This window comes from Melospiza georgiana, chromosome 3 (genome assembly GCF_028018845.1).
Source record: "Melospiza georgiana isolate bMelGeo1 chromosome 3, bMelGeo1.pri, whole genome shotgun sequence".
Lineage (NCBI taxonomy): Eukaryota > Metazoa > Chordata > Aves > Passeriformes > Passerellidae > Melospiza > Melospiza georgiana.
This window is the reverse complement of record NC_080432.1, coordinates 18,018,346-18,089,781: the sequence shown is the minus strand read 5'-3', so window position 1 is coordinate 18,089,781 and position 71,436 is coordinate 18,018,346. Positions and strand designations below refer to the sequence as shown.

At 43.0% G+C, this 71,436-nt stretch overlaps 3 protein-coding genes and 2 long non-coding RNA genes across 5 annotated transcripts in view; 1 reads left to right on the top strand and 4 right to left on the bottom strand.

Moving 5' to 3' along the window:
- The window catches only part of ACBD3 (acyl-CoA binding domain containing 3), an 18,172-nt gene extending 15,121 nt beyond the window's left edge, over positions 1-3,051 (bottom strand). The window contains exon 1 of the mRNA XM_058019427.1: positions 2,793-3,051. Coding sequence (XP_057875410.1) covers positions 2,793-3,051 — 259 coding nt within the window. The remainder of the gene's footprint in view (positions 1-2,792) is intronic.
- Positions 3,052-16,157: 13,106 nt separating this feature from the next.
- On the bottom strand, positions 16,158-17,673 carry LOC131080846 (uncharacterized). The gene is made up of 2 exons (XR_009114224.1): positions 17,402-17,673; positions 16,158-16,402 (listed from the first exon to the last, which is right to left on the bottom strand). It is a non-coding gene; the product is annotated as an uncharacterized LOC131080846 (long non-coding RNA).
- A 3,750-nt stretch (positions 17,674-21,423) lies between these two features.
- LOC131080848 (uncharacterized) lies at positions 21,424-25,310 on the bottom strand. The gene is made up of 3 exons (XR_009114226.1): positions 25,233-25,310; positions 24,198-24,391; positions 21,424-21,648 (listed from the first exon to the last, which is right to left on the bottom strand). It is a non-coding gene; the product is annotated as an uncharacterized LOC131080848 (long non-coding RNA).
- On the top strand, positions 24,996-25,769 carry MIXL1 (Mix paired-like homeobox). Its single transcript, XM_058019428.1, has 2 exons — positions 24,996-25,283; positions 25,374-25,769. Exons 1-2 carry the CDS (start codon positions 24,996-24,998, stop codon positions 25,767-25,769), a joined length of 684 nt encoding a protein of 227 aa, XP_057875411.1.
- A 2,445-nt stretch (positions 25,770-28,214) lies between these two features.
- On the bottom strand, positions 28,215-67,643 carry LIN9 (lin-9 DREAM MuvB core complex component). The gene is made up of 15 exons (XM_058019426.1): positions 67,565-67,643; positions 57,733-57,765; positions 56,613-56,707; positions 54,078-54,182; positions 52,089-52,222; positions 47,898-48,023; positions 42,890-43,047; positions 41,672-41,805; positions 40,329-40,448; positions 40,057-40,158; positions 35,269-35,349; positions 31,846-31,971; positions 31,014-31,196; positions 30,830-30,927; positions 28,215-29,548 (listed from the first exon to the last, which is right to left on the bottom strand). The coding sequence occupies exons 1-15, from the start codon at positions 67,641-67,643 to the stop codon at positions 29,443-29,445; spliced, it is 1,680 nt and encodes a 559-aa protein (XP_057875409.1). The 3' UTR covers positions 28,215-29,442.
- Positions 67,644-71,436: the final 3,793 nt, after the last annotated feature.

The window sequence follows — 71,436 nt, the reverse complement described above, 5'->3', positions numbered from 1 at the left end:
CTGCACAGCCTAAGGCCTGACAGCTGAAGTGACCCAGAGTCGAGCATTTTAGATCTGTTTTAGAATTGTCTTTATCAGAGACAGAATAAAGTGGCTTTTGGGTCTCTTTAATATCCTAGCCTAGTTTCTGTTGCGTTCTGCTCACTGTTTATACACACTCTCACCCTGCCTTGTCCCAGCAACTCTGTCACCTGCAGTATGCCACCACTGGCTGTCACTGTAATAAGCAAACTCAAAATATTTTGAGCAGATTCAACTTCTCTGGGACAAAAATACCCCAAGACTTACAGACAACTCGGGCTGCACACTGAAGCAGAAAAAAAATCTGCTTAGCTACCAGCATAGTTTTTATAAGAATGGTCAGAACAAGATCTCAGCACTGACCTGTTAATTTGGGCCACCCTTCAGACAGATCTTTTTTCTCCTGAAGCACAGGAGGAATCCCTGTTTGCTCCTTGGCATGCACAGGGCTGCTAACCAGGCGTGCCCACTCCCACAGTTGTTCTGACAGCATGAAAATAATTTGGATACGAGACCACTTATTTTTGGAGCTGTGCAGATATAGAACAAGCTGGCAGAATCAGTAACCCAAGTATTGCAAGCTCCTGTAGCTCCCCATCAGATCTATAAATAAAAATCTTCATGTTATGTCACTTTTAGGAAAAAAATCTACAGATGAAATGATGGGCAATGACTTTGTGTGAGTTACTCCAGCCACAAAAATAGAGAAACAAGATTTTCACTGGAAAGAATGACAATACAATTGAATGGGGAAAATTATCATCTCATGAGCACAACCATGAGTTACAAGAAATTGCAGAAAGTTAAAAAAGGAGCAGGAGTAAACTGAAACATGTTGGTATTAAGTTTTGATTACAAAGAACAGCAACAACAACAAAAAAATCATTGCTAAGAGAGGACAAGGGAAAGAACTGGAACCTACACCACAAGTAACACTCCACAGACTTCATCATCAGAGAGGAGATAAAGCCAGAACATAAATTCTGTTAAAACATGATATAACAGATAGAGGTTATTGCTACATAGCAACAATATAGATAAAGTCACTCACATGGAACTTTTGCACTGTAAACACAACCTCACACTCTAAAAACAGGCTCCCATAGAATATTCAATCCAAGACAGAAAAAGACCACAGCTGACCAAGACAAGGAATTTGCTGCTGCACAGACATTTCTTTCTGCATCATTAAACACAACCAGAACTCTTGTAAGCAACTTCTTTTACAGAAAGAAGACATTGAGTACAATGCTTCCACAATCTAATAAGCTCTGATACAAGAGGAAAAAAATATAAGATCTTATGATCCCTCATGTTTTTTACAGCTTAAAAAAATAACACCCCTGTATATTAGCATGCTAACAAAATAACTACTTTGTGGAAGGGCATCAGAACAGAGTCGAAGAACCAGGGCTTAAGAAAACTGCTTAGAGCCTTACAGGCTCTTAACAACTACCAGGTGCAGGATGTGAAGAAAGACAGCTTTGTCCTTCCAGCAGTGCTCCCACCTGCCAGCAGTGCTTGCCCGTGGAAGAAGCAGCCTCCCTGGGAGGTCACCCAACAACTGACTGCCACAAGACCGACTTTTCCAAATGCACAGCTTGCCTTCCCTAGGGCAGGCATCAGGCTGCACTCCCTGCTCCACCGGAGCAGCGCCTGCCTGGAAGCCACAGGAGTGACACAGTGCTGAAATGTGCTCAGTGCAGTGAGCACAGCTCTTCCCCCAAAACGTGCTCAGGGTAGTGAGCACAGCTCTTCTTCCCTCAAAATGTGCTCAGTGCAGTGAGCACAGCCCTTCCTTCAAAATGTGCTCAGGGTAATGAGCACAGCTCTGCCCCCAAAATGTGCTCAGTGCAGTGAGCACAGCCCTTCCCTCAAAATGTGCTCAGGGTAATGAGCACAGCTCTGCCCCCAAAATGTGCTCAGTGCAGTGAGCACAGCCCTTCCCTCAAAATGTGCTCAGGGTAATGAGCACAGCTCTGCCCCCAAAATGTGTTCAGGGTAGTGAGCACAGACAGCTCTGCCCTCAAAACCCCACAGGTATGCCCATCTTCCGACAGAAGCAAACCTGGCTACAGGGGATCCCAGCAAAAGCACTCCAGGTCTACACCCTGGGTATTTCAAAAGGCTGCCTGCTGGGCTCATGGTGGCACACAGAATCATAAAATCACTTAGGCTGGAAAACACCTCTGAGACCATCGAGTCCAACTTGTGACCGAACACCTCTGCGCCAACCAGACCACGGCACTGAGTGCCACATCCACTCTTTCCTTGAACACCTCCACGGACGGTGACTCCACCGCCTCCTGGGCAGCGCATTCCAATGTCCAATCGCCCTTTTTGAGCAGAAATTCTTCGTGACATCCAACCTGAACCTCCCCCGGCACGGCTCAGGACTGTGTCCTCTGGTCCTGGAGCATCACAGCCAGCCTGGAGCTGGCACGCTGAGGAGAGGGCACGGCACCTCCGGCCGCGGAGGGGCAGCGGGCACGGCACCGCTCCCGCCGAGCGCTCCTCGCCCACCTCCGAGAGCTCTCCCTTGCCGTGGCACCGGCACGGAGCTCCATCGCTCCGGTTTCAGGCGGGGTGCCACACACCCACCCCCGGCCGTGCCACACCGCGGCCCGGGGCAGCCTCTGCTCCGGGGCCGGCATCAGGCAGGGACACGCTGTTCTCGGGGCACCCGGGGCTCGGCCTGACCCCGCAGGACGATGCCGTCCGGGGCTCCCCGCTGCCGGTAGCTGCCCCGGTTCCGGGCGGGCCGGGCTCACCTTTGAAGAAGCGCAGCGCCAGCCCGTAGAGCTCCTCCAGCGCGAAGCCCCAGCGCCGCTCCAGGCTCAGCGCCGCCTCCTCCGCCGCCTCGCCGCCGGCCTCCGCCGCGCCCGGGGAGCCGGGGCCCGCTCGGCCCCGCCCCGCCGCCGGCTCGCCCGGCGCCGGCCGCGCTTCGCAGGGCGGCACCTCGGCGTTGGGGCTCAGCGTCAGCCCGTCCACCGAGACCTCGAGCCGGTCCGAGCTCAGCACCGCCGCCATCCTCCACCGCCTCCCACCCGCCCTCCGCCTCCTGCTCCGCTGCGGCGGCCACGTCCCGACTTCCCGTCCCCTCCGACCCGGATCTTCCGGGCCCGCCCGCGGCCCCGCCCCGCGGCAGGCACCGGGGGTGGCTCGTCCCCTCCTCTACCCTCCCCTCAGCGGCACTGCCTGCTCCGGTTCGGGGCTGCCGCGCCCCGGCAGTCCCGGGGCCGTGAATGATTGGTTTGTCACCAGCGCTATCTCCCTCGTGAGGACAAACTGCGGGAGATGGGCCTGCTAAGTCTGGAGGAGACAAGACTTAATAAGTAGCAATCTCATTAATGCATAAAAATATCTGAAAGCGCCGAGATTTTCGGTGGCGCCCGTGACAGGATGTGGAGCAGTGGCCGTAAATTATAACACGAGAAGTTTCACCTCAGCCTTTTGCACTGGAACAGCTGCCCAGGGAGGTCGTGGAGTCTCCCTCTCTGGAGACATTCAGACCCCACTTGCTCCAGGTGACCCTGCTTTGGCAGGATGGTGGCCTGGTGATGATCTCCAAAGGTCCCTTCCAATTTTAACAATTCTATGACTCTGTAAAAGCCTTTTGGTCCAGCTGGAAGGTGCTGTAGGGTCTGCTGCTGACCTCTTGTTCTCTCTCAGAAATCATGCTTCACTCACACAGGAGAGGAAAGAAATGAGCCAGAGAAGGGTAAAAAGAGCACAAGGCAATTACTTCTCCAAGAGCTGTGTCTGCAATTAGCTCATTCCCTTGTGACCGTGAAACACTGCTTACAATAATGCTATTATCCTGTGCTGCGGAAGGGTTGAGAGTCGCTGCCATGCACGGCTGCAGAGGTTTATTCCCAGCTAACACAATCTTGCTTGCAGGATTTTGAGAGAGACTGTGTTAGCATAGAGTGCTTTTGGTCTCATTTCTCAGCCAAAGCACGATTCAGGCTGCACAGCTGGGAAGTGGCACAGCCCTGCCTGGTGGTTCATGAAGGCAATGCCAAGGAAGACAAACTGCACACCTCTGCAGCCTCCTGAAACTCGGGCGTCTCCCCAAAGCCTGTACCCCCTTCTAGGGTTATCCCCTGAAGTTTGTCACACTGCCCAGTTTATCTCTTGTTCAAAGTGCCTTTGGATCCATCTGTTGATCTCTCAGGAATGTTGAAGAAATTTTGTTTTCACACTTACAAAGTGCTTAGAAGCCTTTGGGCGAAAGGGACAATGAAATACATTTCTTTACAAGAAATGTAAAGCTTTAAATTAAATTACATTATTTCATGTTAGTATTTCTTGGGAGAAGATGCTGCTCAAGGCACTGTTTACTACACATGAGGCAGAATTTGGTTTGGATGATGAGTCACCTAATCTTCAAAATAAATTTTACAACTAACTGGAAATCCTTTGCAGCCTCTTCACTAGCATTTTTGTTTTCTGAGGATTGAATGTAACACCTGTAGTTTGTTTTTTCCTGCCAAAGATTGGCTGCACCATCCCCTTTTTTTGGCTGGAGCTCTCCAGAGCTCACAGTCCTCTGTACTGATTATTTGGTGCTACCTCACAGACCAGTCTAACAACAGAACAGATGATTTTATCTCCTCATACAAGCCTGCACCCTGCTTTACAGGTCTGTCACTTCAGCATCACAGCCAGCTTCACTTTAACATTTAATAGTTAATTTATAAATCACTTCTATTGAAATTTTATTTTTCAAAGTTTTGGTCTGACACGTTTCCTTCTTGGCTTGAGGAATATGCACTTCATAAATATTTTCTTCTGGCATCAACTCTGCACTTTAATCCATAGTTCCTGCTTTAAGAAACCTGAATTCTTTACCCTTAAAATGCATCCTCAGAGTAAGAGAAGCTGAAGTTCTACAGGCACCAGCAGAGCAGCTTCCTCCAAGGAGGGCACCATAAACTCTTGGAGAGGTCCCAGCTGCAGAGGCAGAGCAAGGTGTCTCTGACAGAGCTGTGTCTGACCCAAGTTCCACCAGGTGTAGGAAGGGGAGCAGCTGTGAGATGGTATTTTAGGAAAAAATGGAACTTGAAATCTTGGGAGGAGTCAGGAAGTCCTGGTCTGGGATCACATAATAACAAATGGTGAAAAATAACATTTTTCTAGAAGAAAATTTTGAATTTGCAGTGATGGTTATTTAAGCTGTTCCCTGGCATGCAGGCAGTGTGACTTGCAACACCTTCAGTGAATTGCTCATCAATCCTGTAAAGGAGACATATTTCCCACATGATTATGACAAAGAGTTCCCAATAATTTATGTGTTGGAGAAAACCCTTAGCTTAATTCACAGATAAGATGAAAATGCTAAGTTCAGCCAGTAAATTGTTCATTCATTTCTTGGAACAGCAGCTTCTGTGTGGGAAAAGAAACACAAAAGAAATGCAAGTCCCAGAGAGGGAGTCTGGTCCTTTAAGTGCAGTGCTCTCCAGTAAGTAATGTAAACCTAGAAGTTTTATAGAGAATAAATCAATTATTTAATTCAAGCTGCTGACATGTTTGACAGTTAAAAATACCAACCTACTCACTGAAATGATACAGTAAGGAATCAAAACACTCACAAGGCACTGTCCTCATGTAAACAAACAGCTCTTCCACTCTTCCTGGTTCCAGAGCACCAGCCCTTCCTCCCAGACAGCCCTGGATGAAACCCATGTGCTTCCTGAGGCTTTGGGTCCTTTGGAGGAGCCCCACTCCTGTGGGGGTGTCTGACAGAGGGACAGCCCCACTTTGAGAGATGTGGCCTCGTGTGGTGTTTGCTGCAGCAGCAGCTGCTAAATATTTGATTATCTCAAAGGAAAATCTCTGAGCAGCTGGGTCTGGCACTGTGCTATGGGCTCAGAAATGCAAATCTCTCACTCAGGAGATATTTTATCAGTTTCTCAGGGATGGCTACATTCAATAAACTGGGTGGAACCATCACTCCCAGTCACAGTGCTGTGGTGGCAGCCCGGGCTTCCATAGCTGGGAAGGAGTGCAGTGCCTGGAAGGTAAAGCTACATGTATCTCTGGGAGGGTGACCAGATTAATAGATTAATAAATTCCTCAAAGTTTAGAAATTGAATTGCTTTTGTGGGTATTAACAGGACTGACCTTTTTCCATAATATGATAGTCCTATTTCTCTTCTTACCATCTTTGTTTTCTATTCATGGGAGTTGTACTGGATGAATAGAACCAGGACCAGAGGGAAGAAAGTGTTCAAGTTCTTTTGGTTTAATTAAAGGTTTTCTCTTGGTCTGCCTGCCTTTCCTTACAGGACAGAGATCAGCTGTTTGGTTAGGAGCTGGTCTGACACTCTCCACCCAGGGAGGCAATGTTACAGTGTACTGTACTCCCATCTCTGCTAGAAACATGAAGAAAACCAAATTTTATTTGTGCTTATGTCTGATACAATCCAGAGTAAGAGTATATTTTTGTTTTCCCCTTATAGTTCTCTTGATCACTGTCATTTCATAGAAATTGACTTTGAATGTTGGAAAACATCTTTTTCCAGGACTTAGAATGAATCATGGAGTCATCATTATCATCTGCCATTGTTGCCCATTTTGGTGACCACTCAACCTCATTTACCACCAAACTGCTCTTTTTTTGTCTGCTTGTTGCTTTTCCTAAAGTTTAGGAGCTCACGGTGACCCTAACATATGTGTGACAGACAGCAGATGTTCTCAGTAACTCTTTAGATGTTCAGGACATGTTGAACTCAAGGATCACACTGTGATCCTTGCATGCCTTGCATTTCTGTATTAATTTATGGTGACATTCACACCAATTTCTCTAACCTACTGTATGAGGTGCAGAACAAGTTAATTGGATGTAGGATCTTGGCAGTGCCTTTTTAGCCATGTCAGCAAATCCTGCTGAAATCAGGTTTATTGGCAGGGTGCTTGAGCAGCTCCTGAGGAAACATACACATGCTAAGGTCCATTTTCACTAAATATTCCCATTCTGAGAGACAACAAACACCCCATAGCATGGAGGCTGCTGTCCCAGCTCCAGGTGACCATAAAGGAGCAGTTCAGCCTCATAAATGAGGCGATACCGGTTCCATTATCTCACTCTGATATGATTGCCTCTGCTGTGGTGTGGCTGTGTAAACAGGCACGCCCTGCACGGGCACAGGACCTGGAGAAGCAGCACTGCACTTTTATCTGCAAGCCTTTGCCAAATGAGATATGGCCAGGAATTGGAGCACTTCCTGAATTTAACCAACTCCTCTAATGAAGTGATTTTACAGAAGAGAGAACAGGGAAATTGATGCAATTAGCAACTGCAATTTTTGGCTATGTGCCCAGAAAAAAACGTGAACCAACAGCCAGATGAATAATTTCTATCCAGGTAAATTCAGAGCACCTATGGTTGCTCTTTTCAAACACGTCCAGAAAGTGAGTTGTACCTCTGTGGCAGGGTATGACCTCAACTAGTGTCCCCAAAGAGGACAGAGGTGGCACACAGCTGACCCTGAGCTCTGATGCTCCAGGCACGTCATTTTCTGTGCTGTGCTACATACCAGCTTCTTCCCTCCTGTGTCCTTTTCCTTTTCGGCTTTATTTTCAAATTAACTGCATCTACCTTTGAGACTCCAAGCCATCCAGTGGCACAGGAAATGCCAGGCAGAGAGGAGATTTCTCTGCACAGCTGCTGCCCCTGCTGCCTCTCTCTAGGTGAGAGCCAGGCTGTGTGTGCGACACGTGGCAGTATCCACGTCACTCCTTCTCAGCAAACAGAAGGATAATACACCTTCCAAAAGCATGCAGTAAGCATGTCCCTCTTCCTCTGATTATCAGATGCACTCTTTAGTGGAGAGCATGTGGCTGGTTCTCAGCTGCTCAGCTGTGGCTCACGTTTTTATGTTGTTGTTTGGGGTTATTTCTCCTGCTTTGAGTTAAACTGAGAATGAGGTTTGGTGAGATGTCTGCAGCCCTGGCCTGCTCCCAGCCATACACCACACACTCCCATCAACATCCTGGTTGCCAGCTCTTATGCTAGTTGGGCCTCTCAGCAACCCTCTTCACCTTTTTAAGCAGCTGGGTTAGTTCTCTGCTGGCTCAGAGGGCAGGCCTGGTTCACCAAGGGCTTGGGAAACCACTGGCAGCAGCAAGAGCACGCTGCCAGGAGCAGGGAAGTGAGGATGGGAGAGCTTTGGGCACAGCAGGTACAGCCACGAGCTAATGCCAAATAGCAGTGGTGGCACTGCACTGCTGCTCCCAGCTGTGTTCCCTGCCCTTTCCCCTGCACGGGATCTGGCAGTGGAGTGGCTCCAGGGTGAGTTGATCCAGCTGGCTGATACGGCTGAAAACTCCTCTTTTTTTATGGCATGGTTGGTTTGCTCCTGTTGTCAGCCAGATGAACAGATTCTCCCTGTGGCTGCACAGCCACTAAATGCAACATAGGGAAAGCAGTGCAAATGGGAAACAGAGACAGCTTGTGCATAGCCCAGCTGCAATACCAAACTGCAGCCTAAAGAGCAGCCACGCCTATCCAGCCACCCTGCTGCCCTGCCAGAGTCAGATCAGATAGTTTGCTGCCCTACCTGTGCTCTTCTGCTCTAATGAACATCTTTTCAGTACAGGAAGTGTATTTTTATCTGCCTTGTTCAGTGTGAGTAGTACTGCACTCCAGCAGGCAATTCCAACCTTGGCTGATTTGTGGACTAGTGGAGAGGCTGGCAGGACTAAATCTATTGACTTCCATTCCTTTGTGGCTTTTGTGGGCCTTGGAAGTTACTCACAGTGGCAACAACTATAGAGTGAAATGTACTGCACAGCAGAACTGCTGAGAATCACACAGGACTCACCAGACTGGCAATAGTCTTTTGACACCTTTTTTCTCCTCTCATTTCTTTTTATTTCCTATTGAGGATAATAAAATCAGAGCAGATTATGGAGAGTGAAGCTAGTGAACAAAAATGGAAACTTTGAGCTAAAACCTTTTCAGTTCAGTTTCCTAATGGACAGCACAGAACAAAGGACTGAGCCAGGACTTCCCATTGTCTCTCTTTTTGGGAGATAAGCAGTAACATCCTTTCCCAGAAGGGCAAGAGCCACAAAGATAAGTTTGTATAGGGGCTGCACTGGTTAGCTGTGCCTTCTCTTGGCTTGCAGATGCTCCTTTTGGAAAAGCTGTGGCTCCTGTCTCCATCATTGCAGAAGGCTGTAGTTTGGTACAAGGGGGTTTCAGTGGCAATACTGGCTTGCAGTGAAATGCAGCCTCCTTCCTTTTATACCTCTTCTCCCATTCTCTCTCCTGGCTTTATTCCCAGATCTGATTCACAGCCCAGCCCCGTAAAGTGAGTCAGTACAATTGTCAGGGTGAAAGGCTGCAAGGAGAGGAGTGGGAATGAGGGAGATGGCAAAGGAAACAGCAGGGGGGATCTGCTTAAGCTGCCAAGCCCTTACTTTTCACCATCCCAGACTTCAACACTGTCTTGTTTAGTACATCCATAGTCTGGCCCAGCCTCTTCAGCTAAAATTGTCTCTAGTTTATTTACACACCTTCTGGTCCCTATCTTGCTGATGACTGAGAGGAATTGCTGCTGAAGACATCATATGTTTTTCTCTTAAGAACAGAGATAAATGAATCATTTTCCTTTCACATGCTTTGCTAAAAGATAATGAAACCTTTGAATGAAGAGGGGAACAACATATTAACATATAATTAAAAGTAATCATGGAGTCATCCACTGGGGACCTCATAATGTACCTTGTTAAGTGGGGTCTGGGATGGCTGGCATGTGTGGGAAAAACAGGGCAATAGTTCTCAAAGGAAAAGCTTAACCAAGGTCAGTCCATTTCACCAGCTAGATTCCTGAACAACATTCCCAGGAGAAAAGTACTTGAATGCCTGATTCAGTAGTGATGTGCTCTTGTACACCAGTCCTAAAGCAGTAGAGGTTAACAACACTCAGAATGTCAGCCCTGGCCCCTGAGATAAAACACTGTCATGATGAAAGGAGCAATTCTCTGGTGTCCTTCTGCCTGCAGAATCTGTATAAGCTGGACTGCACTCAAGGAGCCTTAGTGCAATCATCTGAGTTAAGAACTGGGTCTTTTGCTGATAAAAGCCCTCATTCAGGTGTAGCTATACACACATAGGCATGAGGAGTGTGTATTTAGCATCACTAACATACAGCAAAAAACCATATTCTGGTATAGACAAGCCCTTAGGATCAAAATACATTAATATCTCATGGTGTTGATTTAATTACAGGCCTCCACAGAGTGCCCATCACTGCAATTCTTCAGTAGCCTTTAAACAACAACAAAACAATGGCATTTTCCAGCTAAAGAATGGGCTCTAACATTCAGAGCATCAAGTGACATTTCTGTCTAGATCAAAACCCAGGGAAGGAAATTCCTTGCTGGATGGAGTCCCAGGCATCACTGGTAGTGTGCCCATGGCAGACAGCTGGTTCTTGCTAATCCTCTCTATCCAAAAAGAGGGCAGTAGCAATCTTTGAGGGTTGGACCTTATCACTGTGGTGTGAAATGCCACATGCAGGTCAGTGGCTACTTGTTCCAACCCACCTCACTACATTTGGGTGCAAAAACGTAATTATCTCAGTATTGATTACTTTAAGAGAATAGTCCAGTCCCTTGGCTTAAGTGGTCATGTCAGGAAGGGGCTGATCCTGGTTAGGACTCCCAAATCCCACAGAAATAAGTAAGAGTATCCAATATTATCTGCTTTGATGAGAATAATGCTTACTTAGAGGCAAGTAATCCAACGCACAACAAAATATCTAACAATTTTCATCTTTCCAACTGTCATCTAAGAGACAGGAGAAAAATCCTTCAGAAGGGCTGGAAAGTCATGGAGATCCAAAGAAGAAAAATCGTTATAACCATATGTGAAAGAAACAAGATGTTAGCTTTGGGATCACATTCACTGCTCCAAATTTTCAGTTAATTTTATTTTTTGAAAGGGCTTGTTTTCCTCAACTTGTAAAATATATTACAGGGAAAAACAAGTGTTTTGAAAGGAAGTAGGTTTTTTTTATTCCTCAGTGATACAGCACAAGATGTTCCCTTCTAATGTGTTGCAGGAGTTGGTTTGATGATTCCTCCTGACACCTCAAAGATCCAAGACTACAAAGAAGTAGTGAAAGGATTAAATAAATCACTTGGTCACTGTGGAAAATCATAGCCAGGGAGTCAGAGCACTGGGAGCCTGAGGTTTCCATGGCTGTTTTATGAGACAGAGAATTTCATCTTGTCACCCATCTAGAATTGCAGGATTGTTTTTTCTCTTCTTTAATCAAATGAGCTCATGGACAACAATTCACCAGTCTCACTTCTAGAAGTGTGGAAGCCACTTGGTTGTCACAAATCCTCAGACAAAGGTAAAGAAAAGCTTTGAGAAAAGTTTCAGCTGTCCCTATTTAGAATGGAGGCTGCTCAACATCTAAAGAACTGAGTTCTTAGTTGTCAAGGGATATAGTAAAATCTTAAATAATCTGCAGACTGTTAGAGGCACTGGCTGGGAAGTTATTGAATGTTCAAGGATTTCCAGTACCCTGTTTCCTAGGTGCTGTTAAAGAAAACACAACCTTTAATTCCACAGCAACTGGTCTCCCCCTGTGATACCATTATGTGTACATGGCTGGACACAGAAAATGTGCCAGCTCCTACCTGACACCATATTGCTGCACACTGCAGCATGTAAATGAGTCTCTGTGTGTTGACACAAGTCACCTTTCTTCAGTGTCACTTTATTTAAACAAGCATACTCTGTGTGTTTATCTGTGGGTAGAAGAAACCACCTTCCCAGCCAGGCCCTTTTCCTTCTCACACCATGAACAGCCAGGAGCCCTGGCAAGGTGGGGGAGCCTGAAGGGGTTTCCAGAGAGCTGTCAGGGAAGGATAGGCACTGGGGCTGCTCCCTGGCTCCCTCCCAAGCTTTCTGTCTGCCTGCAGACTGCTTGCTTTCATTGCTGGGTGCCTCTGATTCCCTCATGGATCAAACATCCCTTCCTGGGAGCTGGGTGCAGCCAGTGCTCAGAGACACGCCAAGCCCATCCCATGGTGTGCACGTTTCCATCCTCATGGCTTTGGCTGGTGCCAGACCATTGCTCACATTGCCTGACTGTCCTGTCACCTCTGGGAACAGCCTCCTGTCACCTCTGGGAACAGCCATGTCTGGCAGCCAAACATTTCCTCACACACTGGTGAGCTCAGGGCTGCTCCAAACCCCTGTCACAGGAGCTGGCACGTCCCTTGGAACAGCCTGCTGCCCACCCACACTACAAAGGCCAATCTGCACTACAAACCAAACCACCCTGCCTGCAACATTGCAGCCACTTTGCACTGTTTAGCCCTGTCAGGGATGCAGAAAGGAGCTGGAGGCTCTGCAAGGCAGGAGGGTGCTGGCCCTGCCAAGCCACAGCTCAGCTCAGCAGGACTTCAAGCAAACTGGGCACTCAGGAGATTTTCTTCTGAAACTTCCCTTCTTTTTTATGTAGCTGCTGCTTCCTGGACTCATCCTGTTTGAGCTGTTTCAGTTGGTTTCAGACAATGGGATTGGATGTGCCACTGGTAATGTCAGCTCAGCAGATGGCAGGCCAGCAGCTGGGGAAGGGGGAAAGCACAGCCAGGATCACCTTTTTGCTCTGCCACTCTTTCACATCATTATGGGCAGGTTGCTCAACCTTTCCCATTTTCTAGTAAAGCAGACATATGCCTGGAAGATTTTTCCAAGTCCTCAACAGAAGCAAGTCCACAGAGTGAATTGCAGGGATCACTCCTGAATGTTTATTGCTGAGATTTAAAAACAAAAGCAAAAAAACAAAAACCAAAACACTTTACTACAACATCCAGCATTTCAAGGCTGTCCTTAACAGAGACCCAGCCAAAACCACGTCTCCAGTACTGTGAGGGTGGGCAGTGCTAGCATAATTCCACAGTCATTCACTTCTGTCTGTTCACCTGGATTAATAAAAAATGTTTTGTTCAACTGTTTCCTTTCCTGCTTTTATAGGAAATTTTGGCCTCATCAGTGTTTTTCTAAATATACATGACCAAATCCAGTTAAGGATGAAAATGCTCAGTTTGTGTGTGTGAACAACACCCAGCAGAGCTGCCCAAAGGAAGGTTTGCTGCTCTGTCACTGTGTAAGGATCATTGACAGCACATAGTCAATGGGAGGTAAAAGTCAATTTTGTAAATTCCCTTTCTGTTAACAAACCATGCACAATTACTCAGTTTGTCTAACCTTGAATTCCTCCTGGTTTCTGGGGAGATTATGTCCCAAATTCCTTGAACTATTTAATGATTGCTATTGTATTTTATTTTGGTTGTGTGAACATGAAGTAGGGCGGACTTGTAATACACCAGGGACTGTGTAGAGCAGCAGCTGTTACACTTTCAAAGAGCATTACTGAGCTTTTTATAGTTGGCTGCAGTTGACATCACAGCTAAATAGAGTCTTGTTCTAAAATATATTCCACCCAGCCTATGCAACCTGAAATCTAGGCATTGCTGGGAGGAGAGAGGGTCACAGGAAGCAGTGCAATACCTAAAAGCCTGGGGATGTGTTTGTTTGTTTTTTCTGCATCCATTAGAAATGCTCTTGAATATTTTTTTCCAGGAAGAGCAGAAGCCTCTGGAGAAGAATGACAGAGTGAAACCTCTCAGGATCAGCAATCAAAGCTGGCCCAGGTCAGCAGTGACCAACAGCTGTAATAGCTCACTGTAGGTAGATCTCAGTGCCTCATGGATGAGCGTCCAAACCAAAAGAGGCCAAATGCTTCTGCACTGGTGTCACCAGGATGCTGCTGGAACCTGGCTAAAAGCTCCTGTGCAGTAAAAATCACTGGAGAGGAGCATCACACACCCAGCCACCTTTCTGAACTGGACCAGCAGCTTCCAGAGCTTTTGGGAGAGAGCCCTGCACTGTACTCACTCTCAAGAAAAGCTGAGTTAGTTGGAACAAAGCTGAAGCTTATCCAGGACTCAAGTCTAGCCCCCAAAATGTCTAAATCCACACTGTCCTTGTGTGTGTCTGGGTATCTCTACTACTCAATAGCTGGACATACTCCATGTGAATGGCCTGGGCTTCCTGGGGCACTTTCACAGCTTTACATGCACTGCACCTCCGCTCTGAGTCTGGGACTGAGGACTCTTTGGTTTTCAGCAGTGGTTTTTTCTGGGATCCTACATGATCTCATGGGGAAATGTTAATATCTTACTCTCTTTGCCTGACTTCTGTTTAATCTTACAGGGATCCACTGTCCTGGCCAGAAGTCCCTCTAGGGGGCCAAGGCAGGGATATCCAGCCTACCTTCACCAGCAGACAGTGCAAAATGGGAGGAGATGGTGCATCACCAGTCTGAGAGCCTTCCCTGGGTGTTGGTTAGATGGCCTGCCAAAAACATCACAGGTGATTTACTGACACAAGCCCTTTCACAACTTGGCACTGCTTGCTGTTTGTGGGGTGTGATGGCACAATTCCTCCTGAGAACTGCACAGACACAATCTCCTCTCTGCTGCAAAATGCATTATCCTCAGAGCCATTGAATCAGCATGCCCCCAGCACAGCAGCCAGGACTGACCAGCACTGCCTTCCCCTCCAAAATGTCAAACCAATTCCTGCTTCAGCATAGGACACCAGCAGCCACACCAGTCTCCCAGCCAGCCCCAGGGTTGTTACTGTCCTCTTTATGTTATGCTCCCCTTCCTGTTCATATCAGTGTACAATTAACAACTCCCAAATGGCTCAAACTCCACCTAGAGAAAGAAAAATTGCCTTTATCCAAACTATGGCTATTCTGCAAGTGCTCCAAAGAGCACTTCATCACTCCTTTTTTCACAATTCATGATTTTTATATGCCTACATGGAGAAAACCAGCAACCTGGACCCACAGATCTGGAGAGGATTTCACAGGAATGGCTCTCCTTTTGTTGTGAAAAAAAAAAAAAAAAAAAAAAAAGTGAATAAGTCTTTACTTTTGTGTGATGTGGTTGATGGTTTCTCCAGCTGCTGAAAACATGGGCCAGAGTTTGAGAAGTGTGGACAGGGAAAGAATTCACTCAGACCTGGAATGAATGACCTGGTCTTTTACAGCTCTTTGTGCTGTGCACATTTTACATAGTCCTAAGTAAAATTCCCACCTGAAAACAGCTTTTGCACTTTGGTTAGACAAAGACAAAGGAATCTGGTGAAGCTGCACTGCTTCAAGATTACATAAAGGCCTGGAGAGCAGGAAGCAGGCAGCAATCCAGCTCTGGAACAGGTATCTTCTAGGAACAGCCCTGTGTGTCTTGGCCAGGGTGCCATGCACCTGCTCTTCAGCAATGGGGTCACAGGCAGTGACAGTGGCCTTTGATGGGTGTGTTTGGACAGCCCAGACTTGGTCACACACTGTTAATGGCAGCTTGCTGCTGTGGAAATCTGAAATGCAAAAACTTGTTTGGAATAAAGGAGGTCAGGTTGAGTAGATGGGGAAAGAGTGCAACATTCAGGGAGGATTTGCTTGGCTGGACACCTGTGTGGCTCTTAAGAATTATCCTGGTCCCTAAAGCAGGAGTCTGCTCCATGCAGCCAGAGGAAAGATCACCATTTGGCTGAAGAGATGCAAAATCAAGCTCTGTGAGCAGGTAGGATCAGTCCTTGTTCTGTCAGGATTTTTAGTGGCAGCAGGTTCCTTTTTTATCCTGAACTACTGTGTATATGCCAGGACCCTTGGTGCAGTAGTTGGTAAAAATACAAAGCACAGAGGAAGGAGAGTTTAACCAAGTGAGATTAATCAAAGAAAACTCATTATCTTCTCCCTTCTGCCCTTATCCTGGCAAAATTTGAGAGAAATAAAGTCGTTTTGAAATGCCAGAAAACCAGGAACACTGCTATGCTGGCACTGACCAGGACACACATGATGTAAAACAGTCAGGTGATGCTGTGACAGATGTGATATCCTGCCCAGCTCTGCAATCTTCAGCCACTGTCATAAACATTTTGTCTACAGCCATATTTCAGGCATTGTCAGTGAGTGACAAAAGAGGCCAGCAGCAGTGGAACTGCAAATAGAAACCTACACCGTGACACTGCTGCACCTTTTTTGATCACTCAGACCTGCAGCAAACCCTCAGCATTCCTTTAAACCTTCTCTTACCTCAAATACCTTATGTAAGAGGCATCCCAGCTGCAAAGATGTGACTGCAAAAGAGGAAAAAGGTGGTCTTGTAAAGATGTGGGGGGTGGCTAAGATGGCAGTAGAGATCTATTGAGATCACCCCAGCCTGGAGTCACTCTCCATCCACCTTGGATTGCAGCTGTCCCATCTGCAGCAGTAAATGAATTTGCTTTTTGCCATGTGTCCAGCAGCACAGAGAGCCTTCCAGGGGCAGGGAAGAAAAGCTGTCAAGGAGAAAAAGTCTTAAATTCTCCAAGTAACATGTAAAATAAGCTGGGTCATATGCAAAAGAGAGGGGTAAGAATCAAGGGGACTAAAAGATAATGGAGAAAGAGATAAAAGTACCAATAAAAGGAAGGAGAGGAAGACCTTTAGTCAACAAAGGAGAGGATCAGAATAAGGAGGTGACAAGGGTGCGGCCTTGGCAAACAGAGCCAAAATCAAATAAAAAAATAACCCTGCCAGAAATAAAAGCAGAGGAGTTGAGCTTGAATAAAAGGGGAAGAAAACCAGCTGTGATGTAAAATGGGAGTGGTAGAATGAGCAGGGCAGCCCAGGGCTGGAGGCAGGGACATGCCTCAGAGAGGGCCTTTGCCAGAGAGTGATCCAACACACAGGACTCTGTTGGACAAATTATCTGGGATGGCTGAGGCAGGGGACAGGGTATTGGGGGAGGACATGGAGATACTGATCTGTGCAAATTCATGGAGCTTCTCTGTGAGTCAGGCACCAGAAAACTGTGCTGTGGGCTCACAAAAGTCAGGATAACCCACGGAAATAATGCCTACCGAGTGTGTTACGTGGCACTTCTCTTTAATTTGACTTTAAATAGCAAAGAAATATGAGTCAATTCATGCACAGGAGAGAATGACTTTATCAAATGGCATAGTAACCACTGCACTCCCCAGCTATGATCATGTGGTACTGCTGATTTAATGATCAACTGCAAAACCCCAGCTCAGGAGAAACTTCCCACATTCCATCCCCATGTTAAACCTGAAAATCTTCCAAACTTTACAGAGGCTTGACAACCTTTGAAATTAAAGAGCCCAGAAAAAACTGCAAGAGCAAAACCAAAATGGTTTTGTTGTAAGTGTTATGATATGTGAGACTAAAAGCCCCCCATCTCCAAAACTGATCAGAAAAGAGGGTGGGAAACATTTAGAATGAATGATTAGACTGAAGATTAGAATGAATGATCAGACTGAAGCCAGAGCACTGACCTTGGCACATGCCTGAGAAGCAGCAGGGAAGCACAGGGAAGCCAGATGAAGGATTCTCCATGCAGTCCTACTCAGAGAGGGAAAACTTGGTGGATTTAAACAGCACCAGGGCAGCCAAGGGCAGAGAAAGACCCTTTTGGGTTTGTGTTCGTATTGTAACAGGCATCCAACCATATGAGGACAGTTCTGGTTCTGGTGTATTTTCTTCTGGTTTTGAACCATTGGAGCAAAACTTGCTTCACATTTGGATCCTTTTCTCAATAACCACGAGACACAAGCTGTAACAAACAAACAAACAAACAAACAAACAAACATTTACATAAAAATCCATCCATTTTAGCAGCTGATGCTCTCAGATACCAAACACTGCAAGACAGAAACGGAGACTCTTGTGACTCATTTGTTAAGTTGGAGTAGAAGGAAGAGCTTATCACAGGCAGGGGATGATGATAAGGGTTTAAGGGCCTGCCAAGAAAAGGTAGAAAACAATGCCTTAGCACTGCTTGCTAAGGCTAAGGAGCCTGAAAAAGGGAAGAGAGGGGAGTGTTTGGAGTTTTTCAGGCTGTTATCCAGTGCTGTTAGAGGAGAATGTGGCCTCTTTGCTATCCATCCCCTGCCTGCCCTACTCTGTGTGTGTATTCTGGCTGCACCCTGGCAGGCTGCCTCTCCTAAGTAGGTGCTGAATGACAAGGAGGAAAACATGGTCCTGTCTTTTTCCTTAGCTCTTACACTATTATCTTATTCTTTCTTTCTTTTTTTTTTTTTTTTTTGTTCATCTGCAAAGATATTCCTTTGCTTTCACAGTAAATGTAAATTAATTAAACACTCTTGGGAGTTTGGATAACACCATTATTTTGTATGCACAACTACCAACTACCTGCATCAACAGTTCTCAGCAAATCTTCATTAAGAAAAATATCTCTAAGAGTTGGGAATGACCTTATTCAGAGCATATGAGCAAGCAAAGCAATACAGTAAATTCTATTAAATAGAAGCTTTAGGTTCTCTCACAATTTAAATATAAATGTAAAATCAGAGAAGGCACACAGAGAAATTGCAACAAGCATTTGTTTATGCCTAGGGTTTGCTGGTGGGACTGTCCCTCACTGCAGAAGCATCAGTGAGGGTCGGGTACATGCACCCTGCACTCTCAGGCTATCTCAAAACCCAAAGTTAAGCTGAGGTTTAAGTATATTTAAATTCAACACCAAACATCCCATGCTCTTTCAGCCAGGCCCTCCTATCTCCAGGTAGCTTCCTCCCTATTGCCCTTTCCCTCTTCCCACCCCCACCACTTGCTGTTATCTCCCTTCCACTCCCAAATCCTGAATCCTCCTCTCCCTCCGATGGTAGGGAGCCAGCTGCCAGCCATCAGACATGCCCTGCTGTTGCCCTGTTGCTGTGTCTGGGTGCTCTCTGAACCTGGGCATCAGCCCCAGCTCTGTTGCTGCTGGGGTTTAGCAAATACAGCCCCTTGATCTTTTCATATGCATTCGCCGCGGTTTTGCGCCTCCCCGCCTCCACCACGGCTTCCTCCGAGGCTCTCTGTGTGTCTGAAGCTCTTATCAACTCCTCGGAGCGCAATACACGAACGGCACCAGCAGGTCTTGAAGTCACGTCTCACACCTCCCAGGAAATGGCTCACCCCACCAAGTCACATCCCCCTCCTAAGCGCAGGGCTAAAGTCACAACACACTATTAGTTCCTCGTGCCCAAAGCCAAGGGGACACAGCTGAATGTTCAAAGGAAAATAGATTGTGCATTTATAGAGGTCATCAGGTCTGAGCCAAGCAAGGCAGGCATCTTTCAGAGAGAACATAACCTCTGGTCACATTGCTTTTATTTTATTTTAACCCTCTGTCTGTGCACAGAGCTGCTGGGCAAACCTGAAATAACCTGTGCTGGAGATTGCTATCACCAGGCTCAGGCACTGTTCTGGTTCTCCATGGCACTGGGGATGTGCCCAATGTACCTTTTGTACCAGGACAGAAGAGCTGAAAGGGGTTCAGCCCAGCCCCTTGGTCAAGGACACACTCAGGACACTGTGACAGCACCACCTCCCTTTCACCCCCCAGTGCTCAGGTTCTGGTTCTGACATGGTTCTGGTTCCCCAGGGCACTGGGGATGTGCCCAATGTACCTTTTGTACCATACAAAAGTGCTGAAAGGGGTTCAGCCCCTTGGCCAAGGACACACTCAGGACACTGTGACAGCACCACCTCCCTTTCACCCCTCAGTGCTCAGGTCCTGGTTCTGGTTCTCCAGGGCACTGGGGATGTGCCCAATGTACCTTCTGTACCATACAGAAGTGCTGGAAGGGGTTCAGCCCAGCCCCTTGGTCAAGGACACACTCAGGACACTGACAGCACCACCTCCCTTTCATTTCCCAGTGCTCAGGCACCTGGACACCCACTGGGACAGCCTGGAGCACGGCTGACCTGGCACAGGACTCTGGCAGGGACACAGCTGAATATCCACAATGAACAGGCAGCCTGGGCCTTCCAAGAATTTATTTCAAGGCATCTGCAAACCACCATGCCAGAGTGAGGACTACACACAGCCCATCCTGCTCAAGCTCTTCCTCGTGAAAGCTGTGAGGACTAGAAAAATGACAACTCTAAATTAAAAACATGACATCATTGCAAGATCTCAGAACTCTACATAAAAGCTGGGATGGGCTTCAATATATAGATCTTGTGTCTGCACATTGGGAAGACCTGATAAACCTCTAAAAGCATTTTGAGGTTGTAAAGAGCTTTGTCACAATGACTAGAAGCAATCAAAGGGAAATTAAGTATTCATATAAAGATTTCCTCTTAGGCAGAATGAAAAAACCTCAAAACCTAAGCCTAGCATGCATTAACAATTTTTGCTATCAGGGCCCTGCTAGAGAAGCTGGAAATTATATGGTATTTTCCTGCCAGCAGAAACTCTGGAGCAAATGTAGTTATATATGCAACCATAAAAATGTGTCTGGACTACAATTAATTTAATTTGTAGGATAATTATCCAGGGATTGCTTCTTCAGAGACAAGCTATCCAGGGATACTTAAGTTTTAACAGCAAAAATATAGTTTTATTTTTTTTTTTAAACTTTCTCTAAATTAATGAAATCAGGTTTGTGTGACCACTGTCCCTTTTTTTTTGGTCAGTATCCTAATACATGGAGAGGGACTTTTTGCAAGGGCATGTCATAACAGGACAAGGGTGAATGGCTTCAAACTGAGATTTGAGGTTTAGATTAAGTATTAGGAAGAAATTCTTCACTGTGAGGGTGGTGAGGCCCTGGCACAGGTTCCCCAGAGAAATTGTGGATGCCCCATCCTGGAAGTGCTCAAAGCCAGGTTGGATGGGGCTTTGATCAGCCTTGTCTGTGGGGTTGGAACTAGATGATTTTTTAAGGTCCTTTCCACCCCAAACCTTTCTATGATTCTGTGATGAGATTTGAACTTTTTGGCCAATTTCAATTAAAACTGATGTAGAAATTGAGATCTCCAAGATACCAAATCTTTGCAAATTTACTCAGGTTGACAGCAGACTGCTAAATCTCCACTTCTAAAAACCTCAATCTCAGGTTTAGTGACCAGAGAATTCATGTTGAAGACAGTCACCAGAAAGAAAACAACAATAAACCTTGCTGGAATGACAAAAGACTGTGCACAAACTGTGTCCCTGCAGAGTCCCAGAAGGAACAGGGTGATGTGACATCTGACAAGCCAGAGGAGTTTGAACAGAGCCAAGGCTGCAGGGCTGGCTACAAATCACTGCATGGCAAATCCCCAGGTGTCCCATTCCCTCCAGGACTGAGCAGCAGAACTGCTCACATGTTGGTTATTTCAAGGGCTGTGTCTGTCTTTTCAGCAAAGCCATGACTGCATGTCACACTGCATTCTGGGATGCTTCCCAAGCTCCTCAAGTCACATAAAGCAGGACCTTCAGCTGCACATTTAAAAGATGACTTTGTAGCACCAAGAGCCTGAGAGAACCTCCCCAGCTTGACAAAAGGTTGAAACTCACCACAGGGCCCATCTCCCCCTGCTGCTCCCCAGCCTTGGTGTTTCACAGCCTGTCTTGCCCTTGCTGGATGCTCAGAGCTGGCAGGAGTGATGTGAGAGTGTGTCCTCCAGCTGAAGCTTAGAGCTGTTTCATTGCAGGTACAGGCACATTTTGTGTTGTGAGTCCTCTTGGCACAGATGCCTCAGTGCTGAGGCATTCCCAGCACAGACAAAAGCACCAGAAGTTTCTCTCCTGACAAACAGAGTGAAGATCAGTGTAAACAGCTTCTGAAGCAGCCTGTAATTTTTCATATCAACACAAGGCAGTCTGCTTTTCCCTTAGAGATAGCTCTCTTAGTTTTTGCCATGTTAATTTCAAAAAGCAAGCCACTTCTGGACTTCTGTCACATCTTCTGCTTCTTGAGGGAAGACAAAAAAATCCTTCTTTTCACCTTGGTGGAACACAAATAAAAGCAAGTCTGAAAACAGGAAAGGACAAAACTGAATGTCTTCTAAATGCTCCCAGCCCTCACCTGGGTATGACTCCATGAAGATATTGGTGCCTACAAGGCATCAAAAACTTCTTTGTCAGCCTACAAGGGGCACAGCAGGATGGAAAACTACTTGTGAGGGAAAGGAAACTCCACTGAATCCAGACACAGCACATTTTCCTTGCTGCAGGAGGCACACTGCACTACCCCACAGGCACAGCTTTTGGGACATCATGGGATGATTCTCTGTGGGAGCTGTGAAGTATGCCAGCATTGGGGACAGAACTGCCAGAAGGAAGCAAGGAGCTGATTTTCATGTCATCCTGCTTGCCTGGGAGGAGGCAGAAGCCTCCTATTCTGCTGTCCACCTAAAAGCACACTCCTTTACAATTGGTACTGTCCCCCTTGCTTTTATTCAATCTTAGGCCTGTTTCAAACCATGCCAATACAGAAGGGTGGCCACGAGGATCCCACTGACAAAAATTAGTGTGTGATGCTGTGAGCAATAAGAAAAGGAAAATATAATTCCTGTGCTCTGGTCTTGCTCCAGAATTGCTCTGCTTTTGCAAAAGCACATAGCACTGGAAAGCAGAAAGGAACTCATCACCAAGATATGGGAACATGCTGGTAATAGCCAGCCAGCCCAGACAGGGAAACTGAGGCAGACTAGAATAAACAGAAGTCAGCACCTGCAGACAGGCAGCAGAGCCTGACCTGCTCAGAGCACTCTCATCCACTCATAGGGATGTCTGCTAGAAAATACAACTGTCTGCAGCCAGGTAATGAGAGTCTGAGTGGGAACCCCACAGCCAGGGCCTGTGTGTGCAACCCTGGGCTGCACCAAGGGTTTTGCCCACAGTTCACTCACACAGAGTTTCCCATTCCACAGGGCAGACCCACGGGTCACACTGAATCCATGGACAACGTGGAATGCCACAAAATGTAGGGTGTGGAAGTTATTTTATTTTCATTGTAACAATGTAGACTTTTAAAAAGTCTATAATTGTTACCTCTGCGTCTCCCAAAGAAAGTTTTCAGGCCTGGGAAGCCTCGCTGTTCTTTTCCTCACCAAGGGAAGTGGGTCAGCTGCTGTCACAAGACAGCTGTTGGAACACCTCTGGAACCATAAAGGGCAAGGCCACAGAGGAGGCTTTTGGTCTGAAGGATGTCACAGCAGCCAGAGATCAAAGAGTCAGCCCATTTCCAGGTTATGAGTTGGGAACAGGTCTATTAGCTCCCAGTACCCACTCTTTCCTGAGTATCTGTCCAATATACATTGGCAGCTGTCTCAATGGGAAGTCTGACACTGAAAACCACCATGCTCCTGGGCAGTCCGTCTCAGTTTTGTTCTCTGCTAGCTCAGAATCAGATCCAGGTAGAAGCAACCCAGATGGGATCCCCTCATTTCCCTCCTGCTCCACCTGGCACTGTTCTCTCACTTGTACAGCCATGCTGGGGGCATTGGTAACTCATGAGTAGGAATCCCAGATCTGGATTGAAAAAACCCAACCAACCAACCAACCCCAGCTGTTGTTACTGTACAGTTAATTTAACGTGGGTAAATTCCCTGAGCACACTGTGTGGACTGACACATGTTCAGGTAAAGGGAAGGCAGCAGGACAGGGGTGAACAGTGGGGGGCCTGTGGTGCCAGCAGCTCCTTAAGCCCTGGCTGTTGCTGAAAGAAAAACACATGTGTGTGTGCGAAAAAACATATTTCCTCAAAAATCTGCTCTCTCTGTCTGGCAGCCTTCATCAACCTGAAACAAATCCTAGAAACTATATTCTTATAATGGCATAATTCTAAGCAGGATTAAATCCTTCAGAAAAGAAACCGCTGCTATATTTTATGGAATATTATTTGATGTAAAATACAATAAAACATTCATCATCTAAATATAATCTGGAATAATTCTCTTTCGCTGCCACCTGTGGCATCTTCTAAATCTGCAAGCAATCTGCAGAGTGATTCAATGAGTTTTTCACTAAAAACTTTAAATAATGCTGTCTGTGCTTTCTGGAGCCCCACTCACCTGTGCCCTTTCTCACCACTGTGCCCTCTTGTTACATTGCTAACTGAAAACAATATTGAAGTCTCATGGGTCTGACTCCTGTCTGCAGGCTACAGCCCATGGTTTTGGGAACAACCTAGAAACTTCAGTCACGAAAGCATCCGGACTGCTGCACATGTAAAAGCACAAATGTTTTAGGAACAAAACTTCTAAAACCAGCTTTGAACAATTGTAACATGACTTTCTGTACAAAGTAATTTTTCTTAGGAGACAGCTATAAAAAGTAATATGAGGACAAACCGTTTTAAGTGCCTTGGTGTTGTTGGGGTGTGCAGGCAGCATTTCAGCACAAGACCTCTCGTCTGGGAATCAGTTTTGGCAGAAGCACACAGGATGTGACAGTGTGATGTGTAAAGGCATTAGCAAGTGGTGGAAAAGGTGATGACACCGATGTCTGCCTCTGCTGCGGCTTTCCAGGTGCATTTAATGTGCATCTTAAAAAGAAAGAGAAGTTTTTGCAGCAGCAGGAATCTGTACACCACCCACACAGCTGGCAGCGAAGCACTGCAAGCGGAGCAGTTGCGACCACGGGAAGAGATAACTCCTGTTTGCTTTATGTCTCACACCATGCACGATCCTTGACTTGCCAAAGCAGTCAGCTGCTCCAGAGCATCTACCTCCATAAGTGAATGAACTCCATAACCCGACCAGCCCAGACGCTGTATTAGAAACAGCCCAGCCGCTGTTCTGGTCCTCTCCGGGTGCCAAACTCCCAACACCCAGCTGTTTTGCGTGCGGATGCAAAGCCCGCTCCCTGCTCCCTCCCGCTATGTGTCGGGCGGGGAGCCGAGGGCTGCCAGCCATCACCCACCCCGTGGAGCACGCTTAGGGCATCGCTGACTCCTCTGGGCTGGGCAAGGCAAGGCAGGGGCCGTCCCAGCGGGCACCCCACGGGCAGCCCGGGGCGCGGGCCCGGCGGGGAGCCCGGCGCTCACCTTCCCGCGGGGCCGGGCCGCCCCTCGCACCCCCGCCCCTGCCGAGCCCCCTCCCCGGCTATAAAGCACGGCCGACCGTCCGAGCCCGCTCCTCGCTGCTGCCATGGCCGCGCTGCGCTTCGGGGAGCCCTCGGCGGAGCCGCCCGCCTTCCCCGCGGGCAGGTGGCCGGGGGGCGGCGGGCCCGGCCCGGCCTCGCCCGCCCTCAGGGCGCTTGCCCCGGCCGAGCCGTCCGAGGGGGCGCCGGCGGCCTCGCAGCGTCGGAAGCGGACGAGCTTCACGGCGGCGCAGTTGGAGACGCTGGAGCTGGTTTTCCAGGACACCATGTACCCCGACATCTACCTGCGGGAGAAACTGGCCGACGCCACGCAGATCCCCGAGTCCCGCATCCAGGTGAGGGGCGCCGGCCGGGCCGTGCCGTGCCGCGCCCGATGCCGCCGGGGCCGCCGCGCCGCGCTCACCGCCGCCCTCTCTCCTCCCCAGGTGTGGTTCCAGAACCGCCGCGCTAAGTCCCGCCGCCAGCGGGGCCCGCCCCGGCCCGGCCCCGCCGCGCCGCCGGGCTGCCCGCGGCCGCCCCGCTTCGCCGCCCTGCAGCGGCCCCGCTGCGCCCTCTCCGCGGCCGCCCGCACGGAGGACGGCTCGGCCCCCTACGCGTGGCCGCCCGCCGCCGGCTTCCCCCCCGGCCCCGGCTTTGAGGGCTTCCCGCCCGGCCAGCCGGAGCCCGGCCCGTTCGCGGGGAGCGCCGCCGGCCCCTTCCCGCCGGCCCGCGCCTTCTGCGGGCAGTACTCGCCCGTGTCGGACGCCGAGGACACCAGCGGCTACTCGGAGTCGGGCTCCGAGTGGGAGGAGAACGCGCTCGGCGCTTTCCGCGCCCTGTGAGCGCCGCCGCGGCGGGACCGGCCCCGGAGGGAGTTGAACCGGGCGGGTTGAGCCCTCCCGCCGGAGCCCGTCCCGCCGCTCGGGCGGGGAGCAGTCACACACCGCGCTACCTCACTGCTGCTCTGCCACTGTTGCACTTTATCCGCTACTAACTGATTGTACCTATTTATTTAAGAAAGATACGGGTCGGCTCCATCAGCTGAGGGCATCTTTTTACACTGTATTTAAAGCTTTCTTGTATCTTGTTTAGTGTATCTATTTAACTTTCTTTAGCCAAAAAGCTAACCCAAATCCACTGTGTTTTGGGGATGGGGGCTTGTCGTAAAAAATGTGGTCTGTTGGGGTTTTTTGACCAAGGAAAAGAAAATAAAGGTTTACATTTTTGATCTCTTGTGTGTGTACCTGGTGCAGGGGGGCAAGGTTTCTTACCTTGGCAGATGGTGGGGTAGAGGAGTGGTAGATATCAGCTGCAGGTTCTCCTCCCAGGTCCTGGAGAGCTATGGCTGCAGTTCAGATGTTGGTGAGAGACCTAAGGGGCCCAAAGGACAGGTTACAGAAACTGCCTTAAACTTCCTCTGTCTGTATTTGTCTTAAATCTGCCCCAAACAAACATCCCCATCCCTAAATGAAAATGGAACGTCTGGCCTAAGTAATACAAACCCCCAGATCTCAAGTGCTCAGACAAAAGCCTCCAGGTCTGCCATTTAAGCCAAGGATAATGTTAAACTAAGAGAAATGGGAGCATTTTGTGGACACTGTAAGGGTGCTTTAGCTGTAGGCAGGGACTACTCAGAAGCTGTTCACATGATCTCTCATGGGCTGAATGGCTCAGCACTGAGAATGGCAAAACCAGTAACAACAGAAGTCTCTCCTCTAATTCAATTTATTGAGAAAGGACACATTACTCTGTATGTATTTTGAGCACAAGACAAATTCTTCCTGCTTATAAAACAGTACTTCAGAGCCTAGCGGAGCAAGTTATAAATTATGGAAAAGCACCCAAATGTCAGAAGCACAGGAAAAATGAAATACCCTGTACCAGGAATCAAGCCCCACAGAATAAGGTTACCAGTGCACAAAATCCATCAGTGCCACCCCATAACATACCTGTGCTGTGAGACCTGGGACAGGTGAATGCTGCTTGGACTGCAAGGTGCAGTGGCATGGCAGGGTTGCTGATTAGTACTCTCCATCAAAAAAACCCCAGAGGCATCCTTGAAAAAAAACATGAACTAAAAACCAACCAACCTACCTCAGGCACCACCTGTCCCAAGTGGACTTGGGTGCTATGCTGGGGATCAGGCAAACCCCAGGAGAGGAGCACTTGCAGGAAGACACAGAAAATGAAACCATGGTTTCCTGGGGCTCAGGGTAAATTCAAGTTTACTGATTATAATAAATCAAAGTAACTTGTTCTACAGACTTCATATATGGTAGTTGCAGTGTTCTCTTGAGACTCCTGCTATGCTTGGGGCACACTCAACAAAAGCAGTTGGATTTGTTACTGTCACCAAGATTCAACGTTAACTCTGACCCAAGCAAGGAGAAATGCAGCCTTGCAAAGAAAAGAAAAGATGTGTATATTCACATTGCCTACATGAGTGGGAAAAATGACATGTGAAGGTAAATGGCTCATCACAAATGATAGATCTTTCTATGGTATACTACCCTCCAATAATTAAAAAACCTACAGCAACAGAGAACATGCTGGAGAGCACATTTAAGTATGCACATGTAAAAACCATCATAACCAAGGAATCAGAGATTGGAGTGTGGTGGTTATTCTGTGTCCAGTAGGATAAAGGTTTGCCATGAAAAGCAGGTTCCTAAATCCTCTGGTATCTACAACTTGTCTCCCCCTCAGTTTGGGATGTTTGCCCAACAGGGCCCCGTTACCCTCCTGGTGTTTCCTACTGAAGTCCTGCTCCCCAAAACCAGTCAGTGCTCATGCTGAGCTTGAGTCCCAGCAGCAGGAGGGGATCAGAGCACAGGGAGCAGCAGACACCTGAGTTTAGGGGTGCCAGGGGATGGTTCCTTCCTCCTGAGTTAGCTGTAGGGCAGATTCCTTCCTGCCTGACTAAACTAATGTACCTTAAATTAGGCTTTGGCACCTTTCTCTGTTTACATGAAAAGGGTGGTGACAGAGGAGTCCTTTCTGTCTTTATCAAACACCACAAAATAATGAGTGATATAATTACAAAAGCAACTGCAGGGACCACTGTGATGTTCTATTGCATTATGAGAGGTAGGTTTTCCTGGGTAACTCAGCTAAATTAGTGTTTATCATTATTTTATAGTATCCCTTGTAAACTTTTAAATACCTTTTGAAACAGCTACTCACCTCATCCTCATAACATTTCATTTTCAGCAATTAGCTTCTCTTAAAAAAATGACCTGAGACCATCTGCAAAAAATTTTGCATTTTTGTGAAATATATCGACTCTCATATGTCAATTTATTCAGTTACAAATTTCATTGAGAATAAAAGATTTATGCATTTCTCTTAATTAACAGAACAAATTTAGCTAAATATAAACTCTGCACTAAAGTTTTGCAGTGGCACAATACCAACACAGAATACAGAAGCATCTTTAAACTATACAAAATTTTAAAATTGAAAATAATCCTGTTTACATATTCTTTATACATTAACATATAAAAGACCTTATTTAATGAGGCATCTAAAAGAATCAAAAACATCTCTACAGCTATCTCTGAAAATTCATATCTGGAAACAATTCATTACACAGAAGCTTTACAAGACTATTTAAACAAACCAATACACACTTTTTACAAGATTAACATTCCAAAAGGTATAGGCAGGCTATCACTTCTTATTTTTGCAGTTTACCTCACTGGTTATCTGTAATTATAAAAATCTTCATATTTATATATGGTGGGTATTGTTGAATAACCAGTAATCTAATTTAAAACTTGTGCAAAACAAACAAGAATTTGGAAAAACAGTAAGTTTAACCAGTCACTTATATAAAATACCACTTAAAACACTTTTGTCCCGTGTGCAGGCAAAAAGCCATAACCAATCTCTTTCTGGAAAGTTAACAGTTCCATTTTTATATTCCTTCATTAGACTCCTTCTATAAGTTATGATAAATTAAGAGTTCCAACAAGACATTGACTGATCGATAGACCTGCCCAACATCCTCCAGTTTACAGCTTATGTTTGCTGGCTGTATCCTGCTGCTGCTTCCTTAGGTCAGGGCTTCCCAAGGGCTGAGCTGGCAGCTCCCAAGAGTTCCACAGAGGTGGAGCTTTACACAACAAAGACCTGCCATGTGCCTACTAACTCCAGCCATTTCCTCTTCAGCACTTCTAACATACCAGGAGATCCAACAGCAAGAGGTCTGCAGAATTCACCTGAACTTTTAAAAACCAAGTTCAAATCATATGAAAGTATGCTTTCAAGTTTACTAAAATCAATGCAATTACTAAGAGATTACCAGTTAGCAAAACTACTGCATGTGAATAACAAATGGAGAAATCTAATGTAACGCTGGTTTCCTTAAGAAGCAGATATAATATATTTGAAAGGGTCCTTTCTGAGAGGTTTTCTCTTCCCTTATCTTCTGGCAGTTAGGGTATTTGGTGAAGCCTATAGAAAGGAAGAAGAAGATTTTCCAGAACTATTTGCTGTACACTTGAAAGGAAGTTTTCAGTCTCTGTTGGTGTTATTGGCTGCAAAAGCATGTAAGTTTCCCATCTGGCTCAGACCACTCTGAATATGTGCAACGTGGATCTCAACGTTATTCTGAAAACAGCTATGGGAAGAAAAAAAGAACATAAGTAAGAAATGTTGAACTCCATATGTAGGAGTTATGTCTGAAATCTCTACAGTGAAAAATCAAGATGTGAACTTTGCCAGTATAAAAATTCAGGTGAATCAGAGAGCAGTACATACAAATGCAACTTGACAAAGAAATATGGGAAAACACAATTTGCCCAAAACAGCTGCCAGAAATAAAGAGTCATTGACTTCAACACTTAAAGTAAGGTTCTAACAAGACCAGAGTTAGTGAAATTAAAATATTATGAAGAGATGCTAAAATGGCCAAAATAAGTGAAATGGAACACATGTTCCCATGAAATGGAAACATCATCACTTTCTTTGCTGGGCACATCAACCTTTACTTGAATCAATTCCAATATGCAATTTGCAGAGTTGATTATAAAGAAGTTTCACTAATGTCTGAGGTTTGGTTTTGTTTTTCCTAATGAAAATTGCTACAAACCAGCATTTCTCAATAACTATATTGAAATCAAAAGGCCATCCTACTATCTTTGGGAAAAAAGTTTAAAAATTCATGTGTATACAGCCTCCCATTATTATGTAGCAATACAAGTAGTGAGGATATTAAAAAAACCCACTTAGCATTTAGATTTATTTTCTACATGACATAATTCAGCAGCATAAAATGCTTGTCACAAATTGCTGCAGGGTACTCCAGACAAGTATCACCACTCTCTTGCTAACACATTCTGCTATTTTTATGATGCCTCCTCAGGCAGCTGCCTGTGACAACTGTTGAAAAATGGCCCATCTAGACTAGACTGGCCTTTGATCTGACACAATATAGCTGCTCTTCTGTTTCTTGGCTTAAAATCTTGCCAATGGAAGCTGCTCAGAACCTCTAATTGTCTCATATGCCACCTTTTGATATTTACAGACAAGAGGTTGAATATGCTAAAAGAATACTGAAGTTGTACTGTTCTCTGGTTTAAAATACTTGTATTACTAGTGAGATTTCAAAACCAGACAATGTTCTAAAACAAGTTTCTAGTTGTCATAAATTACTAAAGAACAAGAAAGTCTAGTTGTTGCTCCATCAATTTAGCACTTAACTTTTTTTTAACATGTTACTTCACTGATAGATTCAAAAAGAAAACTGTTCATTTAAGAAGCCCCCCTTTTAGATGGAACCCTTCCTATAAGTAGAAGTTACCAGATTAAACCTTTAATTATAATCAATGTTCACCTCTAAAATACAGTCAGAACTACCACAAAGCATGTAATTAAGAATTAAATATTCAAAAAGTAATACCTGATATTTGAGGAGTCTATTGAATTCTTAATGTCATTTAATGAATCTGTTAGTGATTTAAATTCAAAGGAATTCAGATCACCTCCTTCTGCTAGACACTGTAGAAGAAGAAAACAAAAATGTTCTCACAGTTCGGCACATAGGTATTGTACAGAAGAAGCTATTTTGTGCAAACTTTTTTTACCTTAATTTGCAGTAATATTGCTGTAAGTCTGGAGATAAGATCAGTTAAATTTTCACTCTCCACACAGAGTTGTCCTGTTGACAAGGTATTTGCTTGTCTGACGACCTCCTGAGCTTCCTCCTCACACCGGCGCCTCAGGTCCGTGGGCTGGTCAGCAGGCTGGAGGCCCTGGTCAGGAGCAAGCTGCAGATATGAAGGGGAGGAATTAACAATGAACATGTCCTTTGCATTTGGTGGATGTGTGAAATGACATGATTTCAAAAAGTTTGTGTGTCTACATTATACAGTGCTGTTTTTTTTTAATGCATGTCTGTTGCCCCGAATCATGTCGGGGTCACCAATTATTGTCATCTTATTGCAGGGGTTCCATGCTGCTGCCTCCTTATCACAAGTTCCAGACCTTCCTGGTGCTTCTTGTGGGCAGCTCCTCAGAGCACTGACTCTTTCTTCTTCACAAAGCAGCCACTGACTCCAGTTACCGTCTCACCCACCCACCCCACTCTTTTACAGCACTCTTCTTCTCACTGGTTACAACTGGGGCCTGGTAAAGTCAGGTCTATTCCTAATCTTTGATAATTGGCCCAGCTGCAACTCCTTAGGGGTGAGATTATTTTCTTATATTCTATCCCCCTACATATGTCTACTTAAAAGCAGGCCACTGGTATCAGGAAAAGTGATACCAGTGGCCAAATTCCAGAGAAGGAATCCAACACAGCTACCAAGAGTTTCATTTCAGTGTGACCCCCACCCACCCTCTATTCCCAGGAAATTCAGTTTCCTAATTAGGTTGAGCAAAACCATCAAGTACATAGAGATTCCAGCAAAAACTTACCTCATAGCAATACTGTTGAACTTTATGCAAAACTTTATTCAAGTCTTTGTTTAGTTGTTCTAGATCCAGAACAATAGTTGCATATCTCCTCTGAAACTCAATGCCAATTGGCATGGAATAGGATTTCTGTGGAAAACACAAAGCATATCAAAGTTAATCCAAAACTAGATTCTGAATTCCTCAAAAGGAGCTTTTATTTGAAAATAATACTGAGATATTTGAAATCCTGGTGTCAAACAGAAAAATGCTAACATACAAAATATTAAAATGCAGCATGACTATTTATAACTCCAGATGAAACTGTGTAGGTAACAACCATGCTTTTATTCCCTTCCTGAAGTCCTACAATAATCTATGGTGGTAATTGCTACAGAAGATGACTGTGCTCTGACCTGCTTATTCCTCCAGTAGCTGGGCATGGCTTCTCCCTGCTGGCTGAGCAGAAAACTATCCTGCCAGCAGAGGAACAGCACAGGACAATATGGCCTCAGCCACCTCTGCTGCAGGATGGGAGGCACATTTGGCCAGTAACTTACTAGTCACCTGAGGATGACTCCGTGCTACACACCTGCTGTTATACATAACAGTTCTGCCAAAAAACAAAGTTACTAGAGCTTACATTTGGTAACAGTATTTTGTAAGCATGATTTTCCACAAAAAGAATAAATACCAAAATACTGTACCTTTTTTCTTGCACTCTTTTCAGAATATAGCTTGACATTGTCACCAATATATTGGGTGATATTTACAAAATTGAAACAGAACATACAATATATTATAAAATTTCCTCTCCAAATTGCCTCTTGCAAGAGAAGCTAGAGGTGTTTCCAGCCATAGCACTGAGATACAGGTACCTCCTACAAGCAAAACTTGTAGCTATAGATTTCATACACAAGATAAAGCAAATTGCAAAGTCAAGAGCCTCCGTAAGGATAATCCTGGTCAAAAACTCAAAAGGTTTCAATTTATGAGTTCAGTTCAAAGCTCGCCATTAAACCTAATCACTGAGATGCTCTCCAGGGATTTACAAATCTGAATACCAACTTAACAGGGCTTTAAACTAACACCATAATTTCAGGATTCACTGGAAAGTGGCATAAATTTGGCATACTTTCTGCAGCTGTGGAACATAAAAAATCAAATCTTTCAGACCTTATCCAGTGACCAGTTCTCTTAGAGCAAACAGAACAGCTCCAGCTTAGCTGTGAAAGCTGCAGACAATTCTGAATTCCCCTGTTGGAGAGGAAAGGCTAAGGGCATTCTGTGCTAGTGATGACAAAAGAAATATCTCTCAGCAGCAGCACTACTACTGACCTGGGCACAACCCAAGACCTGGAAACACTGATGAACAGCTAAACTGACAAGAGATGGATGGCTTTCAGCAGAGGGAAGCAGGTAACACCTCTGTCACCAAGGATCTAGATGCTTCTCTGAGACAACCAGCGTTACCTTTACCTTGTTTTTATTGCACCTTCTTTCAATTTATATTTGTTTATCCAAATGTTTACTGGTTTATGTACACAGTAATTTGTGTGTAGCCTGCAACCCAGACTAATACAGTGATGTCAAGAAAAATGAGACAAAAAATGTACAGCTGTATACATTAATAGCTCCTCTGAAGGCATCCCCTGACTTGTGTAAATTTATTATTATTGCTAGATAAGAATGGCCTACATTCAGTACCATTTCTGATTTTGGTCAGTTCCATTTATTTCTATATTGAATAGGTAATTCAACAGAAGTATTCACAAAAGGATTACTTAAACCAAACAGCAGCAGTACTCTAACAATTATCAAACTACAAATGTATGAATTATTACCAAAGCTGGACAAAAAAGGTACACCTGAATGAACTCAAAGGATTCAATTTTATTCAAATTCAGGCATGTTATTGATGTTGAAGTGAACTGGGGTCAGAAAAAGATTCTTGTTCAAAGAAAATATATTTTAAAGGAGAAGCAACACATACTCAGTGGCACAAACACAGATGGGATTGCCAAGGGACAAAGAGGATTAGAAGATGGGCTAAGAATATGGCCCAATAGGAAGGTATCGCATCCTCTATTTTTATCAGGACAGCCTTGAGCAGCAATGGGGGTTGCTTTATGATTGTTGGTTTTCAAAGGAAACAGAGCAGAGAAGAATGTCAGAGTATCTCAAAGTCTTTAGTCAGGTTACAAGAGAGCTAAAATGTAGCAAATTTAGCATCTATTTCTATATTTCCTTCCCAGTTGTGTTTTTGCTCTTTCAATTCTGTGGAAAAAGGAGACCAAGAAAAGTAACAATGCAAGTAATTTATGACTTAATAGCTGAGCTAACATTCAGGTTCTTGCTAGAGGAAGGATACTGTCATTCCTATGGACCTCCTTATCTGTGCAAAAGTATGAATACCTGAGAAAAAAAAAATTTAAGAAGAGTTGGTAATTTTTCATTATCAGAGTTGCAGGTTGCAATGAACTTGTTGTTTTAATCTTGCTTCTCTTTGCATCTAGTTTAGTTACTAACACACATAATACAGGAAAAATAATGTAGTAACTGAAATGATAACAAGGTTTTGAAGAACACCACCATGGCACAGAAAAAGAAAATTACAGAGACACAGAGATGGGGCAGTAGGAAGCAGAGTAACAGAATGCAAACATGCACATGATCATTAAAAGCACAAAAAGAAATTTCACCACATAAATAAATCACATCCTTCAACATTCAATATTTTACATGGAAAAAAAAAAAAAAACAACTGTTTTGTTTCAAGAAATAAACCAATTGTTTTCCCTTCTTCACAAACCTTTAGCCTTCTGTACACTGCAGAGACAACAGCCTGGATGGATGCTGGCAGAAGGCTGAGACTGAGAACTTTCTCGAGTTATTTTATAGCCATGGGTGGTACAAGAGTCACTCTTATAATTTTGATTTACTGACTGCTGATTAGATAAAGCTAGCAAGAAAAACTATTCTGCTGCTGCTGATTACTCTGTAGCTGCTGTGGTACTGTAACTTTAAAGGCCAGTCAAGGGCACTCAGAGCTTTACACAAAAATCTCTGAAATGAGTAATTGCTTTAACCATCTACCATCTGCAAAACAGTTTTAGCATAAATGTCTTACCATGTAAACTTGTACTCCAAATTCTCAAGGTACACAGTATTTCCTTACTTTATGTGTTAACTGACATGTGCTATCCTGATGGTCACATTAATCAGTTTCCAAAGCACACTTCTTTCAAAGGAGAATCATATTTGAAATAACTGATCTCTCTGACTTGTCTTTAAAAACAATAAAGACATTTCATGTGATAAAAAGAAACAAAATACAGATTTTATTTAGACTACATTCCTAATTAATTTTATTTAGAGTACACTCCTTATTTGCATTAGCTGTTAAAGCATATCCTGTTTTAATAACCAAAAAGAGAACATTCTCACCAGCTTTTCTGCTTCTGTGTTCATCTCTCTCAATTGTTTGATGTGTTCCTTCTTGATCATAAGGATTTTCGATAACCTGGTCTAAAACAAAGGAACTATTTTTAGAAAGAATAGGTCCTTAAGCAGTTTTGAAATGCCATAGAAATTCAAGATAAAAAAACCATACCTGTTTCTTTCATAATTTAAAATGTATTTCTCAGTTGTTGATCAAGTTAAAAAGCAGAAATAAAAATTAATTAAAATTAAATGATGGAATTTCCAGAGATTTTTAAAGTGATTCCAAGGACCCTAAATTGATGAATGCTAAAATCCATTAGCTGAAATTCTCTATAGGAAGACTAACATGATTTATGGCCAGCTAGAGGCTGAAGAACTTTTATCTTTATAGGCTGAAGGAGAGTGAAGGGTCATGATACTACCAATTAGTATCACTCACCTTACTGCACCTTTTTCCCCCACAGTTCTCAGCTGTGCTCTCCACTGAGCACCAGCCCTTTGTGCAAACTCCTGCAGCAAACCCTGGTACAAAGACTGGATCTCTTTAATACAGAACAACTCTGGGCTTTCCATTTCCCTCTTGTAATGGGAATACCCTGTGTCTCCTGCCCTGGGGACCTAGCAGGCTGAAGTGGAAACCACTGGGAGCTCCTTCTACACACTCATCACTCCCAAACTATTCATACTCCTATGAATGAGAGAAATCCTAGCTTCACTACAACCAGCAACTTTTATTACTGGAGTAAACAGAGCAAAAATTTGTAATTTCCAGAGGGGTTAACTGCATCCTAGCAGTGAAACATGTGACTGGGAGAAATAGGAACTCCTAGATCAACACACATCTGATGTATATTTAATCAGTTTTGTGATTTTTAAGTTCAGTCTTACTGCAGCCAGGATGCTTGTCCCCACAAATTATAATTAGAAAATTGTTCCAGGATCTCTTGTAGCTAATGAGGAAAAGTCTGGGAACTTCCATGCTAAATGCATTCTTTTTCACTTCATAGCAATTTGTTCAGAATTGCCAAACAGCCAAAGCTGGTTTGCAGCTAAATACAGTGTTCCCTCCTTGTATTTAACCCTGATTATTCAGAGACAATAAAAGCATCTCTTCTCCACTGCTCTTCCTCCAGACTAAGCACAACCCAAGCCTTTTCAGACTCCACTCCCTAAAGGGCTCTTCATCTCTTCAACTTTTGTGGCCCTTTTTGTATCTTTTTCCATTCACTGCCATCTTTCCTGTGTGTGAGCACAGGAAGCCTGTAACAGTACTCTGAATGACACACCAGGAAACTAAACCTGTAAAATGACATCAGTACTTCTCTCTTTCTACTCCAAATATTTTGCCAGATGCATCTTATGAATGGATGGTGAGCCATGGCCAGAGGCACAGAGGCAGCACTGCATGGGTTATCAGCCTCCCAACTGCTCATTTCTGTCCCTGTGCTGTCCCCCAGTGACAGCACTTGCATTTCTGCTCTTTGCATTTTGCATGAAGAACTCAAACACAGAAGAGATAATGACAAAAAAACAAATTCAGAAGGGGCAAGAAAGAAAAGGTTTAAAATTGTTACTTGTAAGCTGGACTGCCTCTCTGATCTAGTTTCTACCACACCACACAAGTGTTCATGTTGCCAGTAAAACAGGCAACATGAGGAAGAAAAGCACTGTACACCATCTGCCACTGCTGCCAGAAAGTTCCTTGTCAAGCTCTGCTGTCATCACCATCCAGCAACTGCCCAACAGTTTTCTTCTCCTTCATGAAGTTGATGAGTGCCCAAATTAATGCAGAATATATAATTTGCTCCCCAAATTTGCAGGGCATTTGATTCTTAACTTCTACTTTGATGTGCAGACACATGTGAGGATGCACAGCACTGGTTCTCCATTGGATGACCTTGGATTTTCTATTATATTCATCTTACTTCAAGATATATTCCAGTGATCAGGATAATCTGATTCTAAGGATTTTCACTGTATCTATCATGTCCACCAACTTTCTCTCAGGGGTACATTTTATTACATAGACCTCCATTTTTATCTCCCAGTGAATCCTACAATTCAATCTAGCCCTATTTGTCTTGAGAAATTCCTGCCTAACAACTCTATTTTCACTCTAACTCATCCTGTTTACTGCTGCAATTTATATTTCTCAATAAATTGGAAACAAGTTTTTAGTACAATACTTTTCCACATTAAAATTAATGAAGGCACAACCCAACCAGAACGTTTAGATTTTCACTTCTGATTTCATTTGTTAGTCATAAAATATGAGCATTTCAAAATGCAGCGTGTGATAACTTACTATGCATTATTTTCAGAATTTTCATAAGGGGAAAACAGCCAAAAATCGAGTGTTCATTTTCAGATTGTTCCATTTTCCATTTAATTTGGGAAGATCCCTCCTTTCCCCTCATGCAGACACCAGGTCACTGCAGTGCCCGTGCTGCATCACCACACTCCCTCTACTGGGCATGCAGCGACCCTGCCAACATCTGCTGTGTCCTACACTGCTGCCTTCCAATGGAATTCTTTACCCCAAAACAAAAAAAGGAAGCAGGGAGGAAGAAAAATTTTAAAAAAAGCTGTAGCTGAATACTTGAAAAAACGTGCTCCAAATTTAAATATTGTCTAGAATGTACAAATTCAATCCATCGATTCTGACCTGTCATACAGCATGTGAAATATTTAAGGATAAACCACAAAATTAATAAAGCATGAAAGATTTAAAAAAATATTACTCATTTATTGCTGACTTTATTCTTAATATCATGTTAATTTTTGAGCCAGTCTTCTAATGCATCAGTCCACAGTCTCAGATGTCAAACTGTAACATGTAGTAATAAATAAAAAGATTTAGAAAAACTAAGACAGTGTAGAACAATGATTAAAATAGTTGTTGCAAGTCCCAATGTTTGCTTAAAACTTCAAGTAATAGGAAAAGAGAATATCCCTAATATTTATCATTGTATGCATGTGATTTTGGATTCACTTCCTCTTCTTCCAAATTAATTTCAGATAAGGGAAATAAAGGGCTGCATTAAAACCTTATTTGAGGTATGCTCTGTATTTTCTGTTTTGTCCAAAATTCTTCCCATGAAATTGTTTCTTTGTGGTCTTATTAATAACAGCCTGGCAATAGTTTTTGAGAAAGTTTTCTTGGAATCAAACTGTTTTTGACCATTTACTTCCTGAATCAATATTAAATGAGAAGAAGGGATTTGATTTTTTTAAAGTACCAGTGTATCATAAAGGCTAAAAAACCATCCTGAGCAGCCACCCTTAACATAAAAATACATTTGGTGAGTACAGCACAATCAATAATCAGCATTCACCAGCTTTATGTACTGCACAACACCAAATTTCAGTACCACCTACAACTTCTAATTAAAAAATTGATTCTTACAAAGAATGCTTCAAGTCCTTCAATAAATGTTTAAGCCCTGTGATTCTCTGTTGTTGCTCATACAGACAAACACCAAAAATCTGTGGATTGATTTTGTTCAAAGCATTTTGAAAATCTTCAAGCAGAAATACATATTAACGTGGTATCTTTGTAAAATGCCACCATTTGCAAGAGGCCTATACTTGTAAAACTCAGATTTCCTTATACTGAGTAGTAACATACAGCCACATGTGACTGACAAATCACACATTTTCATATTTCAAATGCAGAAACAATATCATAAACAGATCACTTTGATGTTCTAAGTAGATGTAAAGCTCAATACACCTTAGTTACCAAGTCTCACTAACCATACTCAGTGACCCAAACAGCTGCAGATACAGTTTAGCTGCATAAACACTGTATCTTTTGTTTATTTCAATTTTTCCATAATTAATCTTTTGGAAAACTACATCTATTTTAAATTTTCTTAGCTAAGCCAGATGTCATGCCACCTTTTTCAAAATCAGCTTCATACAAGTTTCCTCTAAAAAAGCTGAATAGATGATACTGTCAAACAAAATTCATTATGCTGAATGGCCCAAATGTTAGAGTGTCATGTGAGCTTCTGACACAAATTTATTCTTTTGACCAATTACACAGACTTTAAAATCTGAGAGGCATTTCATTTCTCAGTTCTTAGTATTTTAAACATGAATCATTCCAATCTCCTTTGGCATGTTCAAAACTGCTTTCCTTGTTAAAGACTTCAATCACTGATCTTAAGCTAAGCCAACAGGAGCAATTACATTCCTCCACCATCCTGGAAAATGCTTCAGTGTGTTTTAATATTCAGTGAACCTCAGCTTCCTAACATGACTTGTCTGTGCTCTTCTGAACTAGTACACAAAAACCACTGAGAAATTACTTCATAAAGGTGAAGAAAAAAGGATTGTCTATGTAGTGTTATCTATAAAATGAGTGTTGCTTTTCTTCTCCAAGAGAGGAGAACATCATATAACATAAACTATATATGATAATGCATATAGGCAAATGTTCTTTCCACAATGTAACTGTATTTAAAATAAATAAAGAAGTCTTAAAGTCTGCACGTACAAATAATACTTTTTTTTTTTAATTAAATGGTAGATCTGGGAAAATAAGACACTTTTGAGGACCTCCGTGGTCTGAAAAGCAGCATATTTCAAAGGTTATAAACAAGTGAGAAAATTAAGAAAAAACAAAATAAAAACAAATAACAAAAATGAACATCTCTTCAAAAGTTAATTTGACTATTACCATACTTGTCATAAATTAACAGAAGGTCATTGAACCACAGAAGAATTGGCAGAATAAACACAAAAGGACAATAAACAACAAAATTAAGAGTTGCAGTTACTACTTACCACTTGAATGAGGAATTCTACTGGAAAGCCTCCTAGAGTTTCACTATCTGTGCCTGAAATTTTGTTTTTCCATGAAGATTGTCCTAACAAAGGATCACTGTCCTATAAAGGATAAAAATCTAAATGAGTATTTTCTTTTTAGAGGGTTTTGCTAAAATTTTGATAATGCTAAATAAGGTCAGAAAACTGATCTCCAAAACCTTTTAAGGTAACAACTTCAAGTATCCAAAAAACATTTTGGTGATGAACAGCAGTTGAGGAAAGCAACTCACTGTGATTGGAGACTGGAGAGAGGGAGTGTAGGGCAATCGGGGAGGAGTCATGAAGAAGCGCGAGGGCCGCTGTTTCTGTCCGAAGGCAGCGATTGGCATGGTTTCATGGGGCTCATTACTCTGCCACACAGGGACAGGGAAAGGCAAAGGGAGGATATAATTCAGTGTCTGATTCATTTTTAACCTTTTAGAACATGCAATTAATTTATTTCTGGAATCTGGACTAGCTGTGCCTATCCACACCCCAACCCAACGACAGGAAGAGATGAATGTTTTGCTTTTGGTCGAGGAGTTTTCAAAGTTTTATCACATCAAATAAAAGCTGCATGAACATTTCCAAAAATGCCATTGGCAGGTAAATCACAACAGGAACTTAGCAGAGGATCCAAACTCAGACCATGACAGCATCTCCTTGATTTTTAAAGATTTTCTAACCCTTCTGATGTTTACATTCTTGTAATGAATTTTCTCACACACTTTCTATAATAACTTATTGTTTTGCATTCTTTTATGGAGGAGGAGAAATTTGATGGACTGTTGGTTTGTCCAGTGTCATTGGACAGGTGGCACTTTCAGCCTCCAATCCACTGTCACTTTTGGAAATTTATAAATATTGGAGTCAGAAATTAAACTTCCCTTTTTTGCCTCAAAAACAGCAGTGTGTGCATGTCATGTTATTTTGTGTCCTACAATGACAATGACAGAGACTAGAAGAATTATGTAGATCAAACACCACACAAGATACAAAAGAAAGTCAGGTCCTCCAGAAATCTTGCAGCCTAGGCTGGACTGCCTGGCAGGAACAAAGCCTAGGAGCTGGGAGATAATCTCCAATTGTTTGACCAAAATAACATCCTCCCAGGTAGCTTCATTAGCACAAGAAATTCCAAAATCAAGTTCAATCAACTCGTAATACTTGTTTGCACCTCCCACAGGCCTTTCCTGACTTGGGCAAATCACTAAGGGCCAGGGTTTTCTTGAACATTTTCTGCAAATCCTGGCAGGATCTCATTGCAGAATTCTCTCTGGGATCCTATAGCACTCATTTTATTTCTTCATATTGAACTCAGGCTATTTTAACAGTCTACAATAGCTGGTCTAGTAAATTATTCCACCCTGAGCCATTTTGCTTTAATCATAGAGGGTTATCCTGTTTTGTAAAACCATAAACAGTAAAATTTTATTATCCTGGAATTTCCCATGCATCTGTTATGCCTGTTTCTACTTTATGACAAAACCACCTGGGTGTAATTTCTTATTTTTGATTAAAGCACATCATTGTAGATTCTTAAAATTTCATTTTCTTATTACAGCTACTTTTAGAATGTGTCATTAATACTCACAAGAACTTCATAATCTGGGACTGTGTGTGTTCCAAGACCTGCCCTGTCAAAAGTCACCCTGTAGGTGGCATTAAGAGTGTCTACAGCATCTATTTGTCCAGTGAACAGACCATCGTGGACACCTCGCAAACGGGCTGAAAACAACAGGACAAGAAGAAACCAAACATTACAATGCTATGATACAAATAACAAAACCAGATTTATTACATCTTTTGCAAATAATTCTTTATATGTATACTAAAAAGCTGCATATTAAATGAAAAAAAGAAAATAGCAAACCCAGAAAAAAGTCTGTATAGAAATATTACCAACTTTGTTACAAAATTTAAGTTTGAAGGGTATATATTTCCCAAATCTAATCCTTAGCACTACACTTATGTCTAAGAAACTCCCACTGTTTCATACCCTGTACCTTCTTACAGACAGAATTTGCAGGCAAAAGTCAATTTCCAGATGATTTTGCACAGCACTTCTCTCTGAATCCCTCCTCTGACGACTGCATGTTTAGCAAAAAAAGGTGTGGAGGGATACAGGTCTAGGAGAGTGAGGAGAGGCAATGTGGTGCATGTCTGCTCTTCATCAAGAGCTAAGGGCAGTGGTGTTCAACACAAAAAATGCAATGAACAGTTGTGGCTTGAATAGGAGATGTGAAGTGAAAAGCACCTGGACCAAAATCAGACAGGAGGGAGGAATTCAAATTTTCATAAAACTAGGCAAAACCTGTGGAATGCTTTCAATAATATTCCTCCCTCAGTTATGTGTAAGGTTTTTTAGCAAGGCAACGTCATGTTCAGCAGGCACATCCAACTACACTGCAATACCAATTGTATATCTGTTTCAAAACAGGTTGTTTTCTATTTATGGAAAAATAAAGTTCAAGTTTATATTAGGTCAGATCTGAAACTCACCCAACACTCAGAATTTTAAAATTAAGCATCTGTCTCTCTCCAAAATGTGATACACTAGACATGTAAGAAATCCTACAATTTGAACAGCAGAAATAGTAAGTCATACTAAGTTTGCAGCTCAAAACCTTATCAGTGTTTTAAAAATATCACCTAATCTCCACAAGCACTTTCTCAGTGAACTAACAAAAAACTGATACAATTTTGATGTTTTACATTTATTATAATTATGTGCACTAAGTGGATTATGACTTAACTAAAATCTTTACAAAATACACTTGGCTGCTTATTTTGTTTGTTTTTAAGAATTTACCTGTAACTTTTGTTCCTATTACAAGTGGTAATGGAATTTCTTCGGGAAGATCTTTGAACTGTGAAAGATCTGCAACTTTCCTCTGCTGCAAAAGTCTGATTTTCTGTCGCTTCTGTTTTAATGCTGACCTCTCTTCCTCAAAGAATGCAGAGGAACACCTGTAATTTCATTAGATAAAATATATATTATACTTAAATTAATCACTCAAAACATATATGTGAAGGTACATCAAATAAATAGGCACTGTTTAAAGAATCACTGTGAGAAAAGGGAAAAGCTTGAGATGATGTGTTCAAGAGAAAAAAAAAATCTTGTTTAATGCATTTAGACAAGCTTACTTCTCAGAATTCTCACCCTTAAAATAAGAGTCTATTTTAAAACAATACTCAGGAATAGTAGCTGTTGCAGTGGTATATCTAAAGAGCACAACTTTTTAGGATTATTTCTGCTTGTAAGGATCCATCTAGGGTCACAACAAAGCTAAAGCTGCCCAGTCTGCTGTGGATGCCAGTTCAATGCACTGAGGAGGGTGTCCTGTGAGTGCCCTGGCTGCCAGCACTCACTGATACACAGGAGATCCCTCTCACATCTGCTCATCAGCTCAATTAAGCTAACTGAGTATGACAGGGCACCAGACTCAGCACATAAATGGCACTTCTCTTATTCATCTCCTTGCAGCTATGCAAAGCACAGGTCAGCCCCAAAATCTCTGATGAAGTGTTCTGAGATTGATCATAGTCAAAGTTTATTTGATCTTGGGCTACTGTGTAAAAATCAGATCATCTGTAGTAGTGCCCTTCTCCATTCTGGGGGTAGAGTTCTTCTTAAAATGCAACCTGAAAGATGGAAGACTCACTCCTAAAGTGCTTACTTTGTATTAATTTTCATTTCTAACCTACTGAATAGGCAAGATTCAAGAGGGAGATAAGCAAAAAGACATTAAGGACTCAATCTTATCTTTCATTCCTTACTAAAAAAAGTTTCTTCATTCTCGTGTCAATGAAAGAAGTAATTTTAAAAAGCTGCACAAATTTTTAAGTTTGCTTGATTGCAGAAAGTTATTTATCATATAATTTGCCACCTTTTTTAATTGCTTTACTGCAGTCAAATGCAGATTAAACATTTTCTGTGGAACTCATACAGTTATATATTGATTACTGATCAATAAATTCTATTTTATCAAGTTATTTTAGAAGACATTGTCAACTCTGCTGATGGTTCCCTCTACTACACTACAAATTATTTTCTGACTTAAATCCCTTCAAGATGTTCCTCAGTCATCTCCAACCTAGTACTACTAAGAAGTCAGCTCCTTATTCCAAATCTTCTGCTACAACTCTCCTATTATATGCTGAAACAAACATTCTCAGGTTTTCTTCTGTATACCCTCACTGGGAGAGCTCCACAAAGCCCTTTCAGTGTTGTCCATGATTTCTCTTCCTGGCATTGTGTATAAGAAGACTGTAAGCACTGAGGTGCCAGGATGCTGAGACCATTTTGTTTCACACTGACCAGCACTTCCACACTCTATATGCACCCATCAGTTGCCTTTTATCTCACAGTTTTCTAAGTTATATGGGGCACAGGCCACTTGTGTTCTCCCAGTGTTACCACAATGAGATCCTAGTCCTAAGCAAGACATGGGAGAAAAACACAAGCAAGAATGAACTGCAGCTGTGAGGCACTTTTGTCAGGTAATGCAGACATGCACTGCACTGAAGGCTCCCATATGAGGCTTTACAACCACTATCAGCACAAAAATCACCACTTTGTATTGTCTAGTTTTTGTATAGCCTAGAAATTCTTTTGTAGACTGAGGCTGTAGGTGTGTGTCCACTCACCAGTTTAGCACTGAAGAGCAGAATGTGTTTACCTGGAATTAGGTACTGCTCCAGCTCCTCTTAGGAAATTAAATTATCTGGAAAGGGATGTGGTAGACATAGAGAGGGATGGTTGGGAAACTTAGGAAGAGTTTACTTGGATATTCTCATTTATTGATGCTACTGACTTCATAATTACTACTGGGGAGGAAGAGGTGTGAAATAATGCTTGCAGTGGGCTGTGAATATCAAGTTGCAAAATGTAGGTCAGAGCTTTTCAAGTCCATTGAAGAGAAGAATGGCTGACCACAGTGCGGCAACAAAACAGGCAAAAAAAGAAAAAAAGCAATACAGACTTTGTATTAGTCCTTCTAATAATGTCCAGGGTCTAGTACTGGGAACAGCAAATATCACCTGATGTTTTTTGACTTGTGGTCTTAGAAATACAAATTCAAATGCTGATACACTAATCACTGACCTTGGAAGGTCCCTACAACAGCAGCACTGGTTTACCGATAGCTCAGATGGTCTTAAAAAGTCTCTGTCCCAAATGCTGTAACTATGGAGGTAGAAAGTATTTGCAATATATTTCTGGCTTCTGTTAAAGGAAATCTCCACCCCAGCATTACCCAAATGCATTTAATAAAGGTTATCTTCATGCCATCCTATAAAAAAATGAAGATTAAAACTATGGTACAGATCAAAATTGCAAACTCATTAGTTTTCTGTAGAGACTTCTTAAGAGGTTGAACATTCTCCTCAGTTTTAACCTTGCTTGTGAGAATTTGAACTAACAGGAATCACCACCATCATGTAATGGCAGGACAAGCAGATCTAAGCTCAGTTCATATCCACTGCTGTTTTACAAGCCAAATTAAGTTTACACAGAGTACACAAAACTAACTATTACCTCTTCCTTTTCCTGGAGCATATCTTTCCCCACAGTCTACAGGAATCTTACAAGCTTTGCAGGCTCTCATGAAGAATACTGCTGTGCCAATCAAACACACTGTTGATGTGTGATAGGACATTTAAGGTAGCAGCAGACATAAGAAAATAGTACAATATATTTAAACAAACCAAAAAAAAAAAAGATGACAACCATGTGCATAACCATCACAGAGACACTATTATCCTCTGCCATCAACACTGTGGCTGCAAAATGTCTTAATTATTTATTTTTAGTCTCTCATGGGGAGATATCAGTGTTGACAGTTTGCCTACATATGATGAGGACAGAGAAAAGAATGGTAAAATAAAAAATCTTTGCTCTAGAGGTAGATCAAAACCATCTTGAAAAAGCATTTAAATGATTTAGAATAATTAAAAGTATTTTAAAACTAAGGCCAAAGAACACTCTTGACATCCTGAAAGAGACTAACATAATTTAAAAAAATACTAGTATAGAAATAAAAAGCAAACAGGAATGCTTATTTTATGTTGCTGTAAAGCAGTAACTCAGAGTTTGCATTAACAATCACACTCTTTATGCAGTCAATTGCTTCTACTTCAGAATTCAGATAAAAGAACTTCCTGCCTATTTAGACCTTTGGTTCCTTTGGCATGAGTCTCTCTTTTTTAAAAAAATAACTCTATTATGGTTGAACAAAAAAAAAAACCCAAATCAAACCCAAAACCACTCTCCCCATGACTTAAAAAAATAAAAGCAAAAAACCAACCCAAAGAACGCCCGAAAGACAAAAGGAAATTTGCAACCCATCAGGCTGGATGGGGTTTGGCAATCTGATGTAGACCAGGTTCCTGCCCAGGGCATCCCCTGACTCCAGTCCCTGCTGGAACCAGACAATCTTTAAGGTCCCTTCCAACCCAAACCATTCCAAGACTCTGAAGTTTCACCAATGCTCCACCAGAACTGCTGGATGAGGCAAGCTGATCTTCTAGAGGTAACACTTTTGGCAATAGTCAAATGAGAAATTGCTGACTTAACCTCCACCATTTCTCTCTCAGTAGGAAGCATGACAACAAAGGAATGAAAAGCCAAGTTAAGCTCAAATTACAGGAACATCTTTCCTACAGGAGCTATTTTCAAACTGGTTCTGCTGCCTTTCCTTGACTGACAATTTTTACTTATGTTGTTTGCAGGTACAGAAAATGAAATGGTCTCCATCATGCAAAATACAACCTGACTCAGTCATCTATGCAGAAATGAATTCAGTGAATATATTCAGAAATATATTCCACATGAAGAAATTGATTCAGTGCCTTAGTGTTTGTATTTACAGAAATCAAAGGCTGATTAATTTATGAAACACTACTTATAAAATGACAGGGTGGTCAAATTTGGAAGCACCTCTGGAGGTTCTCTCCTCCAAGCCCTTCAGCAGAATGACCTCCAGGAGGTTTCCCAGAACCATGTCCAGAGGGCCTCTGAGTACATCTTATGATGGAGATTCTACCACCTCACTTGTGCCTGTTCTCTCTTTTCCTGTCTCCAGATAATGCTGGAAAAAAAAACCTGGCCCTGCCTTCTCTCTACCTTCCCTTCAAATACTTATGTACAAAAATGAGATCCTCCCTTAGCCTTCTCTAGGCTAAATTGTGTAGGTTTTGTGAAAAGGCTGAGCTTAATCAGAGGGTTTAAGAACTAAAAATTCTAAAACAGAAAAAGAACCCCATGTACTTCATTAAATTCTATCTTCTTCTCTACAATGGACAATATTTTATGGGTGACTTAATTTCTTCTCTGTCTTGATAGCCACTCTAAGAAAAGCTGAGGATCTATAAAATGGTTTAAAAAAATAATAAAATAAACGAGGTGAAAATGTACACTTGTTTTCCCCAAAAAGAGCTGGTTATAGACAGAAAAAAAAAAACCTCAGTGAAAAATTGGCCAGCTCTTCCAAGCCAGGAAGCACTGCAGTATAGAAGATACAATAACAACTTTAACACATCAGTTAAAGCTTGGACATTTAGTTATCTGGAGTGGGAAGAGAACATTTCAACCATAGGCTCAAGAAAACTACATGGACATATGCATTTCAGGATTTCAGGAATAGGGTGTGTGAGGAAGAGAGGTGCTCAAAGAACACCTCAATACAATGAGTTTTACTCCTTTGAAGATATTGTTTTGTTCTACTATTTGAATGCAAAAATTTTTACAAGGAATAATTTCAGTAACATCAAAATTACATGCAAGCAACAGCTGAAAGAAAAGAAAGAAAAATTACCTCCGTGGTTTTCCCATTAATCGCCTGATTTTCCCCCATTCTACTCTTGTCAATTTTCTGGTTTTCAAAGTTGGAAAAGACTCTTTCAGGCATATACAGAAATCATTATCTCCTTCAAATAGTGGCCTGTTAAAACATAATTAGTCCTGTGTTAACCACACTAAGTAAACTTTTGTCACAAGATTCCAAAAAACATCCATCGCCAGAAACACATGAAAAATATTAATATAAATTAGTCACATGAACAAGACACTTCTATTCAAAGAGCAATTTTAATTCAGTCAAAAACAAAATCAGAAAGTTTCCAGGACTATTATTGTTCTTTGACTCTTCCTATCACTGACATTTAAAAATGCTCCTTTCTATAGGTTCTACAGAGAAATACATATAATTCATCCTGCTCTATAATGGATAAAAAGGCACCAAATGAAACTTCAGCAGAGTCAGCTCAGTGTCATGAGGATACTGCAACACACTGAAGGAAACCAGAGAGTGAAATATTGAGAATAAAGGGAAGGACAATATGGTACTGAGAGACAGACACAGTACCTTTTTTCATCAATTCATTCAATTGTAACTCAGGTTCTCACAGTTTCCAAAATACAGGAAATTGAACCAACTCATCATTCTCCACAGCTGTACAGGTGAGACTTCTATTGAATCACTCCATGAGTCCATGGTGAAGCACAGGATCAGTGTGAGAGAAGTGACAGTTCAGAGAACAGACCTGCACAACTGAGCAATTTCTCTCTGATGCTATGACCCATCTCTAGCTCTGTTTTATGACTGCCTTTTTTCTTTGTAGTACCACATCCTTCTTCGGCTGAGGAGACAAGGGAGCAGCAGCAGATATGCCCATCTAATAGAAGGTTAATCATAAAAGACTCTGTGCCACTGAAATAGATCCCTCCTGGCAAGAACAAAAGGAGAACTGCATCCTGGGGAAAGCTGCTTTTCTGCACTCTGTGCAGGGCACTGGGGTTTGGAGGGGAACACACCCCAGCACAGAACAAAGAGGACCTTGGAAGCAGCACTGCTTTCAGCTGAGTGTCTGGGGTGGCAGGAGAGAGGAAAGGTGCACAGATATAAGGAAACCCAGGGAAGTATAGAATAGAATAGTTCTGCAGCAGGAGGATCTGCAGCTGCAGCACCAAGTGAAAAGGAAAATAAAAAGAATGAGCAATGAGGCTCAGGAAACAGACACAGAAGGGTACACAACAGTATCATTTTATCCATATTTACTATTGCTAACAGAAGATATCTATATAAAGAATAACTATTTAGCTCAGGTGTTTTTTTGGTCTTTTTTTTTTTGAGATAATCTATATTTGATTATTCTTACTAACTCTTGTACTTAAGCAGGCAAACTCTAAATCCACAGCATCCACAAGACTGGAAGCTCTGGAAAATGGTGGAAGCAAATCACAGGTGCATCTGCTTCTGAGGGCCTGTGATCACTGTGGTAGTAAGCAGCACTTCAGAAGTCTCTGGAGACCCAAAATCAATGGGATTTTACAGGAAACAGTCCACTGCAGTAGTATATACAGAATTCAACTGAATCACCTTCAGTAATCTAATAACCACAGATGACAGTTGTAGAAATAAAAAGAATTCAAAAACTTACAGCAGACATGGCATTTTATTTGATTATTTCAATTTTGGATGCAATAATTTGATTAAAATATTCAGAGATTTGTACAGTGAGACATATTTTGTCAGTTGATAGCTCTATGATTTAAACTTTTTTAAGCTTCTCATTAAGCCTGGATCATATCACTTCCAACAAGATGTATCAAAGTTTTCCTTCCAAAGATATGCAGTCTCTTAGTAAACTATGTTATAATATCTTAATATCTTATGAGCATTGCAAGCTGTATTTGATTTGCAAGGAAAGGTTTTGGCAGAGGGGGGTTTTGGCAGGGGGGGGTTCTTTGGGAAGCTGCTGGAAGCTTCTCCCATATCCCACAGAACCAACACCAGCTGGTTCCAAGGTGGAGCCACCCTTGGCCAAGGCTGAACCCACCAGTGATGGTGGCTGTGCCTATGAAATAATGCAGTGAGGAAGGGGAAAAACCCCTGTGCCACTGCAGCAGGACAGAGCTGCAGGAGTGTCTGAGAGAAACAGCTCTGCAGCCACCCAGCCAAGGTCAGGGCAGGAGGTGCTCCAGGCACCAGAGCACAGACTGCTCTGCAGACCAGGGTGAAGCAGCTGTGTCCCTGCAGCCCATGGAGAGCCCCATGTTGGAGCAGGTGGATGCCCAAAGGAGGGTGTGGCAGAAAAAATTTTCAGCAGAAAAATTATGTAAAAAGTAGAAAAGCAAGGACAAATAGAACAATGGTCTGTGTATTAACGCTTGTCTGGAATAACTCCCTAAGCTACAGAAAAGTTTATCTAGCAAGGTATTAGGAAGTTTGAAGCTTAATAATGGAGCTCTGTGCATTGTGTTTTAAGGCTTACAAGCAGGTATTATATTCTAAATATACAAGCGTTGTTTTAACCAAAGGTACCTGTGCTTATAGTGGTTGGATGGAACTACTGTCAATGTGCTTTTGCTTTGTGTGATTGGTCAAAAAACTTATAAAATAAGTTGTAACATGAAGTTCTTTGTCTGCTGCCTGGGATGTGAGCTGGTGGCATCTTCCCATTGTCATAATCATGTAATGAGACTGATGCTGGAAAATAAAGCAGCTCAAGGCACGTTCCCAGCAGTCCCATTTGTGATTTGTACATAGACCGTGGCCAGCGATATTATACTACTTTGATTGGCAATAAATTAAACTAATTTCCCAAAGCTGAGATTGTTTTGCCCATGACAATAAGTGGTGTGGTCTCTCCCTGTGCTTATCTCATCCTTTGACCCTTTTGTTACATTTTGTCTCCTGTGTCCAACTGTGGAGTGACAGAGCAGCTTTGATGAGCACCTGCTTTAGCCAAGGAGAACCCACCACACCTGCACACATGGGTAACTATCAAAGAGGATTTCAGAATTACCTGCTAAACTCAAATTCTAGCCTGCTGATAGACCTACAGCTTCGTAGACAATTCTTTAAACTAAAAGTTCTTGGTCTGTTGCAAAAATCATTATTAAAAATGTCACATATTAAAATTACTCCTAGAAATAAGCAGGGTTGGGATTATTAATTTTTTCCATGTAATTGGAGAAGAAGCATGAAAAGACTAATTCTTTCAAAGGAATTAAATCCTAGAGATGATAAATATAAAACTAACTAAAATGGACATGAAATTTTTCCACATCTGATGAATATATGCCAAAATGTTTTTCTGTTGCTATGACTGCCTTCTCAGTTAAAGAAAAAAAAGCTACAGCAATTGTGATCAAAATAGGAAGGAAAAACAGTAATTATTTTGTTTGTACATTCAGGAAAATAATGCTTAACTCTGAAGCCATTCTTTAGAATATTAAATACTTGTGTTGCATCTATTAGTCAAACAGTGTAGATTTTAATATTCCATTGATTAATAATGTTTCTTACATTTTAGAAATGAAATTATTTATTTTAAACAATTCACACCACTGTGATAGTAGCATTAAGAGAACAAGTGCCAAAAACTCTGAGGCACAAACTGCAGAAACAGTCCAGGAAATACATTAGGAGATCCAAGCAGGATGCTGATATCTGGACAAGAGTTGAACAATCACAGCCTGAAGCTCTGTTAGTGATCACAATAAAAACAGGATGATGGGGAAAAATATTTAATATCAACATTTACAGCTTTTAGGAAAGCAGCACTTCATGAAGAAGCAGTGTCCTTCCTATCTCCTCTGTATAGCACTGATGCAAGGGTTCAGAAAAGTCTAAGAGTTCTGATATCTTCGTGTTTCAGATGCTAAAAGCATTATGAATAAAATCTGGTATCTGGTAGAGGCAGAGGTGATAAAAAGAAAATTACATCCATGAAGGCAGGCTTTCTATAGAAGACTTTCTAAAGTTGGTAGTTGCAAAGAACCAAGAGCACATACATTGCTCATTAGAAAAAACACCCACCACCAAACAAAATAGCTTTACATAGTTAGTATTTAAGAATAAACTGGAGTATCTAACCAATATATGGAACTATGCAGCTGAATTTTAGAAAATTCCATGTCAATATATGGAACTATGCAGCTGAATTTTAGAAAATTCCATGTTCCTGCACTAATAAGAGGTAATTATACAAAGCAAACATACTTATCTATATTTGAATAGAACCACTCATATATGCACCACTTGTGAGCTTTGGGCAGCTTGAGCAGGTTCCGAAGCCGCAAACCAATCTTCTGTGAGACCTTCTTTTCTGGGGTGGACATTGTTGTACTGAACTTCTAGGTAGTGAAAAAAAACCCAAACAGTTAAACAGAATCTACTATTTTCAGTATTCAAATAAAGCAGATTTTCCTGATAAAAGTCTGCACATGTTGTTTCATAGCAATGTTCTTCTTGCAGATCTATAACAGCCCTTATTGCATTATATCAGCAATGCAATCAAACAGAACAGACAGCAAATTTTAACAGGATCAATACCATTATCTCCAAACAAAGCTCTTCTAACAGAAACATTTTCCAGCACTGAAAATGTTGTTACATTATTGGTAACAACAGCATGGCACCACAATAGATTTGGACTTCAAAACTCTCACCAGCTGTCTCAGGTGAGCATAACTGGTGTTGTAGCTCAGATGCCAGCAACAGCACCTGCCTGATTTGCACTAAAACTTCTACTCTTGCCCACTCTTCTTAAGCTGAGGATGAAGCTAGGACAGGAATATAACACAGGCAAAACTTTGAGCAGAGTGTCTGCTCAGAAAACTGCAAGTGAAATCAGCAATCAAGTTTTAAGTACATTTAAAAGCTATTTGATAAATCATGGAAAAGACACTGTCTTAACATTGCTTGCATAATAGATAGACCCATGTTTAAAAAAATCCATAAAAAAAAAAAAACAACACTGTAATTTTGTTCCAAGGATGGCTGAAAGAACAACTTTTCTGCAAAAAATAACAGCTTTTTGAGACCATAGGTTTACCAGGGTCCCTATGTCATTATCAACTGCTATCCTTCCCCAAACATTCAAAGTATTTTGGACTTTAGTAGCAGCAATAACAGGATAAAGCATAAGGTAGGCACCTTGTTGGCTGCTGCTGCCCTAGATACAAGTCCCTTTCTCTCACTGCAACTCCAGGAAACAAAGTCTGGTGGGACAGCAAGATCTGTCAACTACAACAGCTGAAGTCCCTGCAGCAAATATTTATCTGACAATCATTGGACCTCCAGAATCAGACATTTAAGCAAAAAACAACTGGGTTTAGAACATTACCAAGTCTTTCTACACTTAAAAATTCATGGTAATGAAGAGAAATATCATGGTTCTCACGTCTGGCAGAACAGACCCAGCTAAATGGTGAGTGCCAAGCTTTTCATATCAAGACACTGCACAGCACAGCTCAGAAGGCTGTGCAGAACTCGGAGAAACTCAGAAATCACAGCAGAACTCAAACAGTACTTTTACAGTGAGGTTAATTCAGCCTCAGAAGGTGATGGCACAGAGAAGTGATGTGGAGGACAAAGGTACTATAGAGCCAACTCACTGAGATTAAGACATGCTCCCATTTCTATCATAACAAATAAAGGCTGACAAATTACAGCTGCTTTTTTGTCTATATCAAGAAGTGGACACACAAATGGAGGATGGAACAAACAAGCTCTTTGAACTGAGGACTTTAGCACTACAGGATCAAGAAGGTAAAGCTGGCCATGAACACAGTTAGGCTACAAATCTAGAGCAAGTCCCTAATTGGTTGGGATACATTAAATTCTAGAGCAGCCTTCTCAGTTACATAATCAGTGCAAAAAACTGAAGCTGAATAAATTCATGCTGACTACAGGAGATGGTTGTTTGCAGAAGCATGATGGGCACTGAGTCTGGAATCCTTTCTAGCTGTGTGTGTTCATGTTCAAGATCACAAAGAACAGGTACTCCCATAAACAAAATCAGTGGTAAGAAAGAAAAATATGAATCTGTTTTGAATTGTGGCTTACTTCTAACAACAGTTTTCCTCACAAGAAGATTCATAAACCAAAAATACAACTTGAAAATCAAATATATTCAAATTTTCAACTAGAACAGATAGGTTTCTTCCCCATTTTGTTAAAAATATCTCCATACATGTATGTAGGTACCTGTGGAACCATTGCAACCTTCTGATTTCTTTTGGGGGACCTTGTGTTTATTTGTCTGTCATCATCTTCACTGAAGAGCCGACTCCGTTTTGAATTTCTGAAGGGCTGTAGGGAACAAAATTAAGAATTACAAGCAAGAAACCTGATTTCTCTGTTCATGCAGAGAATTCACAGTGAGAGAAATGAAATACCTCTTGTCTTATCACCTGTTGGTTTTCAGGCACACAGTAAATAGTGTGCCTCCTAGCACCCATAAATCTAAGGACTGAGAGAAGAAGGAGCTCAAGATTCCAGGCTTTTCCAGTGCTAACTATAACCATTACTACACTGCTGGCCCAGTTTCACAGAAGTATTTAGAGCCTGACTCCCACTTGTTTCCATTAGAGTTAGGTGTCTAAACACTTGTGTATCTTAGCTTGCCTTGGTTATAAGTAGTACATCTGTTAAACAATTTGTTTTGAATTTTGGATTAAAAAAAGGTTTATTCAAACACTGTATTTGGTTTGTATGTTCTCAGCTACATAGAATTTAGCAAGAATTTTCTAATGAAGTGACATGTGTTTGCTGGTTTTTTAACTCACTGAAAGTATCTGCATAGCAAAATGCTAGCAAGATTGAGTTTGAAGAAACTACATCTTGAATAAATTATGTGACAATCTCAGAAAAAAATTTAGAATCCATGCTAAGTGAAATTTACTTGCGTACTGCTATAGCTCAGAAAGAATTAGAAGGCTGACTGAAAACAAGAAATTATTGCAATTGCAAATGTGTAATGAAAAAAACTCATTTAGTTATTCCTCAATATCTGACCCTATGACAAAAGAGCAACCTGTGACAGGCTGTTAGCACTGAGGGGAAGCAGCTTTCCTTTTCCTGCCATGAAGGTTCTGTGGCCCAGAGACAAAATAAATCAACACAGTTAAATAAAACTTCATTTACAAGCATTTGTACTTTATAAAGACATTTAATGCATTTGTGACTGGTTGAAAAGAGATATTTTCTGTCAAATTATTCAGTGGCAGCTAAAAATCTGTCTGTGCCATGCCATGTGAACATGGGGCTTTCCCAGGAAATGCCCCTCCCTTACTCTAAATTAGATATATTTTATAAAAAGAACTACATAAGTGTATTTAAGTAACAGAAGTGCTCTGTATGTGATAAACATCTAACCACATGCAGCACACAGAAGAAAACATTAATTCCTGACAGACAGTACAAACCAGGAAAGACACGCTGGACATAGGAACTGTATATTGACAAGGTAACCAAATCATCATGACCCAGACCAAGAAAATTGTTTACAACCCTCAACAAAAACTGCCAAACTCTACTCCAAAGAACTACCTAAAATGAGAACTGTGTTTCATCACTCTGGACTGCCTGAGAAATAACAGAGTGAAATAACAAGTGTTGCAAAGAGGTATCATCCACATGGGCTAAATAGGTCAGGCATTTTTGGAAAGACTTTTCGACCAACAGTAAAACATGTGTTCAAAACTTTCAGCATTCAGTAAACTCAAACTATTCCATGACATCTTAGCAACCTGGGTCACTGCCAACATGTCACACTATGCTCTGATCTTTCCCCCAGCTTTCTACAGAACACTGAGCTGCTCTCTAAGTTTGACTCTGTTTTTAGCACCCACAGCCACCACACCTAAAGACTGACAAGGTTTTTATACAGATATTAATCAGTCACTTTGGGTCTTTAGCACATGTGATCTTCTAAGCTCCCAGTAAAGCCTGTTTCTGTGAGGTGATGGGCATTCCTGGGAAGCAGCTGAAAATTGTGACATGAACTGCAGGAACTAAAGGTCTTCACAAAGTTCTGGTCTCTGTGTGGAACTGCATTTGGTAGACCTGATGTTCTCTAGCACAAACACATAGCAGCATGTGTGTGCATATGCACCTGTATGAATCCTACCAAAAAAAATACCAGGGAGAAGATCACAGGACAAGAAACAAACCACAAGGCTAAAATGATCAACCCAAACACCAAACATCCCACTGGAAGCTGCAGGCTCATTTCATATCCCCACCCCAAGGTTGTTCTTTAATGTAAGGCCTCCCATGAAAGTTCTCAGAATGCACAAATTTCTCTGACAGTCCTTTACTTTTATTAAAATCTGCTCCCCAAGAAGGCACAATGATGGAAGTGCATTATGATATCTTCCTTTCCTTTATGCTTCAGTTCTCAGCCATAATTAGAAGTGACATATTTCATGAGATACAAAAATAGTTGATCAGAACTGGTGATTCCTGAGCTCAAGGTGGTAGATACAGTACAAATACTTCACACAGCACTTACTTTTCAAAAAAACAGAGAGGAAATTATTTGGCCTATCTTGAATGAGGTCAGCAATTTAATGTGTTTGATTATTCATTTTTAAAATATGTTTTCATCTCTTCTGCAAACTGTGTGAAGTGCTTGTGAAGGATTCAGTTTCACCCTTGGACATTACAAAACTATAAATATCAGCCTTTTTTTGGAATCCTTACATTTGACTAATCCTGAAGTTTTTTACTCTTTCTTACCATTTCCACTGCAGAACCAGCATTCTTGCTTTTCCAAATGTGTGTTTTCTGCAGAGAATTGTATTTTTCATTCCAAGAACTGGATAAACTTCCCTCTGTTGTGAAGAAAGTACATCATTAATATATAAATATACATACATACATATGTATTATCAATATGTATGTTTTAACATAACTACTGTCCAAAACCCAGTATAACGTCATCAACTACTAATATATTTACTTGCAACATCTTTGAATTCAGTAACAAACAGATTTTAGATTTCAGTATTTTTATTACATAATCTTAACATTAATTTAAAAAAAATGAAGATTTTCATGACAAGGAGAACATAAATAAGTATTTTTTATTTATGATAACATTTAGGTTTCTTGAAGCCTCCTTTGCTGGAATCAGTTACTTCCACTGTCAGGTTGACAAAAATCAACAGTTGAACTGTGGCGATACCTGAAACCTGGACAAAGCAAAGCTCTACAAGACACAGAGACCTCCTAGTTATAGAAAATTATTAAGTGAGTGTACACAAACAAGTAAATAAAACTTTATTGTAACAGATCTGCATTAGTGACAAGACCATGCCTCCTCCTTTGTGTAACAAAACCCTTGTAATACATAAAGAAGCTTTAATTATTGGGCAAACTAGAAGTATTCAAAAATTGTATGAATGTTCATGAAGATAATCTCAAAGAAAAAAATAAAAGCAGCAGGTTTTTGATTTAACACACAATTTGCTGACAGAGAACATCATAAAATTGTGAAATGCCTTCCTAATGTAAATCGTGTCACACATCCAGGTCTCACTAAGAATCCTCCCTGTATCTCCTGCTCAAGAGATGAAAGATTACCCCAATCTTCTCATCAAACTTGATGTCTAGGCTGTATTTTTGAAGAAAAAACACATTTCAGGAATTTCACCCAGAAGAGCAGTGTCTAAATACACCACAATATATGCAGTTTCAACTGCCAAGGATTATTATTCTATAGAGCTACAAATACCAGCAATAAACCCCACCATATTTCAACAAAAAAGCCTATGATTTTCTTGAACTCTATGAAGACAGAAAAGAAATACACCTGAAGTCAGACTGGGTACAAGTAAATAACATATTAATTTCTTACCTTTCAAGCTCACAAGTGCTTTTGCTGAAGAACCTGCAATATAGCAAAAAGTCCACATAAATCACAAGCTATTTCAAACCCTACAATCTATACAGAGTCTACTCATTCTTAATTAATTCTCAGGCAGAAAGTGAAATTTAATATTAAAATCTTTCACAGCTGAATGAGCAAACCCAGCACACCTTCCATGGCACTAGGCATAGAATTATACATTTATTACCAATAAATCCTGAAAGCATATTCACATTTGGGTTTTTTCCTTTAGTTTCATGCCTACAAAACAACTTTAGATGTTAAACACTTGGGTTTAACATAGCAAATTCTCAACAGGCTTTATGTCCAAACTACATTCTCCCATGGGGCTGCTTGTTTGATGCAGTAGCAAATGTATTTTACTACTGATAAGAAAACGAAAGAATACTTCTTGTTTTTTTTTGGGTTTTTTTTTTTAATGATTTCTACCAGTTCAAAATTCTTCAGTGCCCAAGATTTCCAGGAAAGGAGTGGTTCATGCTCAAAAGGAAGGAGATGGATAGCTAGTTGCCCCCTGGTGGTACCTCTTTGTTCAGAAAGGCAGCAGATTCACATCTCAAATGCAGACAGGATTGCTACATTGCTCAAACAGTGCAATAAACACATGAAAATTTCACTGCTCCCCTTCCACTGCATCTGCAGAACCTCTGCAATGCTCCTGGCCAGGACAAACACAACTGGGCCTGACCACAGCGGGCCTTCATGCTCAGAAATGTCCCAGCGTCTCAGAATGAGCTGTCTGAAGCAACTGCATTAGCACAGGGAAGATATTTCTGCATGACAATGCCTCCCCAGGTTCCTGCTTTTCTCTCAAATCAATTTGATCTTTCCAGTTATGTTCCTGTGTGACAATCACTTCTCCCTGTCACTTTCTCTGCTCTCTCCTTCATCTTCTCTTCAAAACTGCTGCTCCAAGAACTTTGTGACTCCAAAGCTCCAGAAATTCCTTCCTTCCATTTATCTAGCTCCTAAGCTCACTAAACTCACAGACACTTGCCTCTAAGAGAATACATTCCAGGGAGTACTACAGAGAATGCAGGTGCAGCAACAGCAAAAAAAAAAAACCCAAACCTTAACTCCTTGTGTTTTCATCATATAATTTTGTTTGCTGCCATCTAACTATGCCATCTGTTAAAAAACAAAATTTCAATACAAAAAAGAAAGGAAAAGGAAATAAAGTTTCTATTTCTTTTTCCCCAAAAGCTTAAAAAAGGAGTTTAAGATATGAAACAGAATTAGCTTGAACTCACTAAGGGTTTAGAGAGCTTCTACCCCAGTATCTCCCAAGCTGTTCAAATCGGCAACAGCAACCACATCTGGGATTACATGTCAGAGCCACGGTGACACAGCTGGGCTGCACTGTCACACCTCCTGCACATTCCTTTTCTGATGTATCACCTTTGTTGGGCTGGAGCCCTATCAGTGGCTGGTACAGGAACACAATTCCGTGATGATCTGAGCCACAGGGAGTTCAGCTTTTGAAACAAAGCTGTATGTTCAAGGTATCACCATTTTTTTTACATTTTATGATAAAAATCCTACACCACACTGTGCTTGTATAAATAGACAGGTAGTCTGCTCTCAACCAAGGATGAACAGCTATGAAAGGTAACATTAAGAACAGTGAAGAACTACTGTGTCCCACATTTACATAATGGATGGTGGGAAATGTGTGTAAGTACACACAGCTTAGGACCACATCACTGGGGATGGGCACACAGCAGCAGGGCCATCACGATTGTCCCATGGAGGAGATGCTGCCTTTGCAGAGCAGGTGACTCTCCTGACAGAGCTCAGGCATTTCATCTGAACACACAAGTATTTTCTTCTTTTTCTCACTATCTTGTTGATGTGAATCAAGTTCAATCAATCCAGGCCAGGGTGAGTATGGACACTGCTAACATGGAACACAAACACTCAGCAAGAGGCAGCAAAGCTTTAGCTGGGGTGGTGTCAATCTCACATGTGGAGTGCCTGAGATGCTCTGCTAACCATGGCATGCTTCACTGTGAGGATGATGATGATGGGCTGGCAGAAGGTTACTGTGCCACTTCCTAGCTTTACAAGATTAGCACTCCAAGCCAGCATTAGTTGCCAAGGAGTTTTCCACATGGGATAGTTAATCTCCCATAAATGCATGTTAGAACAGTCCTGCTCATTTGTTTGCACTTGACCTGTAATTAATGTATCCAGGGCATCTTTACTTAGGAATACCAGTGTCCAAATCAAATACTCCTGATCTATGGAAGTTCAAAAGTTAAACTAAACTATTTTACTGTAACAAAGTACAGAAAATGAACATCGACACTTCTGTAGCTTAAAGCTTTAGAATACATGATACTAAAATAACAATGGAGAGGTCCATAAACTTCATTTTACCTCAGAGGTAAACAATATGACACAACATGGCTTTTCTTGTCAAGTTCTTCTATATTGATTTTAGGGTAACTGCAACACCACCAAACTCCAAGGAATATGGAATATCTCCCCACTGCTTCCTTTTAGCTGGGCAGTACTGTCAACACCACCAGGGCCACAAAACCAGAAACCAGGATGATGATCTAAACAATATTGTGTTCCAATCAAAACTGACCAACACTAAATACAGATAGCAGCATTTCAAGAACTATAAAAACTTCCAAGTGATGCAGGATAGATTAAGTTTATTCAAACTATGTAAAACTTCACTTATAATAATTACTAGATTTATAATATACTAGCCTCACACTAAATGCCAGTAATCTTGTATACTCCTGTTCTGAATAACAAATATATAATCACTGGCAGTCTTTTTAACCTGCATTCTAATTATAGACAGAGATTAAAGCAGAATACACACACACACACACTTGAATGTAAATATCTATTATGACAATGACACAGACTTCATTTCCAGACACACTTAAAAAACAAATGGGTGGAAAGCAAGAAACAAGGCCTGTGAATCATACAGGTTATTCCAACTACAATCTACTTCCAGCTCCTCCATGTTCAGAGGATCTCAAAGGTGACTTTCTTAATACTGAGAGTAAAAGAACCCTTAACCCAAGGAGGCAGCTCAGCACAGCAGAGGCACTGGCACACAGTAAATTACAGCCAACTGTAAATTACCTTAGCTTTGCCTTACTATCCTACTGAGTAGTGCTCTGCATATGCTGTTAGTAAATTAATTACCTGAACACAGTGTTCACACTTGACTAAGTCTGTAAAATTAGGAAAAGATTCAGCAGAGATCTAGGAGATAAATTTTGAGATTTAAAGATGTGTTATTGTGAGAAAGTTAAGACACTCCAATCTTGTTCTTCCCAAAGAAGGTCAAGATCTGCACTGATCACAAGTACCTACAAAGGAAGATAACTCACACGGGTAAATAGCTCTGTAGCCCTTTTCTTTTAATGGAAAGGCAAAACTAAACCTATTTTGTGAAAGATTACATTGGGTAATTTAGATTAGCAATAAATACAAAGTTTAACAGGTTTTAGGTAACTATACCAAGAAAAGGCACGTTGACCTCCCTGTAACTCAAAATCTTAAACCAAGCTCAATACATTTTTAAAGACAGAACTGTGGCTAAAAAGGAAGCTTGAAACTGATGCACAGAAATTCCAAATACAAGTATACCCAGCATGTTTAATGAAGAGTCTAAGATGATTAAAATGGCCTTTCCTGACTCTGAAAAAAACCCCCCAATGATTCTGTAAAAGATGTGCACCACAGATGTGCAATAAAAATAACCCTGTTCTAGATTATGAGGTATTAAATAGTATCATAACAGGAAGCTCATCAGTAACTAAGAGTCAGGAGTAAGTGTTTTGTAACATTTGCAAGAAATGATTTTCAGCAAGTCCAGATAAAACCAAATTGATAAAAGGGCATCAAGGTTAAAACCAGGCCAGGTGTGCCAAGCCTGGTATGCCAAGGGCCCAAGGGATGTTTTCATGTCTGGCCGAGTCCCTGAGTGTGGACAGCTCCTGCAGTCCTGAACTGCTGCTCCCTCGGAGCCCCCAGCAATCCCTGCTCCAGCCCCAGCAATCCCTCCTGCAGCCCCTCCTGCTCCCAGGGAGGGAGGACACTCATAAAAACCTCCTCTACCTGCTCCAGAGGCTGTATGAACACTCCAAAAAGTATTTCAGTTTTGAGGAGTGGGAGAAAAGTACAAAAGCTTTCACCCTTTTTAAAAATAAGACAGGTTTAAGTTTAAAACCAAGCAGTTACTGCCTCCCCTCATTTGGAAACACTGTAGCTGAACAAAAAAGGAGGAGTTTGACCACAGTTCAATATGGGCAGCTGTGAATGCCCTGATGAATATCCTCAGTACTAACATGGAGTAAAGCAGTTTAAATGTGGCTTCTCAGCTGCTGATTTGAAAGGCTCAACAGGAACACACACAAGCATATTAGGCTTGTGAAAGTGTTTTCAATTTAATAATAAATTTATAACAGCTGATAATTTTGAAAATAAATGTTACAAGTAACCACAGGGATGTTCTATAGCTACTGATTTCACTAATGTGTGAGCACAAAGGGGCACATCTAAATCAATATAGAAAATTCTAGGATCCAGATCAGCAATTACATTATGCAAAGCCTTTCCTCTCCAGATCATTAGACTATTTTGTCTAAATTTGCACAGGTGAGCAGTTATTTTAACACTGGTTGCATGACTGCCTCAAAACCCTATGTAATTAATCTGCATTGCCAGCACTAAAAATGGTGTGACAGAAGAAACTCCTGGAGAAGAAGAAAAACATGAGCCTTTCATTATAGACTGAGTCATGAATCCTCCAAGAGATCATTCATCTACACAAGCACAGCACAAGGTGTTTCAGCACAGCAAGCATCTCAAACAACTGGCCACTGCAAGGAAAGCTTATTCAGGAGAACTCTGAAAGTAAAACACACACACATAAGAGGGAAAAGTGGCTTTGGGACTTTTTAAAGCTTCCCCCAAGCTTTGGGCTCATTGAAGAAGTAAATAAATAAATAAACACTAACTATTCACTTCAAGATGAGCCAGTATTTTCCTCATGTTATGAGCCCACTAATAAATTGACAGATGTATATTTCCAAATGCTCCTTTAACTACTGGATGGAAATAGATTTTCCAGCCATGTGAACCCTTCCACAGGACTTCTGCATACAATAATCACAATAACAAAGCCCCTCTCTTTGAAACTGTGTTCTCATAATGGACAATACACTGATACCATGGTAACATACAATTTTAAAGGTAGGCAGCACAAATAATCCCAAAAACTCTTAGTTGTGAGTACTGTAAAGCAGCCACAAAGCTAACCTTGAGCCTTCTCCCAAATACTGCAATCTCAGTGAGTTCTGCTGTTTTTTTTTTTTTTTGTCTCAAACATCCAGGCCACAGCAGTGGGCTGAAAAGTGGAAGTGCCAGAGGTGTGCCACAGCCTCCTGCAGCTGTCTAGGAAAGCAGAGAGCAGAGGAGCCATGAACCACAGCAAAAGGTCCTGCTGGGGGTAAAGACAACAATTTCTGCTTGAAGGGCTGCCCTTATGCTGCAGCCTCCCCCCATGAGATAAAAACCCATCTTATCCTGCTTCCCTTCTGCCTGTCCTAAAACACAAGCCCCTATGAAGAGTACCTGTGATGGTGTTCACAGGGGTTCTTGGATCAGGGAAGAGATGGATCTGACTCCATGTTTCAGAAGGCTGATTTATTATTTTATGATATATATTACATTAAAACTGTACTAAAAGAATAGAAGAAAGGATTTAATCAGAAGGCCAGCTAAGAATAGAATAGCAAAGAATGATAACAAAGGTTTGTGGCTCAGCTCTCTGTCTGAGCCAGCTGGGCTGTGATTGGCCATTAATTACAAGCATCCAGCATGGGCCAATCACAGATGCACCTGTTGCATTCCACAGCAGCAGATAATCAATGTTTACATTTTGTTCCTGAGTCCTCTCAGCTTCTCAGGAGGAAAAATCCTAAGGAAAGGATTTTCCATAAAAGATGTCTGTGACACAGTACCAACTAATACTTGGTACTTGGCAAATATGAGTTCAGAATTTGCACTGTAAAAGCTGAACCTGACAGCCATCACCCCTGGGTGAGCAGGGTGCCTCTTTCTCTCATTCTCCTGCTGCTGGTTGGAGTTTGTGTGCAGGCAGCAGAGGATTTTGCCCCTGCTCCCTGATGAGCACCCTCCTGTCAGGAATGTCACCTCCCTGTCCCAGAGCAGGTCCCAGCACCCTCCTCCCTCAGGGCAGCCAAAGGATGCACCAAGAGGTGGCTTTGCCCAAGCTCAGCCTCCAGCAGGACCAGGACAATCTCTGGTCACGTCTGCACCTGCTGCCTGTTTCAGCAGAGCCTCACCTCAGCACAAAGTTCATTTCACATCAGAGCCTCCTCTCAGCTTCGCTGCACAAGCTTTAGAACCAGGCAGGCCACAAATCAGATTGCTATTACCAGTAGCAGGAGACAGGGCAGCATTATGTATGCTCCAATACAATCCACTGATTCCCTCTTTTGAGACACAGAGAAAAAGCCATCTGCTCTGCAGCACCAAGGCTGCCCACCATTTACCTCCACTGCAAAGTTACCAGGAGATAAGAACAAGGAAAAAAAAGGCATTGACTAAAATTAGTCACTCCTTGGGCACCGACCCAACAGCCTGCAGGAACAATTTTTTTGTCTTCAAAATATAAATCCAATTATTAGTATTTGAAGTATTTCTGCAACTGGGACCTTTAACATTATGGACTTTTTCAGCTAGAGGATTTGCCACAGAGATTTGTTCTTTCTTCACCTGCATCCCACATTACTGCATGGCTCTCCTCTGGCAGCACAGGAAAGGCCTCAAACTGCAAGAAATGCATGTAAACTTACACACCATTCCAGGCTGTCAGCATGAAGCCTCTCACTGTTTTATATGGACAGAACAGTAACTTCAGCAGATAGAACAAGTGCATATAGTGAGACCCAATTGTGTGCACTACATCCATCTCTCTCCTGGGTTAAGGAACAGTCATGGCCCAGCTGCACTACAGAACCTGCCAGAGGGCAGGCAGGTGCTATCAGAACACTCTGGGACAAATTCCACTTCAATTCCAATCTCAAAGTAAAACTGTGTGGTTCTTACTATACAGCAAAATGTCAGCTTTCCTGCCACCAAGTTTGCTGTGTTTACCTGTAATTATTTTTATGTGAAAGCTCAGTTATGGTCTGCTACGTTACTATAAACTGTTGGAGAAAATTCACAAGGGTGATGCATAAATCTCAAAGTCTCTTAGTAATGAACTATTCTCACTTTTTTCTATACCATAAGAATATTCCAAAACAAATTTTGCAACGCTTACTGTTATTGTCCTTTATATATTAAGCTGCAGACTGAGAGCTGCATGAAGTCAGTGCTAAATTAGTCAGGACTAAGTTTACATCTTCATTTTAAGTAGAGGACTGCAAATGAAAGAACTATGTGTGGCAGTAATTTGAAAACATCCAGATCACCAAAACTGGAGAGAATAGGAATGGAAGCACAAGGCAGCCACTCCTTCAAACTTTCACAGTTCCAGCAGTTCAGCAACACTACAGAAAACATGAAGCTCCCTGTATGATAGAAAACACCCCTGACTTGCACCAAACTTAAGTAAATACAAACCTTAAGGTCAAGGCCAGCAGAGCAGAAGTTTGCTGCCTTTACAAACAACCACAGAGTGTCTGCCTCACCTGCCAAGCAGAGACTGTGACACTGACACTGCTGCCAGGCTGGCCAGCACAGCCCCGTCCTAAGGGAAACTGAGTCACACACTCTACTATGGCATCTGCTACAGGTGGAGTGACAGACCTGTCAAACCTTCCCAGTGTCACTGCAGCCAATATAAAAGTGACAGAGAAGAAAAAGTTACTTTCATACTTCACATCAACTTCTTAAAACACACAGTGCTTTCTCTGGAAAATGGGCAAGGCAAATGGAGGAACAGTAGCCTAAACATTGCCCATTCTAGTGAACAGGGAAAGTTCATTTAATAAGCAATAAACCACAGCTAATTATTAATTACAGTCGTATCAGCTGGTCCATGACTTGTATTAATCAGTCTCTAAATGCAGCACAGCATCCATGACTGAGCTGCACCAAGTTGAGAGTGTCAGCTCCATCCATAATTTATGATGATCCTCCATAAATCTGTTCAGTTAACACAATGACACCGGCCATGTGGGCACATTAACCAATTTTTCTCCTGACAGTTGTTGGAGCTGCAACAAAGACCCACATGGAGCAGCCAGAAGCAAGATTCCACTCTGAGTCCCCTCTCTCTGAGAATCTTTGGATATGGGAAGAGTTGGTTTCTTGATGAACTTGAGTGGTGCTGAACAAAACAGCGTGACCAAAAGATGTCTGCCCCGTTCTGTGCACATCTATTGAAACCAGTAAATGCCCTAGTTTTAGCTTGGCAGGAGTTCACAGTTTGTAAGAGGACACACCAAGATGGCATCCAGACACGTTCTACATTGAATAATTTCCTCTTCTGTAACACTCAAGTACTTTGTGCATGAATCCACATATACAGCAACACACGTCTGGTTTTTAGCTACACTAAGTTTTTATCAAATCTTTGTGCTCTTTGAAAACAACATCCACACAAATCCTATGGAGATCACAGAATCAATGAGGTTAAAAAAGACCTCTGACACCATCGAGTCCAGCTTTTAACCAAACACCATCCTGTCAACCAGACCACAGCACTAACTGGCACATCCAGTCTTTCCTTAAACACCTCCAGGGACAGTGACTCCACCACCTCCCTGGGCAGTCTGTTCCAATGTCCAATCGCCCTTTCAGTGAAGAAATTCCTCCTAACATTCAATCTAAATTGAATCTTGAGATTATGCCTTCTCACGTGTTGCCTGGGAGAAGAGGCCAATCTCCACCTGGCTGCACTCTCCTCAGGAGTGGGAGAGGGTGATAAGGCCACTCCTGAGTCTCCTCCAGGCTGAACACGCACAGCCCCCTCAGCTGCTCCTCATCAGACTCATGCCCCAGCCCTTCCCCAGCTCCACTCCCCTTCTCTGGACTCCCTCCAGCACCTCAATGTCCTTCTAGCAGCGAGGGGCCCAGAACTGGACACAGCACTCGAGGTGCAGATACACAGCACTGTATGCATGAAAACACACATGTTTACACGCTGCCTTCCTGCACAGCCAGGTTTGTGCGGCTGACACACAGCACAAGGTACCTGAGCTCTTCCCCGGGCATTCATCAGTGCCTCCCAGCCACAGCGTGTGCCCGCCCTGACCCCCAGCCCCGCGGAGCTGCTCGCACCGTGCACGGCACGGGCTATGACCACAGCAGCCCTCCTTGCCCCCACGGGCGCCAGCGGGCTCCGGAGCGCCGGGCAGCTCGCCCCTTCCCCGGGCCGGGACGCTCCTTCCCCCGCACTGCCCCGACCCCCGCGGCCAGGGCGGGCTGTCACCGCGCCCCGCCCGCCTCCCGCTTCCCGCCCCGCCTGCCCGGCAGGTGCCGCCCGGGCGGGGCGGGGGGCCCGGCCCCGGCACCCCCGAGGGCAGCGGGGGTCGCACCCCCGGGACGGAGCTCCCCGCCCGCCGCTCGGGCCGGGGCCTCGCCCGGGAGGGGCGGCGGCGGCGGCGGGGGGGTGGGGGGGGCCGGGCCGGCCCGGTTGCCAGGGAGGAGGCTCGGGCTCCGGCCCCGCACAGCGCCCGCGGCGGGAGGGAAGGAGCGAAGAAGGGAGGCGTGCGGGCGGCGGGGCGCGGCGCGGGTGTCCCGCCGGGACGAGGGGGCGGCGGGAGCGGGGGCACCGGTCCCTACTCACTCTCGTCAGGCAGCTGATCCAGCTCCGCCATCTTGAACGAGCCGCGCCGCTTTTTCAAAGGCTGCCTGGCGCGGGGCATTCTGGGGGAGGAGACGGGGCCGGGCGCGCGGCGGGCGCGCGCGCGGGGCGGGGCCTCCGTCAGGGGCCGGGCGGCGGGGCAGGAACGGGCTCGGCCGGGAGCGGAGGGAACGGCGGCGGCCGGAGCCCGGCGGGTCCGCAGGGCCATCGTTAAGGAGTCACAGTGGACGTTACACTACTTCCAGCCTAGTTCCAATTCCCTGCCACTGGCCGGGGCGCTTTTCACTAGAGAGACCACTCAGAGCCCCCTCCCAACTGGCTTTGAACGGCTCCAGGGCTGGGCTAGCCAGAGCTGCTTTGGGATAACCTGCTCCAGTGTCTCACCACGCTCCCAATAAAGATTTGATTCCTAATATCTAACCTAATTTCCCTCTCTTTCAGTTTGTACCCATATCTCCTTGTCCTATCCCTACTCGAGTCCCTCTCCGGCTTCCTTAGAGCTCCCCTTCAGATACTGGAATGTTGCCATGAGGTCTCCACACAAACTTCTCCAGGCCTGAAGAGCTCCAGCTTTCTCAGCCTGTTGTCACAGGGAAGGTGCTCTAGTCCTCTTATCACTGCCATGATAAGTCCTCTGTACTTGCTCCAAGAGTTCCCTGTCATTCTTACGATGTGCGATGAGGGGAATGGGTGACTGGCCGTTCAGGATGGGGGGAAAAGGGGTGAAGGTGTTGGCTGTCACAAAGGGTCACCCCAAAGTAGCTGTGCTTTGAGTCTAAACAATACATAATATCCATCCTCCTATACTGAGTAACTATTTTTTGCTAAACTGTGCCTATTTTCCTTGTCACTTTTCAGAGGTGAGGCTCCAGGAGGAGTAAGGGATCCCAACAGTCCTGGCCCAGGCAGCCCTGGCCCTGCTGTCACGGTCCGTGGCACTCCGCCCAAGAGGCGGCCCAAGGCCTGAAGGTCAAGGTCTCACTTGCTCTCACCCAGTGCCAGGGAAAGCCAACAAACTCCAGAAGTGGGTGGCTGTTGCCTAACAAGCTCCTTGTCTTGGCCTGCCCTCTACCATCTCACCCCTGAAAACTTTCCTCAAGCAGCAGCAGTGGGTTTGTGTAGTTTTCTTAGATCTCTGCACCACCGTTTAGTGAATTCTAAAGCTTCTGCAGCAAGAAACACAAGCATGGAAATACCACCATCAACCACAAGCACCTTAATTGCTCATGGACCAGATTCTCTACATAGGTTTGGCATTGAGTATCTACTGCTATTATACCAACCAAATTTCCTTTTTTAAAGATATAAAAATAAATATGAAAATGCAAATTGAGCCTCAAAATAAATAAACAGTATATCTTAGTCAAGGCTAAGAAGTCTGTCACATGTTAAACATATTGCCAAGAGCACAGTGGTGTAAACTAAAATGGATGCCATGCATGGTTTTATGCAGCTCTTTGAGAGCATCTAGGTGAAAGTAAAGATCCTACATGTTATGAACAAAAACTCGGTTAATATTTTTTTATGAGAAAAAGTTTCAAAAAGGCAGCCAGACCACTGGCTCTGCCCAAGTTCTGTGTGTTTTGTTATTGTAATCACGGGTCGTTGTCGTTAATGGTTGTTTTTGTATTAGTAAAAGCCCTGGCCGGGGCGAGGTAATGGCCCTTCTCCTGGGTGGGGACCTTGCCCGAGGCTAAGTTGTACCTTTCCCAGAATAGTGAAGACACCTGAGAAGGTGGGGGGGGTTATGCAAAGTGACTCGCAAGACCAGAATGCTTTGTGGGACCCCCATCTCCAAACTCATGGAGAAACCCCAAAAACAACGAGCCACCTAAGAGTTGAGAGACTAGAGTGATGTCTGGACGTGAGGAACCGAGTGCTGAGCCTGCAGAGACGCGGAACACCTTTGGACCCTCTCGCCCTGACCATGGGAGTTGACCCCGGAGCTGAGACCAGGCCGACTGAGTGGGAAAAACTAACATCTGACACCATCTTATGGGATCAGGAGGCCCAAGAAGGCTCCCAAGAGGATCTGATCCCCAGCTCTGCCCCTGGTGGACAGAGCTGCGCATATCCTCCTCCTCTGAGTCGCCCTGGGAGAGACGACGGACGCTGCAGACCCGTCGAGCCGCCCGATCCTTGAGCTGATCACTTTTTAATAAAGGCATTACACAGGAGAAGAAGTCTCCTGGCCCCTGTTTATTTCAGCTGGGGGCTCTCGTCCGGAATAGCCACGCCGCAAGAGGACTCAGGACTGGCCATCTTGGATCTTCAGAGGACAGCTGGCTACCAGGACCAGAGGGACCGGCTCAGGACAGCGACGCAGAGGAGCACCGGAGCACCGGACTGGTGAGAAACTCGGTGGCGGGAGCGGGAGACGTGCGCATGTGTGTGTGAGTGAGACGAGGGCCGGCAGCCGGACCTTCGAAGCGAGAGTGGACCCCTTATTACTGCGGTTCCGTTTTTTCGCGAGAAAAGCGGCCAGGAACAGGGGGACGCGAGTGAAATTAGTGTGAGTGAGTCGTCTCCCAAGGGGGAATAAAGGGCCCCCCCACTCCGGGCGTGCGGAGTGAATTACTGTGTATGAGTGGCACGCACCCCAAAGTCCTGACAAAGCGAGGTCAGGCACTTTTGTAAGTCTCGAGAAGGATTCGAGTAAGATTTGTCAGTCCCGAGAAGGATTCGGGTGGTTCACAAGCCCTGCAGGCAAAGTAAGTCCTGACGAAGGGAGGTCAGGCACTTTTGTAAGTCTCGAGAAGGATTCGAGTAAGATTTGTCAGTCCCGAGAAGTATTCGGGTGGTTCACAAGCCCTGCAGGCAAAGTAAGTCCTGACAAAGGAGTCAGGCACAAACCCCAGCGAAGGAGGCTGCGGTTTGCTTTTAAGTCCTGATACGGTGAAGCCTAAAAATTGGCGGGTTAGGCAAACTAAAAATCAGGCAGTTGTTTTTCCTGACTGAGGGTGTCAGGCACGACCCGGATTCTTGGCCGTGGCTTCGTGTGTTTAAGTCCCGATAGATGTAAGACCTGACGCTGGGAAGTTAGGCAATCAAGAGATTGGGCAGTTGTTTCAGTATAAAGTCCTGAGCATCAGGCAGTAAATTTGAAGTTCAGTGGAGGAGGCTGGAGCTCCTCAAGGAAGGTTTTTTTTGAAATTCCCGGTCAGTAGAGGCACCTTCGGGATATTTTTTATTGAGACTTGAAAAATGGGATGTTGTAGTAGTAAAAAGACCGGCAAGAGACTGAGGTATATACATCCCAATAGTCCCTTAGGAGAACTGTTAGTAAAATGGGATTCTATAGAGGCCACGGAGGGATTAGATAAAGTGAAAATGATCCATTATTGTATGGAAGTCTGGCCAGAATTAGAGGTGCAAGGAGGATGGCCTTGGTGTGGGACAAAGGATAAGTGGATGTGCCAACAATTAAATAATTATCTGACAGCTCGAGGGGATACTGATCCTGAGCAATTATTGTATGTAGCTTGCTGGTTAAAGAGTGCTGTTGGGGATGAAGGGGTGCGAATTTGTAAGGTACAGAGGAAGAAAGAGGGGAATGAAGGAGGGGATGACAGGACTAGTAAAAGATGGGACCCCCTGGATTATTTGCCTCCTTCTGCCCCTCCACCTTATAATCCTCTTCTTCAAGCACCTCAAATGGCAGGTCCGGTTCCTCCCCCGGCTGCCATCTCATTACCACCTGCTCAAATTCCTCCTTCTACCTCTTCAGCTTCAGCTATGATAAACCCAGTATCTCCTCCAGTTCCTTCTGCACCACCACAAGTGCCTACTCCACCTGCTGCATTCTCCACGCCTTCTCCAGCTCCACTTAATATCTACTCAGGCTCTTCTCCCCC

What these genes read in the sequence shown, in the direction of transcription:
- LIN9 (XM_058019426.1), bottom strand. Translation starts at nt 67,643, where the DNA reads ATGCCCCGCGCCAGGCAGCCTTTGAAAAAGCGGCGCGGCTCGTTCAAG. An exon ending in TTCAACAGTATTGCTATGAG is followed by an intron (nt 31,197 to 31,845) that starts GTAAGTTTTTGC and finishes TCATATCTGCAG; the next exon opens with CTTGCTCCTGACCAGGGCCT. An exon ending in ATAGACTCCTCAAATATCAG is followed by an intron (nt 29,549 to 30,829) that starts GTATTACTTTTT and finishes TTCTTCCCATAG; the next exon opens with CTGTTTTCAGAATAACGTTG.
- MIXL1 (XM_058019428.1), top strand. Translation starts at nt 24,996, where the DNA reads ATGGCCGCGCTGCGCTTCGGGGAGCCCTCGGCGGAGCCGCCCGCCTTC. An exon ending in TCCCCGAGTCCCGCATCCAG is followed by an intron (nt 25,284 to 25,373) that starts GTGAGGGGCGCC and finishes TCTCCTCCCCAG; the next exon opens with GTGTGGTTCCAGAACCGCCG.